This window comes from Arachis ipaensis, chromosome B4, assembly GCF_059453495.1.
Source record: "Arachis ipaensis isolate K30076 ecotype BB chromosome B4, ASM5945349v1, whole genome shotgun sequence".
Classification (NCBI taxonomy): domain Eukaryota; kingdom Viridiplantae; phylum Streptophyta; class Magnoliopsida; order Fabales; family Fabaceae; genus Arachis; species Arachis ipaensis.
This window is the reverse complement of record NC_142439.1, coordinates 87,508,300-87,580,388: the sequence shown is the minus strand read 5'-3', so window position 1 is coordinate 87,580,388 and position 72,089 is coordinate 87,508,300. Positions and strand designations below refer to the sequence as shown.

Below are 72,089 nucleotides of genomic sequence, written 5' to 3'. Positions count from 1 at the left end.
ATATTTATAGAATTCTTCTCCACATAAACCGTGGCTGCCTACAAGGGTTTATGAGTTTAAAAAACCCTTCATAAACCGTGGCTGGCTATAGAATTTTTTGGGTTTATTTCTGCCTTCCTAAACCATGGTGGCCTACCACGTTTTACGTTCAACACTTCTTCTTGCTAAATCGTTGCTGACTGCCATTGTTTACATGTAAACTCTAACCATAGTTAGCTCCCACGGATTACATAATAACAAAAAAAGGACATCCAGATAACGAGGTTCCAATTGTTGCAATCAGGTAAACCTTTCTCTCCATTTATTTATTTACGTACATTGCCCTTTTTTTTATTGGAGAGATAAAGTGTGATATTTTGTTATATATTTTATAGAATAAATGATCAACATCTCTTAAAGATTATTTGTTTTTTAAATTAGTTGTTAAAAGATTTTTTAATTAAATTCGTCTTTTAAAAAATTTAAATTAATCGTATTAATTTTTTTTGTCTTTTTTTGTTGACGGCACTAAAATTTATTTATGTGGCATGTTAAGTGATACTATAACACACATAAAAATTTTAATTGACTATTAGTATGATAAATTTATGAAATTAGATCTAATCAAAACTTAATTGAGAGATTTATGACAACTAAGTGTGTGTTATGGTGTCACTTAACGTTCCCATCAACAAATTTTGATGTCGTTAGCAACAAATTTCGAAAAGATTAAAATGACTCACTTAAAATGTTACGAATTTGATTAAAAAAAACTTTTGGGAACTAATTTAAAAGATAGTGATTTTTTTTTAAACTAATCCAACTAATTACCCATATTTTATAAGTGGGATAAAAAAATTAAAAAATTAAAAATTATTTAATCAGAGCCATTATTCTCATCAAATCTTAGACGTAGATATCTCAATCAGCAGTTAATATCTCATTCAACGGCAAACAGCTCAAAGTCGTAACTTACACTCAAGAACACACCAGAAAACCCCAGACACCGATTCTCGCAAGATAGACGAGTCAATGAGGCAATGAGCCATATGCCCATATCAACGAAGTCGACGTGGAAGTAAGTCCGCAACTGGATTTAGAAGCAGTGATATCGTGACACGTGTACGGTAAATATCTCACACCCTCAAGTCTCGCCCCTCAATCGCTCTATAAATTCCAGTCGAGGCTTCGCCTTCAAACCCATTCTAGTGAGATTTGATCATCGTTCTAGTTACTTGTTTTGTTGCAATTTTCGCTGGTGTTTCCGATTCTTAAACTGAAAATGTCGTCTTGCTGTGGAGGAAACTGTGGGTGCGGAAGCGGCTGCAAGTGCGGCAACGGCTGTGGAGGGTAAGATTTTCGTAGCATTAATTTTTTCTTCTTCTTTTCTTTTCTTTAAAAATGGGAATTCTCGTGGAATTTTGTTCTAGGGTGTTTCGGCTGATATGTTTGGGTACTTTTTCGTTTTTTGGCTGAATTGTTTGTAAAATTGGTTGACACTGGTTTTGGCTCTGAGTTTCTGAACAGGAACACCTGAACGTTTGTTTTGATTTTGACGGAAATGTTATTTCTTGTTTTCTGAAAACACGATGCTTTATTTTATTTATGTGTCTCTTTGTAAAAGCATGATGTATGGTGTGAAGGGTGAATTTTGTTGGCTGCATCAACGTTTGGTTGTCATAGATATTTGTGTTTGTCCCCTTCCTTTCTTAATTTGCGCTCTCGCTCTCTCTTTGGCTGAATGATATGAGAAACCGATGTTTTGTTGTTATTTCGTCAGATCATGATTGCTTTCAGCTCTGTCCTGCTTTAAAATTCCCTGAAGCCCCCAAGAGGGATTTGTGAGCTTCAATTTCATGTTTAGAAATGAAGTAAATTATTTGATGAGTAAATTGGGGTCTATTTCACACACTACAAAGCATCTTCTTCCCTGGCTTTATTTCTAAAATCTCAGCTTACAGGAATTCACCCATTAAGTAGCGTACCGCAAATAATAATTCATCAGCGTAGCGGAAAGTCGTATTTATATTTTCCACTTTTACATATGGTCGTACTGTGTATCGTTCCTGTACCGGAGCGAATTGCATGCCATGTAACTGTGACAAGAACAGCAGAAGTAATTTTATTTTTATTCACATGATGTTTGCATGTGCAGTTGCAAGATGTACCCAGATTTGAGCTACACCGAGAGCAGCAGCACAACAGAGTCATTGGTGATGGGAGTTGCGCCTGCCAAGGCCCAATTCGAGGGTGCTGAAATGGGTGTTCCAGCTGAGAACGATGCCTGTAAGTGTGGACCAAACTGCAGCTGCAACCCATGCACCTGCAAGTGAAGAGCCCACACGCTCACACGCACAGCAGAAGCAGAGATCCTTTTAGTTAAATAATAATAATAATAATCATAATAATGATATCTAGTAGTGTTATTATGTGTATGTGTTACTGGTTTTGTGTACACTCTTCTGGAGGAGTGTTTAAAGAAAAAACACTCCCCGTTTTGGAGTGCTTAGAATAAAGTGGCCTGTGTCTTGCTGCATCCTTGAACTTTGGCTTGGGTGTATCTAGCCATGGGTGCTTTGTTTCTTTGTTGGTTTCTTTGCTTTTTGTATAAACTTCCGCTAATCCTGAATCGTCCATCTCTGCTGGTTAATGAAATGATATTAAAGAATTATCGGAAGAAGCTTGTTTTGGTGTATTTTATTTTTCTTTATTTTATCTTTTTAAATTCGGTTTTCTTATATGGGTTGAACTTGTTCTCTTAGAGCATAAGATTCTAACAATTTCTTATTTTTCTTTATGTTTCGGGTGGTATTGAATTGGTTTAATTTCCAAAAGCAAAAAAGATTTTGTGGGAGAGTATTTACTCTTTTATCTATTTTATTTTAGATATAGTATGCTAATATAGACTTATCTTTTTACTCCTAAGAAAATAAATGGTTCTTATTTGGGCATCGTTCTTGTCAAAAAGCATATTAGGAATTTACAGTTGATCGTCGTTGCCTTCCTTCTTGATTGATGGATGGGTATACAATTCCCAAGTTATGTATACTTTTAAGAAAATTATATGGTATAAATCTGTACAGATTTAAAAATTTGCTTACTTAAACCACACTTTCTAAAGCCACACTTTTCACTTAAAACTGTAACTCTTTACAAAGAAAAGCGTCACCTAATGGAAAAAAGTAAATTAGAAGATTTAAGAGAAGAAATAATTAAGTTATCAAAATTAATAGATCAAAAATTAATGATTTTAACTAATGTTAACTGTAATGACACCGAATTCTTAAAATCAATACAAAACGATTTTTCTCAAAATCTTTATTTTACTATAAGCTTTATTGAAGGACTTCAAAAACCTGAAAAAACTTATTTTTCACACGGAATTTCTAAGAAATGTTATCATGGAAATGATTCCCCACATCTTTATCATACTTTTAACCCACAATTAAATTCTATAGTAGATATGCTTGAAGAAATACTAGTATCCATAAAATTTCAAAGAAATAAGGAAAAAGAAAATCCAAAAGAAGAAAAATTTCAAAATATAATCAACATAACAGATTTAAAAGTAAAATCACCACTAAAATTATGAATATCGAAGAAAAATTAGAAGAAGTTACAATGCTTTTTAAACAATTAAAAATGGCTCAAGAAAATAATATTATGGAACAGGGATTTCAGATAGAAGAAGAAATAGTAAATTCTGAAAATATAGAAAATGAAGAACACATCCTAGATTATTCAAGTGACGAAGAACCAGCAATTCCAATACAAGTAAAAAATGAAGCTGGAACATCTAGGGATAATCAATCTCAATTTAAATGAGAAACAGGTTTTGATAATTATGCTTTTAAAAAAGGGTTTATAAATAAAGATTCAAAACATACAAAAATACCATCAAAATACGTTCCTAAAATCCAGGAAATGGAAGGAGAAAGAATGCTCGATTTAGACTGTAAAACGAATGAAAAAGAAATTTTTGAAAACTGGTTGAATTCCTTCTTATTAGAAGCCTTTACTAATCCAAAACTTAATGAATTATCTGAAAGAGACATTTGGAATTACATAGGGTTTCATACTAAAGGAGCTATAAGAGATTATATGACATCAATAGAAAACCAAATAATAGAAGAATTAGCAACAAAAATAACAGCTTATGATAAGATATTATATATAATGATGATTCTATATAAAGAATTTTTTGGAAAAAATATCATAGATCATAAACAAGAAGTCTATAATAAAGAATATCAAGAAGCAAAAAACCATTTAGCTAACATTCACATATATGATCTATGTAATGTGGAGTCTTATATATGTGAATATAGAATACATTATTACAAATTAAAAGAAGAAGATAAAAATCATTATCTTAGTATGTATATAACAAAACTTCCATATCCTGCTAACGAATTTATTATGGGAAGATTTATAAGAGAAGTAAATAGAGGAACAATTGAAAATAATTTTGGTGGAGCAACCTCTGCAATAAGAGAGGAAATAAAAGAACATTGTATGCAAGAAGCAACTCAAAAAAGATTTGCAAATATAATTAGAATTTGCTGTCAGGATAATGAAGAGATACCTCAAAAATATGGTCTTAATAAAAATTTTCAAAGAAAAAGAAAATATCAATTTAGAAAAAGAAAATACTATCCAAACTGGAGAAAAAAGAGGTATTTTAGAAAAAGAAATAACAATAAAATTAAAGAAACCATTAAGAGTTAGAATAGCTGACAAATCAATACATAAAATTGATCAAAAAGCAGAGATGGTTGAAATTTTTATTCAAAATTATAGGTTCATTGTTCCATCTATATACATGTTAGATTCTGGAATGGATTTTATCATAGGAAATAACTTTTTAAAGCTATATCATCCATTCATTCAAGAACTAACATATATAGTTTTAAAAGCTCCACACGATTCTTCAATAAATCAAAAATCAAAACGTATAAAAATACCGACTACTACTATAGATAAGATCTTAAAATTTAAAATATTTTCTATATTAGAGACATGTTATTTAAATCTATACTTTCAAATAAATATCCCAAAAAATAATCTTGAAATAAAGATAGAAGAACTTTTGGATGAAATTTGTGCTGAAAATCCTTTAGATATTAAAAATACAAATAACGAATTAGTAAGCATTAAATTAAAAGATCCAACAAAAGAGATAAATGTTCCAAATAAAATCCCTTATTCCGCAAGAGATAGAGAAGAGTTTTCATTAGAATGTAGAGATCTTTTGGAAAAAGGAATTATAAGATTAAGTAAAAGTCCTCATGCGGCTCCAGCCTTTTATGTCGAAAACAATAATGAAATTAAAAGGGGAAAACGAAGAATGGTTATTAACTATAAGAAGATGAATGAAGCAACTATTGGTGATGCTCATAAACTTCCAAGAAAAGATTCTATTTTAGAAAAAATCAAAGGAGCAACTTGGTTTTCATCTCTTGATGCAAAATCAGGATATTGGCAACTTCGTTTAGACGAAGAAACAAAGAAACTAACTGCTTTCACTTGTCCAACAAAAGAATCAACAAGTGTGTTGCTCTATGAATGGAATGTATTGCCATTCGGATTAAAACAAGCTCCAGGTATTTATCAAAGATTTATGGAAGAAAATCTAAAAGAGTTAAATGAATTTGTTTTAGTATACATTGATGATATACTAATTTTTACAAAACAGGATAGAGAAGATCATCTTCAAAAATTATTAATAGTTTTAGAAAGATGTAAAGAAAAAGGATTAGTTTTTAGCAAAAAGAAAGCAAGAATAGCAAAACAAGAAATAGAGTTTCTTGGATTAATTCTATCCACTCAAGGAAAGCTAAAACTTCAGCCAAATGTCCTAGAAAAGGTAAATTTATTTCCTAATAAAATAGAATATAGAAAACAATTACAAAGGTTTTTAGGGTGTATAAATTATATTTCTGATCAAGGATTCTTAAAGAATATAACAGAATACACTAAAAGCTTATTTCCAAAAATAAGTACTAAAAAAGAATGGAAATGGGATGAAAAAGATAGTATGCAAATTCAAAAGATTAAAAAATTATGTGAAAAACTTCCAGAACTTTATATTCCAGAAGAAAATGACTACTTAATAGTAGAAACAGATGCTTCAGACATAACCTGGTCAGGATGTCTAAAAGCTAAGAAAGCTATAAAAAGTTTGGAGCAAGGAAAAGAATCACTAGATTCTAAAAATTCCCCAAAGGAACTACTTTGCAGGTATATTTCAGGGACTTTTACTCCAACAGAACAGAGATATACCACTCATGAAAAGGAAACTCTAGCAGCAATTAAATCTCTTAAGAAATGGAAAATTGATTTACTACCCAGAGAATTTACATTAAGGACAGATTCAAGCTACCTAACAGATACATTAACAAGAGAATGGAGTTCGTCTACAACGCATTAGATCAAGAAATTCAGAAATACGAACAAGAACTCGAAAAATGCAAGCATTGTCAGCAAATAAGGACACAGATCCAATCCCTCAAGAAGGCCATCGAAGCAATGAAATCAACGCAACAACCAAAACCATCAGAGCTCAGCCAGCTAAGCGTGGTGGACAAATCAGGTGAAGAAAAAATTCCAGAAAATAAAACAATTGCTGAAATTATCAAAAAATCCACCCAAGATAAAAAATATTATGTAATTTATAATGGCCCCATGAAAGGAGTATATGATGCCTGGGAAAAAGCAGCACCATTTACACATCAATCAAGGATAATTCATAAAGGAGGGTTTTTAACACTGGAAGAAGCAAAGGAATCTTTCAGGGAATATGAAGCTCTTCATCCAGAGCAAACCCTAAAAAGAGCAGATAAAGCTCCAATTCAAACCCAGAGAACAGGGATAATAAGAAACAATCCTACAAGGGCTGAAATCAAAGAAAAGAAAAGGGTCTGTAGATCAAATCTCAGAGAAACCCTTAATATAGTCCTGAACTGGACTGAAGAAAGAAGAGCAATTTTGGGATATTATCCTATTGCCAAAGAACAGCTAACAAAGCTGGTTATATTTCCAGATGCATCCCCATCGGACACCTATCAGTTTTTCCAGTATGGATTAATTGATACAATTTTAATTTTTAATGATCTAAAAATTATTAGTGAGTTTCCTGCAGGATTCGTTGATGCAGTGAAGAGATTTAAAAATATGATTGACAACGTAAATCCAAGGGATATATCCCTAAAATTTACGAACAGTCAACCTATTTTTAATGAAGAAGAAGAATGCTTGGTTCCAGCACACCAAGTAATATTCATGTCCGTCTTCCCAGGAAATTTTCAACCAATTGATCAAGTTCAAGATTTAACAATCTACAGTCATGAAGGAAGGCTAGCCAGCACACTAGCAAGGGTCTTCGAAAGAACTCAAAAGATAACAAGGGAATCTCACACAAGAATTAATTATAAAAGCAGAAATACTTTGCTTGTGTCTAGTAAAAGGAATGAAATTGAAGAAAGAGAGATGAGACTCTTAGTGGAATTTGAATCAGCATTCTACAACTTATCTGGACTCTTAGAAAAGCTCCCTGAAGGGATAAAGAGGAATCTCTGCTATTTGATAAAAGACAGAGAAGACCACAAGTGCCAGCTATGCGTCTCAGAGCTATCTGAAGAAAGCAATAATAAAACGGAATCAACCCACATGATAAAGGAAGAAGGCAACGCATCTGAAGGTCACATAATGAAAGAGGAAGACAGCACATCTGAAGCATCTCTCAACATTATTGCATAGTGACGTAAGCGCTTAGGTCATAGAGCACCAACAATGTAGCTGGTGCAAGATAATAAACAATGACGTAAGCAATGACGTCATAAGAAGGGTAAGGATGGGAATTGTCCATCAGACCCAACCATTATAAATAGGTTGCTTAGGCAATTGTAGAAATCATCAGAAAATAGAAAGCAGGAGGCTAAGAGTACTCATATGCTAGGAGAGCAAGGAGGAAGCAGCCGAGGCGATTCTATAGTCTGAAGAAGAATTCCCTTAAGGGAAAAATAGTTCTAAACTCCCCTCTGGAGTTAGTATTTACAATCTCCCCTCTGGAGATAAAAACATCTTATGTAAAATATACTAAATAAAGGAAGTTTTTCTCCAGAAAGGTACATTTTCATCCTAGTCTTTCATCTATGAATTATTTAGAAAGTTTAGAATTAACAGAAGAATCTGATTATTATAGATTAACTGCTTTATTAGATAATGAAAAACAGGCTGTTCTAAAAACAGAATTAAATCTCAAATCAAATGAAAATTTTAATAAACAGAACCTTTTAAAAGAAGTTTTTAATAGAAAAAATATAATATACTATGGAAAAATTCAACTTGAAGCCCCTATAAAGATAAAATCCGCCAATGGAGAACTTGAAATAGCTTTAATAAATGATGAAGAATTAAGTAAACAGATTGGAAAAATTAAGGATCAACAAAAAAGATCTAAAATTGGATGGATTCATATTAGTACTATACAAGTTTTAATCAAATCTACATATATGAAAGGAATTAATTCACCAATAAGCTTAGCAATCTGTGACAAAAGAATTACTGATGACCCAATAGATCAAATAATTGGAATTGTTCATGGAAACTTGGCAAACGTAAATGTTAAATTCAATGCCCATCTTGGGTATGCTATACCTTTATCAACTGAAAATCTTGGAAGATCTATAAGTTTGGCTTATAAATTTCACAGAAAGAATCTAATGGAACAAGATGATGAACCATTTTCAATTACATATGCAATAAATTATGCTTTAACAAATAGCCATCATAGTATAATATTTAAAAACAGAGAAAGAATTTATGTCGATGAATTATTTCAGAAAATTGTAAAAACAGAAATACCAAAATATAAAGCTATTGAAAACCCAGTTCTATTATTAAAAGAACCATCAGAAGAATTATTTTCATCGAATTTTCAAATAAGAGAATCTAAAATTAATAGCCCTTTAAGTTTATCTAAGTTAAAGATTAAAGAAGAAAATTCTGAAATAAAAGAATTAACAAAAAAGGTCGAAAAATTAAATGAAACCCTAAACACTAAATTATGACAATAAATAAAGAAAAAATATATGTAACTTATCAAGACAAGAAACAAGAGCTCTTTGAAAGAGAAAATCGTTTGAATTATTTACAGTTTTCTGAAATAAATCAAAGAGCATTTGAAGCTCTAAAAATAATCTATGACAAGTTAAGAAAAGAAGTTGAAGAGCTAGAAAAATTAATAGAATCTCTAGAAAATAGTGATGAATCAATGATAGAGTTTGCAGAAATTTTAAAATAAATAATGAAGCATAAAAAGATTGAAAAACCAGAAAATAAAATAAAAAGAAAAAGGGCGAAAAAATTAAAAAGTAAAATAAAAGAGTATAAAAGGGAATTAAATAACCTTCAGATCGAAATTGATGACCTTATAATAAAAAGGATAGAAATAAGAATAAATATAAACAAGTTGGAATTAAATTTAAAAAATTTATAAATGCCTGGAAAACCATATTATGACTTAAAAGAATTAAAACTGTTGAAAGAAAATGAAGTCAAAAAATTAAGAAGGTATTTAGAAACAATAGAAAGTGTAGAAATAAAAGAAGTTTTTGAGGATTTGAAAAATTATATTAAAGAAAAAGACAAACAGATAAAAGATTTTATATACAATAATCCATGCAAAAAAGAATATTATAAACTAAAACAAGATTAAAAACTATAAAAATGAAATCACAATATACATCAAGGACTAGTAAAAAATTGGATAGAAATGGTAAAATTTGGTATCAGAGCCAAGTTAACGATTAAGGGTAACACTTTTTCTTTAAGCAACACTTTTAGTGACACGCTTTTCAGCCACAAAAAGACAAAAATCTGTACACCCATATCTGTACACTATAAGGCCCCATATTTTTATTAACAAAAATGTTATTTGACTATCAAAATAAATTATTAATATAAAATATATATTAAAAATAATATTAAATAACATATATATTTATATAAATATATAGTAATTAATTTTAATATATAAATTATATTATATATATACTAAAAATTAATTATTAAATTAATTAATTATTTATATAAAATATATTTTAAAATATTAAATATATATTATAAATAAATTAAATATTATATATTTATATATACTTATACACAGATTTGATTAATTTTTTATATATTTATATTTTTTTAATCAGCTTTTTCATTTTTTTCACTCGGTGTTCTTGGTTTATTTAGATGTTCTATTACACTTTTTTTTTATGAGATAATCAAGTAGTCATAAGATTTTTATATACTCGAATTTTCTATCATCAATATATCTTTTTTTTTTCTTGCTTTCATTCCTTTATTTTTTACATGTATATTTTTATCGTTTCATAATTTATAATCAAATTTATTTTTATTTATTTCTATGTAATATTTCAGTTGTTACAATTCTACTATCAACATATCATAACTTGATTTTATTTGGAGTTTTAGATTGATTCTTAGAATTCAAAATACTAGAAATTTCTATCTTACCAATAGTAACCTTATAACTTGATTTAGGCTTTGTTTGTGTGAGTTTTTAAGAAAAGATTTTTTTTTCGAGTTATCTTTTTTTAAAAGATTTTATAAAGAAATAAAAGTAATTTTATGTTTGGATATTTCATATAAAAAGGTCTTTTTATCAATCAATTATGTTTGGGTATAACAATATAAAAGTACTTTTTTGTTTATTTATTACATGAAAAACATCTTTTTTTAAGGAAAAAAGATCTTTTAAAAAAAGATGTAAATTACAGCTTCTTAAAAAAGATCTTTTTTTTATTTTACTAGTGTTTTTATTTTTACTACTAAAAATTTGCCAAACACGTTAAAAAATAAAAAAAGATATTTTTTATTGAAAAAAGATCTTTTTTTAACAAAATAATCAAACATGCACTTAATTTAAAAGTTAGGAATTACTTAAATTAGATGGTAACAATATTTTGTCGCATACAAGTCTAAATAATTGATAAGCATTCTTATTTCATAAATTTCAATATATATATATATATATGATTACTCTCTTTTCATACACTCTTCTACGAATTTCAATCAAAAGTATTATCTAATTAAAGTAGTTATCGTTGACATTTATTCTGAAGGATGTTTCGTCGTGGTATTCAAAAGTTATTTTTGAAACTTAAGATGTTTTATAATAGAAAAAAGATTCAAAGCAACGTCTTTGTTCTATAGTCATTTAAAATCAAATGCAGTTAATGTTCAAACTGATGGTCAATCTAGGAGTGACCTTGAATTTGAGACAAAACTGATCAAATAAAGACAATGACAGAGACTTGGTGAACAAATCAGCTACGTGGTTCTAGCCTTCTAGGTTGAAATATGAACTATATGTAGTTTGAGATTAACCCGATCCATTACTAGTTGAAGGTTGAGCTCGAAGTGCTTTGCCTTGCTCTATACGATCGGATTTATGTTATCACAATGTATTGTAGAAGGTTTGGTCGCTGGAACATGCAATTTAGAGAGGAGATTTTCCAACCAAATGAATTTGAAATCTATAGTTGTGGGGCCTTTACATTCGGCTTTAGCATTGCTTCCGCTCACAACTTGCTTTCTACTTGACCACGAGAGTAGGTTGTCACCAAAATAGACACCAAAACCACAAGTGTTGTGTCTATCATCAATGTCCAAACCTCAACCTAAATCAAAGAAAACAGAGTCTCAAATTAGTACTAGGATGAAAGATAAGTCCATAAGTCATAGTTCCAGCTACTTTTTTCATTGAGAAAGCTACATCAGGTTGGGTAAATGTAGCATATTGCTAGGACCCAACTATAAATCTATAAAAGATGGATTTCCGAAAGTCTCACCACCAAAGGCTGTTAGTTTGAGTGTAGTTACCATTTGTGTAGTACTGGTTTACAGCCTTGCATGTTAGCTTTATGTAATAAATTTGAAATGCATTTGCTTTGTGAAAGGTGGTAAGAACCTGAGGGCAATTTCACAGCTTCTATGCCTAGAACCCCAAACGTTTTATAAAAGAATTAGTAGATACTCAGTTGATAAAAAAAGGAGGTTTCTATGGGCCAATGTTATAGTGACTAAAAGGTTAAAATTTGACTGACCTATAAATACATGACATGTGGAGAGTAGCATACAAATTGTTAGTGGGTTTGATCACCTTACATTGTTAGAAATTATTGCAGGATAAAGTAAAAACTGAGCCGAATAAAATGATGTATATATTATGTGGACTTTTTATGTGAAGGAAAAAAAATAGCTCTATTAGTGTTTTTTAAGTGGATAATACTAAAAACTGAAAATCCATTATAATATAAAGCTCTTTAATTATTAATTTATTATCTATTATCTATTATATATTACTATTTTTATAACTAAAATATGTCACATGTTATTTTTTTATTGCAATTAAAATTCAATTTTTTTCTCCAAAATTAGAGGGTTCTCTCCTCTCTAAAAATTTAATTATTTAAAAAATTAATTTTTAAAGGAAGAGATATAAAATTAATTAATAGTTATATTGATAGTTATAAAATTAACTCAAAATTAATTATTTTTTAAATAATTGAATCTTTATTCTAATTAATTAATTATTAATTATAACATTAGTATTTTCTCTAAATTATATATAATAAATATTTAAAAAAATAAAAAATATACATATAATAATAATAACATATTTTTTATGTAAATAATATGACATGATTATTTCAATTATATTTAATTATAAATTTAATATATTTTTTATAATTTTATAAATTTATTTAAATATTATTTTGAATTTTTTGTAGAACACAAATATAAAGAGAAATAGAGAATAAGGTAGAAAAGAGAGAGAAAGATAAAGAAAAAAGAGAGAGAGAGTTTGTTAATTTTTGAAAAAAATATTTTATTTTAATTGTAATAAAAGAATATTTTGTGACATATTTTGGTTTGTCAAATAGTAATATAAAATATAAATTATAAGTTATACATAGAGTGAAAGGATAGAGAGAATTAGAGAAGGGGAGATAGGTAGATAAGAGAATAGAAAAAGGACATTTATTAATTTTTGAAGAAAATAATTTATCTCAATTTTAATGAGAGAATGTCATGTGATTTATTTTGCTTATTAAATTAGTAATATAATTAAAATTAAAATTAGAGAATGTGATATTGTACATTTTGATTATCAAATTTATAATTAGCCATTGATAATGATATATATAAGAGAAATAGAATGGATGAAGAAATGAGAGATAGACAAAGAAAAAGAGAGGAAGAGCTGACACTCTAATTTTGGAGGAAAAGATTGAATTTCAATTACAATGAGAGAGTGACATGTAGCACATTTTAGTTGTAAAATTAGCAATATAAAATAAATAATAGATAATAGATAATAGATCCATAATTAAGAAACTTTTATTGACCCAACATTATAATGAGTTTTTCGTTTTTAGTGTTATCCACTCAAAAAACTAATAGATTTTTTTTCTTCACATAAAAGGTCTATATAATATACACATAATTTTGGTCAATTATTTTCTATTTTATGTAATCTCTAGCATATAATGTGATTAAACCCACTAACAACCTACATGATACTCTCCATATGTCATATGTTTATAGGTTAGTCAAATCTTAGTCATTCTTAGTCACTATAACTTTGGCTACCAAAAACTTCTCCTTGATAAAATCCTACACTAATAATTCAATAGCTTGTGTTCAACACCCACTTTTTTCAAATTTATTCTAAAACTTTTTTTTTTCTGGTAGTAATCTCACCAAACATAGAAGAATATGAAAACTTATTCTCATCAAAGAAAACATGTCTAGTAATAAAGATTTTTTCAATATCTTATGATTGGGGAATAGCCTAAAAAGACAGAAGGTTGAGACTTATATTCTAATTTGTTATGTAAGGCTTCAAATAAGGATAGCAAGTTCATCCAAAAATTCTAAAAAATAAATAATCAGGAACACAATGATGAAAGAGCTCAAAGGAAGATTTATCGAATGTATTAGGGGATGGCAGCTGATTAATAATATATGAGTCTGACAAGAAGGCAACACCCCAATGTTTAAAGGGATAAAGAGGTTGAAACAGGCATTGCCAAGACAGTATCTATGATGTGGTGATGTTTGCATTTGGCTCTATTATTTTGTTAGTGAGTATAAGGATAGGAATAACGATGATGAGTAATTCCATGGTTAGCTAAGAAAGAGGTGAAGGCAGATAAGAGATATTCTCTTCCATGATTAGTTTGTAGAGCATTAATACAAAGACCAGTGAATGTGACTTAGTATGAAGTAGAAAAGTTCAAGTATAACAAGTGTAAGCATCGATGAAAGAAACATGATAATGAAATCCATGAAAAGATAATTTGGAGGCAGGTCCCAAATATGATTGTAAATCATACCATTGGAGCAGTAAATTGTTGGGTTTTTGGGCTCCCTTCCTATATGAAGAAAAAGTCTAAATGTTAGTATCCAAACTCATGAATAGTTGAAGTGACTGAGGTGAGTTAGGGTTGAGTAAGAGAGGTCTCATTTGTAAGAAGAACACCAAACACTAGAGAGAAAAGAAGAGAGAAAGTCATTTTCACACATATACAAAGCTATCTCTGTAAATTGGTCGCTGCAGATTTGTTAACCGTTAGATCGAGCTCAAATTTGGACAGTGTGTTCCATACGTTTGGTTCTTTGTTTTCACCATTCGGATCTTTGATTTGATGTCTGTAGCTAGAGATATTGGCCACACATAGCAGCTCTATTTTTGTGGTATTTTCATCTTCTTGTTCTTGTTTTGTAAGCTTTGAAGCATGGGTTGTTTGGCTTGTTGTATGCACATTTTGTGCAGTAATTTGTGACTCTCTTATACCCTATTTTTCATCATAGTGAAGCTATTTCCTAGTCTTGGTGACTCGTGATTTTTACTTCTCACATTGAGGAGGTTTTTCACGTTAAAAATCTTTATGTGTTAGCTTGTCTCTAATTTTTGGTTTATGTGATTTTTTCAATGCTATTGGGTATTATTGTGCAGGTGTTAATACTTGTTGTGAGTGGATATTGTTGCTCCTCTAATTCTTGCAAGTAGGAAATTGTGTGTTTTATTCCTATCAATTGGCATCAGAGCTCAGTTTTGGGTATTTGGTTATAACTTGCTTGTAAGATGGAGGCAAATAACTCTACTAGGATGATAAGTTTGAATGGCACTAATTACCATCTATGGAAGAGAAAAATGAAGGATTTGTTGTTTGTCAAAAATCTACATTTACCCGTATTTTCTACACAAAAACCAGAATCTAAAACAAATGAAGAATGGGAGTTTGAACACCAACAAGTTTATGATTTTATTAGGCAATGGATGGATGATAATGTTTACAATCATATTGCTAATGAGACTCATGCTAGGGCTTTGTGGAATCAAATTATATCCTTGTATGCTTCCAAGTCTGGCAATAATAAATTGTACTTGTTGAATATATTGATGAATTTGAGATACAAGGAGGGGTCACAAGTATTAGATCACTTGAATGAATTTCAAGGGATTCTGGATCAGTTGTCAAGCATGGAAATCAAGTTTGAAGATGAGGTTCAAGGATTGTGGTTGCTAAATATTCTATCAAATTTTTGGGAGATATTTCGTATCTCTCTTACTAATTCTGCTCCGAATGGTAAAGTGAGCATGAAACTTGTTAAAGGTGGCATTTTAAATGAAGAGATGAGAAGAAAGACACAAAATTTTTCGTCACACTCTGAAATATTAGTCACTGAAACCAGGGAAAAACATCAGAATAGAGGTCAAAAGGATAGAGGTAAAAGCAGGAGTAAATCCAGGTCAAGATACAAGAATGTTGAGTGTCATTACTGTCATAAAATGGGTCATGTTAAAAAATATTACTTTCTTTGGAAAAAGGAGAACAAAGGTAAGCAAGAAAAGAAGGATGATTGTGGTAATGATCGTGTATCTTCTATTTTAGATGATCTTTTTACTGTTGATATTGTTGATTATGAGTACAAGGTCAATCTTGTTCTGATGATGAGTTCAGCTGGGTAATTGATAGTGGCGCCTCAATACATGTTACACCAAAGAAGGAGTTCTTCACTTCTTATACTCCAGGTAATTTTGGAGTGCTTAAAATGGGTAATGATGGCTTGACCAAGGTTATTGATGTAGGAGATGTTTGTCTTAAGACTAATACGAGAATGAAGATGCTACTCAAAGATGTTAGACATGCTCCAGATGTTCACTTGAATTTGGTTTCAGTTAAAAGACTTGATAATGAAGACTTTGTAAACACTTTCGGCTTTGGACAATGGAAGCTTACTAAAGACAACTTAGTGGTGGCTCGAGAAAAAGGTACTTCAAATTTGTATGTGATGCATGCCATGATTGCAAGAGGTAGTGTGAATGCGATTGAAAGTAAAGAAGTTTGTAGCTTGTGGCACAGACGACTTGGTCATATTAATGAAAAAGGACTTAATTGTTTGGCTCGAAAGGATGCTCTTTCTGGTTTGAAGAATGCAGAGTTGGAGAAATGTTCTCATTGCATGGCTGGCAAACAAAGAAGATTATCCTTCAAGAAGCATTAACCTTCAAAAAAATCAGACTTCTTGGAATTGGTGCACTTTGATATTTGTGGTCCTTTGAAGGTACGGTCTTTTAGTGGAGCTATTTACTTTATTACTTTTATTGATGATTATTCAAGAAACTTTGGAATTATGCTTTGAGAACAAAGAACCAAGCTTTGGAAAAGTTCAAACAATTCCAAGCTTTGGTTGAAAGGCAAACAGGTAAAAAGCTTAAATGTATTTGCACTGATAATGGTGGTGAGTATTGTGGACCATTTGATGAGTATTACAAGCAGCAAGGCATTAGGTATGAAAAGATACCTCCTAAAATACCTCAGTTGAATGGTTTGGCAGAAAGGATGAATAAAACGTTGATTGAAAGAGTTAGGTATATGCTTACTGAAGTTAAGCTACCTAAAGTCTTTTGGGGTGAAGCGATACTTACAGCGGCTCATGTGATTAATCTGAGTCCTACAATTACTTTGGACAATGATATTCTAGATCATGTTTGGTCGGACAAAGATGTCTCGTATGCTCACTTGAGAGTCTTTGGATGCAAAGCATTTGTTCATGTTCCAAAGGATGAGAGGTCCAAGCTGGATGTGAAGACAAGGCAGTGCATTTTTATTGGGTTTGGTCAAGATGAGTTTAGTTACAGGCTTTATGATCCAGTTGAAAAGAAGCTTGTAAGAAGCCATGATGTAGAGAGTATTGAAGACCAGACCATTGAAAATATTGATAAGGTAGAGAAGAGTCAATCACAAGAAAGCAGTGACTTGACTGATGTAGATCCAGTTCAGCCGCCTCCTTTGTCAGAACTAGCAGAGAATCAACATCAGGAGCATATGCAGCAAAATGAGCCTTTGGTTCCTAATGACCAGGAGATGGGAGATCCGATTGATGCTCCAGTTGATGATGATGCTGATAATCAACCTGAGCTACCTGAAGATCCACCAGGTTTCCATGCTAGGAGGTCTACTAGAGAGTGACGACCTTCAACGAGGTATCCTTCTAATGAGTATGTGACATTTACTGATGGATATGTGACCTTGACTGATAGGGGAGAACCAGAATGCTATGCGGAAGCTATGGAAGGCGACGACAATAAGAAATGGTTTGATGCAATGCAAGATGAAATGAAATCCTTGCATGATAATCAAACATTTGAGCTTGTGAAGTTGCCAAAAGGGAAGAAATCTTTACAGAACAGGTGGGTTTATAGGTTGAAGCATGAAGAAAATTCTCAGTGTCCAAAGTACAAGGTTAGATTGGTGGTCAAGGAATACAGGCAGAAAAAGGGAGTTGACTATAATGAAATCTTTTCACCGGTTGTGAGAAGATCTTCTATTAGGATTGTTTTGAGTTTGGCTGCAAGTCTTGATTTAGAGATAGAGCAGATGGATGTGAAAACTGCTTTCCTTCATGGTGATCTTAAGGATGAAATTTACATAGAACAACCTGAAGGTTTCATGATAAAAGGCAAAGAGGATCATGTTTGCAAACTAAAGAAGAGCTTGTATGGCTTTAAGCAAGCTCCAAGACAATGGTACAAGAAGTTCAAGTCTGTTATGGCAGAACAAGGCTACAAGAAGACTACTTCTGATCATTGTGTATTTGTTAAACAGTTTGCTAGTAATGATTTTATTATTCTTTTGATATATGTTGATGACATGCTTATTGTTGGTCAGAATGCTTCTAGGATTGATATGTTGAAGAAGCAACTTGCAATGTCATTTGCAATGAAGGACCTTGGGCCGGCAAAGGAGATTCTTGGTATAAGAATCGAGCGTGATAGAAAGGAGAAGAAACTTTGGTTGTCACAGGAGAAATACATAAAGACAATGTTGCATAGGTTTCAAATGGAGAAAGCAAAGGCCGTTAGTACTTCTATTGCTACACACTTCAAATTGAGTTGCAAGCAAAGTCCATCAAGTGATGAAGAGAAGAAAGACATGGAAAAAGTTTCATATGCATCAGCCGTGGGTAGTTTAATGTATGCTATGGTGTGCACAAGACCAGATATAGCTCATGCTGTTGGTTGTGTTAGCCGTTTTGTTTCAAACCCAGGAAGAGAGCATTGGAAAGTTGGAATGCTGTAAAATGGATAATGAGATATCTTCGTGGTACTTCTAACATGAAGTTGTGTTATGGAAGTGATAAGTATATTCTAGTTGGTTACACTGACTCAGACATGGTAGGAGATATTGACTCTAGAAGGTCCATTTCAGACTTCTTAATCAACTTTGCGGGTGGAATTGTATCTTGGCAATCTAGATTGCAAAAATGTGTTGCTTTGTCTACTACCGAGGTCAAGTTTATTGCCATCACCGAAGCGTGCAAGGAGATGCTTTGGATGAAGAAATTCTTGAAGGAACTCGGGTTTACTCAAGAGAGGCATGTGTTGTTTTGTGATAGTCAAAGTGCTATACATCTTGGTAAAAACTCTACTTTTCATTCTCGATCTAAACATATTGATGTGAGGTATCATTGGATACGTGATGTTTTGGATGCTGAGTTATTAGAACTTGAAAATGTTCATACTGATGAGAATGGTTCTGATATGATGACCACAAGGTATTACCAAGATGGAAGTTTGAAGTTTGTTGCTTAATCGCGGGATTGGTGGTTACCTCCACATAGTCGTGAGGGGGGAGATTTGTTAGGTTTTTGGGCTCCCTTCCTATGTGGAGAAAAAGCCCAAATGTTAGTATCCAAGCCCATGAATAGTTCAAGTGGCTGAGGTGGGTTAGGGTTGAGTAAGAGAGGTCTCATTTGAAAGAAGAATACCAAACACTAGAGAGAAAAGGAGAGAAAGTCATTTTTGCACATATACAAAGCTGTCTCTGTAAATTGGTCGCTGCAGATTCGTCAACCGTTGGATCGAGCAAAAATTTGGACAGTGTGTTCCACACATCTTTTCTTTGTTTTCACCATTCGGATCTTCGATTTGATGTCTGTAGCTGGAGATATTGGCCACACAGAGCAGCTCTATTTTTGTGGTATTTTCATCTTCTTGTTCTTGTTTTGTAAGTGATGAGCGGATATTTTATACGCCTTTTGGCATTATTTTCATATAGGTTTTATTATGTTTTGTTTAAGTTTTATTAAGTTTTTATAGTTTTTAGTGCAAAATTCACATTTTTGGATTCTACTTTGAGTTTGTGTGTTTTATGGTGATTTCAGGTATTTTCTGGCTGAAATTGAGGAGATTGAGCAGAAGTCTGACTTAGAAGCAGAGAAAGGACTGCAGATGCTATCAGGATCTGACCTCCGTGCACTCAAATGAGCTTTTCCGGTGCTACAGTGGTCCAAATGGCATGTTCTCAACAGCTATGGAAAGCTAACATCTAGGACTTTCCAGAAATATATAATAGCTCATGCATTGTTTCGGAAATAAAGGCTCAAAAGTGGCGTTCAACGCCAGCCACCAGCCCCATTTCTGGTGTCCAGCGCCCACAAGGGAGCAACTGGAGTTCAACGCCCAAAAGGGGGTCCCTAGCCAGCGTTCAATGCCCCTAAGGGACACTAGCACGTGGGAGACACTCAAGCTCAGCCCAAACACTCACCAAGTGGGCCCCGAAAGTAGATTTTTGCACTACAAGCCTAAGCCTATCATATTTCTATAATCCTTAGTTGTTAGGTTAGTATATATAGGGGAATATCACCCTTGTTTAGAATTTTCTTCCACCACATTACACGTTTTACATTGTTGTATGTATAGTATGAGTCTCTAAACCACCTAGGTTGAGGGGAAGAGCTCTGCTGAGTTTTATGGATTAATAAAAGTATTACTGTTCTATCTTCAATCCGTGTTTGATTCTCTATTCTAAGATGTATCTTCATTCTTCATCCTTATGAATGCGTTGAACTGGCACAAGGTTATCTCATTCTACATGGGTTCAGAGTGAGTCTTTCATCGGACAATGATGAACCACTAGCTTGATTATACATCTCTTAGACGGCTAATCCACGACTTCATTGGGGACTTCTCGAGACACCAGTTCTGCCGAGGTATGGAGAGATTAGAGTCTTTGTGGTAGAGGCTAGAATCAAAGGCGCAGCATTCTCTGATCCAGAAGATTCGACCTTGTCTGTGGCGTTTTGAGTAGGATCACTAAGGGGAATGGACTGCAGGAGCTTCACCCTCAATCAGACTGGATGCGTACTAATCCTGGTGTTCAGCTCTGGTGGAGAATTGGCGACCTCTCAAGAAAGGCATTGATCACATACAGCCTGCCATAGAAGAAATCATTCACAGTTGAAGGAAAGAGTAAAACTGAATTGATCCAGAAGAATAAAGCATCTCCCAAGCCTTAACCATCTTCTTATCATTGCATTCCCCATCAACTGAGTAACGTTATCTTTATTTTACTTTTATGCGCTTTAAACAAACAAACAACTTTTCTATCCGCCTGACTAAGATCTACAAAATAACCACAGCTTGATTCAAGCCAACAATTCTCGTGGGATCGACCCTGACTCACTCAGGTATTACTTGGATGACCCAGTGCACTTGCTGGTTCAATTATGCGAAGTGTAATTCCGCGCACCAAGTTTTTGGCACCATTGTCAGGGATTGTTCGAGTTTGGACAAAATAACGGATTATTTTATTACTTAGATTACGTATTGTCTTTAATTTTGTTTGAGTCTTTTATTTTATTTTTCGAAAAAAAAATCAATAAAAAATTTTTCAAAAATCTTTTCTTTTCTTTATTAATCTTTATCTTTTGTTTGAGTCTTTTGTTCTGTTCTTGTTAGAGTTCGAATCCCTTGAGTCTTTTTTCCGAAAATTTTTCAAAAATAGTGTCTTTTGTTTGAGTCTTGTGTCAATTCTTAAGTTTGGTGTTTTTGAGTCTTTTTCTTTAAAATTTTCGAAATTGGTGTCTTTGGTTTTCTAAATTTTTAAGTTTGGTGTCCTTTTTGCATGTTCTTTGTTTTCTTGGAATTCTTTGAGTTTTGTTCTTGGTGTTCTTCTTGATCTTCAAATTGTTCTTGTTATTTGATTTCAATTTCTTTAAATTTGACGTCTTTTGGTGTTTTTCATGCAAATGTCAAAAAATTAGTGTCTTGGCTTTTAAAATTTTAAGTTTGGTGCCCTTTAGTTGTTCTTTATTTGCTTTGAATTTTTGAATTTATTCTTTGTGTTCTTTCTTGGTATTCAAGTTGTTATTATTTCTTTTTCTTGTTTTGATCTTTAAATATTTAAGTTTGGTGTCTTTTGGTATTTTTCTTTTTAATTTTTCAAAAATTTAGAGTTTTAGATCTAAAAATTTTAAGTTTGGTGTCTTTTGGTTGCTTTTCTCTTTCTTCATTAATTCAAAAAAATAAAAAAAATATCTTTTCTATCTTTAATCAAGAATATTTTCAAAAATTTCAAACAAAATTTCAAATTTTAATTTCAAAATCATTATCTTATCTTATCTTAATTTCAAAAATCAAATTTCAAATCTAATCTTTTTATATCTTATCATATCTTTCTTTTAATTTGATTCTTTCTTATCTTATCTTTCTTTTAAATTTTAAAATTCAAAACTTTTTCAAATCTTTATCTTATCTTTTGTTATCTTTCATTAAATTTCAAATCATTATCTTATCTTATCTTAAATTTGAATTTCAAAATAAAATCTTTTCAAAAAATTAAATCTCTTTCAAATCTTTATCTTGTCTAAAAATTCAAAATTCAAAATTCAAAATTCAAAATTTAAAAATTTAATTTTCAAAATCTTATCTTATCCTAATTCAAATTCAATTTTCAAAATTCAAATTTCAAAATTAAATCTTTTTTAAATCATCTATTTTATCTTGTTTCTATTTCAAAATTCAAAATCAAATCTTTTCAATTTCTATCTTATCTTTTCTAATTTTAAATTTCAAAATTAAATATTTTTCAAATCATCTATTTTATCTTAATTTCAAATCTTTCTTAATCAGTTACTTGGTTTCTCTTTCTTCTTTTCTTCCTAACTAATTTTTCTCTCTCCTATTTTTGAAAACTTCCCTTCTATTTCTCTCTCTTCTTTTTCGAAATTCATCATTCAATTTTCAAATCCTTTTAGTTAATTATTTTTTATTTTCGAATTCAATTAATAAATAAAATAAAAACAAAAATATTTTAATTCTAGTTTCTCTTTTCACTTCTGAATTTTCGAATTCTTTACCCCATTTCATTCGAATTCTTCTTCTCTTCTCTCCATCTTCATTCTTCTTTCTTCTTCACATCTCACAGGGAGTCCTCTATTCTTTGACATAGAGACTCCTATTTTTCTTTGTCTCTTATTTATGTATGCAAGAATACCAAAGTCACTATGGATCAAAAGGGGAATATACAAATTGAGAGACCTCTGGGTTCCTATACATTTGACACTCCTATTGACTCATATGATTTTAAGGTCAACCTAGACCAGATCCTGCTATTACGGCAAAAGTGCCAGTTTCATGGACACCCACAGGAAAGCCCCAGTAATTTCATCTCTAACTCCTGCAGTTCTGTGACGCTGTAGAGGCCAATGGAGTAGACCCTGAAGTCTCCAGACTAAAACTCTTTCCATTTTCTCTGAGTGCTCAAGCAAATGAATGGTGGCATATGGAACTCAGAGAAAGTGTGAATACCTGAGATAAGGTTGTTAACAAATTCCTAAACAAGTTCTCTTCCTCACAAAGATTAACTAAGCTGGTGACAGATGTTCAGACCTTCAGGCAGAAGGAGAGCGAGTCTCTCCATGATGCTTGGGAGAGGTACAAGCTGATGTTCAGGAATTCCCCTCCCCATATGTTCTCAGAATGGAGCAAGACTATCATCTTCTATGAAGCCATCTCTGAGATAGTCAGGAAGACAGTAGATCACTGTGCAGGTGGTTCTTTGTACTTTATAGAGACACATAAAGAGGCAAATGAGCTCATTGAGATAGCTGCCAATAACCAGCATTTATACTCCTGTGAGGAGACCTCATTTAGGACAGAAGTTTTAGACATGGAGACTGTAGCCGCACCCCCTGCTGAGATTTATAATGCTCCTAGTGATATGAGTGGTAACTACCCTCAAGGAGACATTCACACCCACGACCAGTGGACACCTGAGCAGGGTAATATTCCTCTTACTGAGTTGTTTGAGGAGGTGCATCCCTATAGGGCCTTCACAAAAAGCTTTATGCTCTCTCGGAAGGAAACCTTAAAAGAAGGTGAAACAGTAGTCTTCACCAAAGAGGCCGAATCTCAGGAGCTTGTTACTGAGGGACGTAAGGCAATCAAGGACCAGGAGGATCCTGAGAATGCCATTGAGCACGCCCCTATAAAAGAAAAAGAACCTCAAGTTGATTCTTCTCTGGGCGTGCAAAAGGAGCCTGTGATTACCACAGAGCTCGCCCTTACAGAGGTGAAAGAGCCTCAAGAGCTACCTTTCCTAGGCATGCAAACAGAACCAGAAGATGAGACTGCCGTACTGACCAAAGAGTGCAGTGCTTTAGTCCAGAATGAACTACCAAGGAAGATGCCAAACATAGGGAGCTTTTAGCTCCTATGTCCTATTGGAAAGATCACTTTTGACAAGGCCCTGTATGATCTTGACTTGAGTTTAAATCTGATACCTTCATCTGTGATGAAGAAGCTGAGAATCCAAGAAGCACAAGAAATACGAATTACCTTGCATGAGGACTAGATGGTTTTCGAGGTTGTTCACCCTCCATTACCCCTGGACAAGGGAGGCACTTGCATAAAGGATTCAGCATTTAAGCCTTCCCCCTTAATTGAAACCAATTCAATCCCTCCTAAGACCAAACGTAAGTTTGGTGTTAGATGTACACTATCCACCAAAGAGGAAGGCCCCAAAAGAAAGATATCTAGGGGTTGGAAAAACAAAAATATCCCTACTGAAGGCTTTTACCATGGAAGAAGGTAGTATTCACTTATCTCATCATGGTATTCACCATGGAAGAGGAAGTGGCAAAAAGGGACACCAGCATATAGCTGCAAGCCCAACCTTGCCTCATGCAGTGAATAAGATCCTGTCTCTTGAGCGTATTACGCTAATCCATGAGAGCACAGGAATGACGCTCCCAGTAAGAAGTAAGAATTTATTCCTCTATGACTTCTTCTTCCTTGAAAGGAGCTGTCCGTCAAGCTAATGACATTAAAGAAGCGCTTGTTGGGAGGCAACCCAACCATGAGTAGAGTATTCATGTTCTTATTTCTTTTGTTTATTTTCATTTGAGTTTATTTTAGTTTATTTTTAGAGTTTTCCCTTGCTTTTTAATGTTTGTGATCATGTGCAGTAGTTAGAATAGAAACAAAAACCGTCAGAGCTGGAAACAGAACACCCTAGAGAAGAGACCTTACTGGTGTTGAACGCCAGCCAGGGAGGCCAAAGTGGGCGTTCAACACCCATGAAGAGCACATTGCTGGCGTTGAATGCCAGTGATAAGGCAGAGACCTAGCGTTGAACGCCAGGCAGGAACACCCCAATGGGCGTTCAACGCCCACTTAAGGGCACATAGCTGGTGTTGAATGCCAGCCAGGAGCAAGAGCTAGGCATTCAACGCCCACAAGGGGGCAGAAAATTCGAATTTCCTAGCCTCCCAGGACCAGTGGGTCCCACAAAAATCCACCTACCCCACCTAACTCTCTCATTCCCAATTTTTCATATTTGCTCGAGGACGAGCAAAACTCTTAAGTTTGGTATTGCAAAAGCTTTGCTTTTTTACTTCTACCACTTCTAAGTATGGCACCAAATACTGGTGAAACCTTAGGACAAGCCCATCACTAAAAAAAGGATGGAGCATGTTAGAGAACCGGCACATGGACCACAGCAAGAGCATGTGGAGCCGCCTTAACAAGAAATCCCTGAGATGCCTCCAAGATGTATTTTCCTCCCCAAAAAATTTTTTGGGACCGATGGCATACCTCTCTAGGAGAGTTAAGCTCCAACATGGATCAGCTAAGGATGGGACATCAATAGCACTCCACCATCCTCCATGAAATAAGAAAAGATCAAAGAGCCATGAGGGAAGAACAACAGAGACAGGGGCGTGACATAGAAGAGATCAAGCGGTCCATTGGCTTCTCTAGAGGGAGCAGTAGTCGCCGTCACTAAGGTGGATCCGTTCCTTTTATCTCCTATTTGCTTATATTATTTTTTCTGTTTTCTATGTATTTTATCTTATTGCTTGTTTCTGGTGCATGATCATCTTTATTTTATGTCTTAAAGTTATGAAATATTCCATGCATCTCTCACCTTACTTAAAAGAAAAATTTTAATTGAAAAAGAAAAGTAAGATGCATGAATTTCGAGTCATATATTAAGAATAGTTCAATTATTTGATGTGGTGGCATTGCTTTTGTTTTCTGAATATATGAATAAACAGTGCATATTTAATGTTGGAGTTAAGAATGTTGGCTCTTGAAAGAATGAGGATAAAAGTGAAGTATTATTGGTGATCTAAAAAATCCAAAAATTGATTCTTGAAGCAAGAAAAAGAAGCAAAAAGCAATAAAAGAAAAACATATGCGAAAAAATTATATATATATATATATATATATATATATATATATATATATATATATATATATATATAGCAAGCAGAAAAAGAAATACAAAGTAGAAAAAGCCAATAGCTCTTTAAACCAAAAGGCAAGAGTAAGGATCCAAGGCTTTAAGAATCAATGGCTAGGAGGACCTAAAAGAGAAATCTTAGCCTTGGCATTTCAAATGAGCTGCTTCCCTAACTATAAAGTCGTGGTCCAAAGCAAAGATTTTGCTTAAGAACTCTGGACACCCTTGACTGGGGACTCTAGCAAAGCTGAGTCACAATCCTAAGGAGTTCACCCAGTTAAAGTGTTTGTGGCATTTATGTATCCAGTGGTAATACTGGAAAATAAAGTGCTTAGGGTCACGGCCAAGACTCTAAAGAAGCTGTATTCAAGAATCAAAAAGAAATTAACTAAGAGAATCAATAGTATCATCTGGATTCTAAGTTCCAAAAGATGCCAACTATTATAAGCTTCAATGAAAAGTGAGATGCCAAATCTATTTAGAAGCAAAAAGCTACTAGTCCCGCTCATCTAATTGAAACTGAGCTTCATTGAAAACTCTGAGATTTATTGTATCTTACTCTTCTTTTTATCCTACTTTGTTTTTAGTTTCTTGGGGACAAACAACAGTTTATGTTTGGTGTTGTGATGAGTGGATATTTTATACGCTTTTTGGCATTGTTTTCATATAGTTTTTATTATATTTTGTTTAAGTTTTATTAAGTTTTCATAGGTTTTAGTGCAAAATTCACATTTTTGGATTCTACTTTGAGTTTATGTGTTTTATGGTGATTTTAGGTATTTTCTGGTTGAAATTGAGGAGATTGAGCAGAAGTCTGATTCAGAAGCAGAGAAAAGACTGTAGATGCTGTCAGGATCTGACCTCCATGCACTCGAAGGAGCTTCTCTGGAGCTACAGATGTCCAAATGGCGTGCTCTCAATAGCTATGAAAAGCTAACATTCAAGGATTTTCAGAAATATATAATATTTTATGCTTTGTTTTGGAAATAAAGGCCCAAAACTGGCGTTCAACGCCAGCCACCAGCCCCATTCCTGGCGTCCAGCGCCCACAAGGGAGCAACTGGAGTTCAACGCCCAAAAGGGGGTCCCTAGCCAGCGTTCAATGCCCCTAAGGGACACTAGCACGTGGGAGACACTCAAGCTCATCCCAAACACTCGCCAAGTGGGCCCCGGAAGAAGATTTTTGCACTACAAGCCTAAGCTTATCATATTTCTGTAATCCTTTGTCGTTAGGTTAGCATATATAGGAGAAGATCACCCTTGTTTAGAATTTTCTTCCACCCCTTTACATGTTTTATATTGCTCTATGTACAGTATGAGTCTCTAAACCTCTTAGGTTGAGGGGAGGAGCTCTGCTGAGTTTTATGGATTATTAAAAGTATTAATGTTTTATCTTCAATCCGTGTTTGATTCTCTATTCTAAGATGTGTCTTTGTTCTTCATCCTTATGAATGCGTTGAACCGGCACAAGGTTATCTCATTCTACATGGGTTCAGAGTGAGTCTTTCATCAGACAATGATGAACCACTAGCTTGATTATACATCTCTTAGACGGCTAATCCACGACTTTGTTGGGGACTTCTTGAGACACCAGTTCAGCCGAGGTATGGGGAGATTAGAGTCTTTGTGGTAGAGGCTAGAACCAAAGGCGCAGCATTCTCTGATCCAGAAGATTCGACATTGTCTGTGGCATTTTGAGTAGGATCACTAAGGGGAATGGACTGCAGGAGCTTCACCCTCAATCAGACTGGATGCGCACTAACCCTGGTGTTCAGCTCTGGAGGAGAATTGGCGACCTCTCAAGAAAGGCGTTGATCACATACAGCCTGCCATAGAAGAAATCATTCACAGTTGGAGCAGAGAGTAAAACCAAATTGATCCAGAAGAATAAAGCATCTCCCAAGCCTTAACCATCTTCTTATCATTGCATTCACCATCAACTGAGTAATGTTATCTTTATTTTACTTTTATGCGCTTTAAACAAACAAACAACTTTTCTATCTGTCTGACTAAGATTTACAAAATAACCACAGCTTTATTCAAACCAACAATCCTCGTGGGATCGACTCTGATTCACTCAGGTATTACTTGGACGACTCAGTGCACTTGCTGGTTCAGTTGTGTGAAGTGTAATTCCGCGCACCAGTAGGCTTTGAAGCTTGGGTTGTTTGGCTTGTTGTATACACATTTTGTGTAATAATTTGTGACTCTCTTGTACCCTATTTTTCATCATAGTGAAGCTATTTTCTGGTCTTCATGACTCATGATTTTTACTTCTCACATTGAGCAGGTTTTCCACGTTAAAAATCTTGGTGTGTTAGCTTGTCTCTAATTTCTGGTTTATGTGATTTTTTCGCTGCTATTGGGTATTATTGTGCTGGTGTTAATACTTGTTGTGAGTGGATATTGTTACTCCTCTAATTCTTGCAAGTAAGGAATTGTGTGTTCTATTCCTATCATAAATTAATAAGAGTCATGTGAAAAAGGAAAATAGTGCATTTTAGCTAAACAACAACTTTTACACATGATGAGCGGATATTTTATACGCTTTTTGGCATCATTTTCATATATTTTTAGTATGTTTGTTTAGTTTTTAGTAAGTTTTTAGTGTTAAATTCACATTTTTGTATTCTAATTTGAATTTGGGTGTTTTATGCAATTTCAGGTAATTTCTAGCTAAAATTGAGGAGTTGGAGCAAAAGTCTTATTCAGAGACCGAGAAAGCACTGCAGATGCTGTCCGAATCTGACCTCCTTGCATTCGAAAGAGCTTTTCTGGAGCTAAAAAAGTTCAAATGGAGCGTTCTCAACGGCTATGGAAAGCTAACTTTCAGAGCTTTCTAGAAATGTATAATAGTCCATACTTTGCTTCATATTAGAAGGCCCAAAACTGGCGTGCAATGCCAACTTCCTGCCCCCTTCCAGGCGTCCAGCGCCCAAGGAGCAGAGACCAGCGTCCAAACGCCCAGAGAGGATCCCCTAGCCAGTGTTCAACTCCCTAGAGACCTCATAGCACATGAATTTCATCAAAACTCAGCCCAAACACTCACCAAGTGGGCCCTAGAAGTGGATTTTAGCACTAAAAAGACTGTTTTACCCTTACTAGTCATTTGTTTAGTATTTAAGGGATTATATTCATGTTATTCGTACACTTTTTACCATCATTCACAATATTTTCCTTTACCTCATTGTATTTTCTATCAGTATGAGTTTCTAAACCTCCTAGGTTGAGGGGAGCCCTGCTGAGTCCTATGAATTAATAAAAGTATTACTGTTTCTTCTTCGATCCGTGTTTGATTTATTTCTAAGATGTATATTCGTTATTCAACATGGTGAATAGGATGATTAGTGACAATCAGCTCTGTTCATCATACTAAGACGAACGTGCCTGAAAAACTCTCGCGTCTACTTGGGTTTGTGTGAATACGTGACTGGAAAGCGCGAACCAACAGCTATGTTTATACATCTCTCAGACGACTAATTCATGACTTCGTTGGAGACTTCTCGAGACATCAGTTCAGCTGATTTTTGGGGAGATTAGGGTCTCCGTGGTATAGGCTAGAATCCAAAGAAGTGGCATTCTCTGATCTGGAAGATTCGACCTTGTCTGTGGCGTTTTGAGTAGGATCGCCAAGAGAATGAACTGCTAGAGCTTCACCCTTCGTCAGATTGGATGACCACGACCAATGGCATTCAATCTGTAGCAGAGGAGATCAATGACCACAACCCATGGCGTTGATCACTTACAGCCTGCCGTAGAAGAGAACACTCATAAGCAAAGAAGACAGTAATACCAGAGTTAATTCAGAAAGACAAAGCAACTCCAATCCTTAACCATATTCCTATTACTGATTCCATTCAATTTTATGAAGTATTTTCTACCCCTTTTGATTTATTCCTTTTACTCTATCAAATAGTCAAACCAATAACCTCTTGATTTTGCCTGACTAAGACCTACAAGATAACCATATCTTGCTTCAAACCACAATCCTCGTGGGATCGACCCTGACTCACTTAGGTATTACTTGGACGACCCAGTGTATTTGCTGGTGCAGCTGTATGAAAGTGTGGGGATTTGTGCACCAACACAATAACCAGAACTAGAGCTTATAGGGATAGAAATAATGCAAGTTTTACGCACAATAGCAACCGTTTTAGGTGTTTGTGTCCAAGTCTATGATGCCTTAGATAATATGTATCTATTCTAGCACAAAAAACTTGAGGGATAGGGAAAGATTCGATTCTTTCAACAGCTACATTATGAAACCTATAGATTCCAACTTGAGGAGCGCCTCGAAACAGGACCTATTTGGTTACCTGTGATTTCACATAGCAAGCATCAGCGTGGAATTCAAAGAAACACGAGTTATCAACTACAAATTTTTGAACGCTAACAAGATTTTGAGTTATATTTGGGACAAGAAGCAATTTCTTAAAATAAAACATTTATGATTATCAAGAGAAACTAAGTTTGCATGCCCAACATCAGAAATACGTGTACCTAACCCATTACCTAAAAAGATTTGTTCTTGACCATTATAGGGTTCAGCATCCATGAAACTTGATTGATCAAAGGTGATGTAATACGAGTCACCCATGTCAGGGAACCAAGACACTTTAGAGAGGTGGCATGGAAGAAGACATGCTTGATGAGGCACCAGAATTTGCTTGGGATGTAGTGAAGTTTTGATCAAATTGATGAAAACAGGTTGCCCTTAAACTTGCCACATACTTGACATTGAGGACATTGTTGTTTCAAAGAGGCACTGACACCACGAAAGAATCTGCTATGGGTGTATGCGGATCGCATCGAATCGGATATAATCGAAAATTTGATTCGATCCGCACAATCTCCATCGGATCATATCGGATATGATATTAAGGTTTTTTAGTGTCGGATCCAATCCGATCCAAACATTTACGGATCGAATATCGGGTATATCCGCATAATTAAACCTTCTCTTTTTAATCATATTTCTATGTAAACAATTCAATAAAAATATTTCTTTCACACTTTTAAACCTATTTATTCCTAAAATAATTTTAATCAAACTTTTTTAAATAAAAAAATAAAATAATATACTATATGAATAATAACTACTAACTAAAATATACAAACAAATAAATATAATACCAAACATTCTAACAAACACTTCTAATAATAACTAATAAGTAAAGATAACAAGTACTAAAATACTAAATGTCTCATTTAAAATAAAACAGAAACATTATAACACATTAAAAGTCTAAAGAATTTGTAAATACTTAAAATAAAACAATAGTAAAACAAGTTGATCCCTTCTTAAATCAGTAGCCATCAGGTAATTTCAGCGGCTATGTATTCCTATTAAGAAAATACCAATTAAAAAATTAGTAAAATATGTTAGAATAAATTAAAAAATAATCTAAGTAATTATACACTAATACAAGTACTTAGTTTTAATACCTAAGATGGTTCAGGAGGATGCAATTGACTTTGAACTTCAGGATCTCCAACACTAGTAATTTCAGAAAATTCTATTCAATTCAACAATAAAATATGTCAAAACCAATGATATAAAATAAAGAATAAAGAATGATGAAAAATAAATTAACCAATTTATTATATACCTGAATCAATAGCATCTCCTTCATCAAGTTCAACCAAAATCTTAATAGGCTTTAACCAATTCTGAGTACAAATTAAAGCCTTTACAGTGGTAGGATTCAAAGCACTAAGATAAGGGTCAAGGACATGACCTCTGAGCTAAAAACTAACTCAGATGCCACAGTAAAAACAAGAATGGCTAATATATCTCTAGTCATGCAAGAGAAAAATTGATATCTCAAAGTCTTTCCTCTCCACCACCTCAATATACCAAATCTACTAAAATTTTTTGCCACTTCATCTTCTAAATACCTATCTATCTCATTCTTCTTTATTCTTTTTGTTTGTTTTCACTTGCTAATAGGGTCTTCAATCATAATGTTATCATATGTCAGCATACTATTAATGAAAAATGAGTTAGAAATTAATGGAATGTATACTTTTATCAATTTTAGAGATGTAATTAGTGCAATTAGAATCTCAGATAATTTTAATGCATAACGCCTATCTCAAAAATCACTTTGAAAATTTAGTTGGCTTCGATAATATTACTTTGTATCATACATGTTATCTTGCTTTAGTCCATTGTTGCAGATGTGCTGGGTTTCTTTGCTTTTGTTAAAAGTTAGTTTGTATGCTTTGATAGTTATTATCATGATAGGTGGTATTTATATTTAAAATTAAAGTAAATTTTAATATTTGAAAACACTTTTTAATTTATAGACTAATATTGTCAAAATATAAAAAAATATGATCTTAATTTTAACCAATTTTTTTTATTCATTGTGGTGTGACTACACCTTATTAAAAAAACATATATTATGAATGATGTATGTATAAACAAAAAGTAAATACTCAAATTAGTTTTAAAAAATTTAAAATAATATTTTAGCCTTTAATAAATTTTTATTTTCTAAAAGAATTAATCTCATTAAATAAATTAGTCTATTCATCGTTTTCAATCAAATTTTTAATATATACATCAGACAAATTAATCCCTAAAAGTTCTAAGATAACTAAGCTTCAAAAAATAAGTTACGCTATTGTGATGATGTGTATTTTTTTTCTCACTTGCTGAAATGTGGTGGATGTAGAAAAAAGAAACACGTGGAGTGCTTGTTTCCGCTTGGCCCAGCAAGTGTTGTGCCAGTTGCAGAGTTAATATAAAAAGTGGGCTAGGTTGTGGTTAATTGATTGGAGTTAGCTTCGTAGATAATCTGATGATTAGTTATTCAGGTTTTTTGGGGTCTGTAACAGGTCATTTTTTGGAAAGCATAGTAAGGTGGACTGGGGTTTAAGTTATTATAAAAAAAAATTTCTCCATTTCTAAAATTGTGGGCTAATCAGGTCGAGTTTAGTTTCTTGACAAAAAGAAAAAGCATAAGAATTCTGACAAAAAAATGTGAACAATAATAATAATATTGATATAAGTAATAACGGTAATATAGAAATTCACTCTGTACAGACCGTCCTATAACGATTATCTTGTGTTTTTCACCTCTGTTCCACCACTGCCCCTGATGGCCGACAGCGGATGGCCTTAAGGAGACCCAAACGAGAGTGACTATGCGAAAATGGAAAACGAACTACTTGAGACAAGTTCAAAGAAAGTCAAAAAAGGAGAAGAAGATTACGCGGGTACTTCAAATCCAGCTCTGACTCCTAGAGGCGAAGGATGGATGCAGAGGAAAGAAGTTGGCCACAAAGGATGTTCATGTGACGTGCACTAGATACCCATTTAGAAGTTTACAAGTTATAAATCTCAAGTGCATCATAGATATAATCCTGAACCAGCAACCAAATGCTATCAAAATTTAGTAAAAGATGTCACAATTCAAAATAAATATTGAGAGTTTTAATGTCGGGTCATTTTTTCTTGGACTTATAATTCAATAGTTATTTATTAGTAAACTTAACCTTGTGTCTTTTGCTTTTTTAAATTTTTCCAGAGCAATACATTAGAATTAGGAAACTATTTTCACTATTCGTTGTGAAAATGATACTCTACTCTTTATAATTGCCTTCCACTACTATATATAGAGAATCTATATATACATAATTGGGTAGTTCTACGGTGAGGAAGTGAATTTTTTTCCTCATGTGAGGAAATGTCGTGGACACAGGAGAAACAAACGCGTGTAGTATTTGTTCCTGCGGTCTCAGCAGGTATTGTTGTAGTTTCAGTGTGAACAGAAATTGTGGGCCAGGATATCTTTAATTAAATGAAGTTAGTTTTGTAGATAATCTGATTATTAATTATTTAAATTTTTTGTCTGGAACATGTATTTTTTGGAGAAACATGGTTGGGGTGGATTGGATTGCTCATTTGGTTGAGTGTTTTTTTCTCCATTTATGGAGTTGTGACGTTAACCGGGTCAGATAAGATATTTTTGGTCTAGGACATCTTATATTGTTAGGCCTGACGAAAAAAACAGAATAAAAAATTCTGACCAGAAAAACATGAACAATAATAATATTGATATGAGTGATTACAATAAGAACAATAAATTAGTAGAGTATTAGATGCTATGCTACTTCAGCCAGCAGTCAACTTTAAAAATAAAAAAATGTCTGCATACGTTAATTTTCAATTCAAAATTAAATATCGTTACATTATTTTAAATTAAATAAATTATTCTAAAATAGATTAATTTGAATCAAATAGAATTAACCATTTATTAGTTTATCATTATACAATACTTAAAAATTAACTAAACACAATAATATATGCATATGTTTTAATTAACTAAACACAATCTAATTTATTGTATATTTAAATTACAATATCAATTTTTTTTAGAGTATTTATTTTCAAATCATTTAATTTATACTAAATATTTGTCAATTTTAAATTAATATTCACTAATTTAACCTTTATAGTAGTACATTTGTTTAACTTATTTAATTTACTTATTTTAAAATTTATTCTACAACGTTAACTATCAATAGTTTCAAATTTTAATTTTTTTTCAAATTTTTAATAATTTTAAATTCTAAAATTTCTATTACCTTTGTTTATTTCAAATTTTATAATTTCACACTAATAATACTGTTAGGCTTATCTTTTAGTTTTTTTTTTTGGTATTAAACTTTTAGTTTATAATAATATTTAAATTACCTCCAAATTTTAAAATATTATTAGTGTAAATATAAACAATTTATTGTAATTTAAATGAGCAATTCTTTTTAAATTAGTGAATGGTTATTGTAATTTGATATTAATCTAATATAATACAATTCGTATTATAAACTAAATACAAATTTAAAAAACTCCACACTAAGAATAAATTTCAAATTTAAATAGTAATTTTAATTATATCCTTGCTCATTCTGGTTAAAAAAATATTCTAAAAGATTAATACCATAAAAAAAACTAAAAGATAAGCCTAATAATATTATTAGTGTGGAATTATAAAATTTGAAATAAACAAAGATAGTAGAATAAATTTTAGAAATTGAAATTATTAAAAATTTGAAAAAAAATTAAAATTTGAAAATTCTTAAATTTAAAACTATTGATAATTAATGTTATAGAATAAATTTTAAAATAAGTAATTTTAATTAAACAAGTTAAACAAATGTACTACTATAAAGGTTAAATTAGTGAATATTGATTTAAAATTGACAAATATTTAGTATAAATTAAATGATTTGAAAATAAATACTCTAAAAAAATTGATATTGTAATTTAAATATATGATAAATTAGATTGTGTTTAGTTGATTAAAACATATGCAGATATTATTGTGTTTAGTTAATTTTTAACTATTTTATAATGATAAACTAATAAATGGTTAATTCTATTTGATTTAAATTAATATATTTTAGAATAATTTATTTAGTTTAAAATAATGCAAGAATATTTAATTTTGAATTAAAAATTAACATATGCAGACATTTTTTTATTTTTAAAGTTGACTGTTGGTTGAAGTAGCATAGCATTTAATACCCTACTAATTTATTGTTCTTATTATAATCACTCATATCAATATTATTATTGTTCATGTTTTTCTGGTCAGAATTTTTTTTTTTTCGTCAGGCTTAACAATATAAGATGTCATAGACCAAAAATATAATACCCGACCCAGTTAGCATCACAACTCCATAAATGAAGAAAAAAAAATACTCAACCAAATGAGCAATCCAGCCCACCCCAACCATGCTTCTCCAAAAAGTACGGTTACAAACAAAACCATTTAAATAACTAATCATCAGATTATCTACAAAATTAACTCCTATTAATTAAACACAACCTAGCTCACAATTTCTGTACATAATAAAACTACAACAGTATCTGCTGAGACCAGCAGGAACAAACACTACACGCGTTTGTTTCTCTCGTGTTCACGACATTTCCTCACATGAGAAAAAAAATTCACTTCCTCACCGTAGAACTATCCTACATAATTTGCTATAGGGTACAGCGAATTACGCTACCCACTAATTTTTCATAAACTGCTACATGGTCCAGATTTTTTAGAAACTGCACCTTTGTAGCAATTTACATAGAATTAAAATAGAATAAAAATATAATATTTCAAAAAATTACCATTACAAAAATTTAAAGTCTAATTAATTTATTTATGTAAATTGTCTTATATAAATCATATGTCAATTATCATTATGACATAAATAGTGGGAAATGAAATAGTTTTATATTTCTTTACTAAAAGGTAGGACTATTAAAATGGGCTAAATTCATCGAACCAGCCCGTTTACCCATTTAAATTGGTGGATTTTGCCTTTAAAATTAAGTTTGTTTAAATTTCGGGCTAAACGAGCTGAGTCCGATTAACCCGGAAAAAAATGACGGGTTAAACGAGCTAGTCCGTGGGCTAAACAGGTGGCCTGTTTAATTTTTTTTACATTTTTTTCAGAAAAAGTAGTACTTTTAGTCGATATTTCTCCCAATTCTACTCGAAAAGCCGACCCATCAACTAAAAAATATTTTAGGTTTTTTACTAAAAAGTGATTTTTTTTTCAAAATATTTTTTAAAAAATAAAATAAAAAGATAAACGGACTGGCCTGTTTAACGTATCGGGCTAACCATAAACAGTCTAGACTAAAAAATTATTGCCCATGAATAAAACAGGTTTACAGTCTAGCCTATTTAATCCACGAATTTAATGGGCTAGACCTAAATAGGTTGGATTAACCCGTTTGACAGCCCTGCTAAAAAGCAGGAAACAAAAAGGTTTCCAACGATTTATTTTTGTTGCTTTCTCGTAAATCGTAGTACTAGCATAGGTTTTATTATTTTTTCTAAAACTTATGTATAGGCCACGATTTATATTTAAATATAGAGAGGACAAAAATGTAGCCGTTACAGATTTAGGACAATCTAGTAGTATAATAGTTCAACTGGTTTAAATAGATAAATTATTCTCATTTTTATGTAACTATAATTCTATAAACACTTAATGCTTCTTTCTTATTCTGGAACCCTAAATATATTTTTTTTTTCGGCCATGATTTGCCCTCTAATAAAAGGTTGGCACCCAAACATAGCCTACAAACACAAAAAAAAAAAAAAAACCAAAATTCCTTCCGTAGTCAATAATACCGAAAGAAAAAATCAGCCTAACCAAAAACTACATCCTGAATATGCCAAAAAATCCTAAAACTTACTCACCTTCATTGAAACATACTTCGTTAAAACATATTCAAACTCCCCTAATTAACCCACCACTAACAAGCTCACTGCATTCTCAGTCAGGGGTCGTAGTCTCGTAGACAATATCTGCGCGTGAAGCTACGCCATACCACGCATTGCGCAATGCGATACTCCCCAACATTGGTACTATGCTAACTGATATAGCAACACACAAATCTGAAAACAAACAACAAATATTACAACAGATCTTAGCCGAAAGGCCAAGATACCCTTAAACTATTTAAGAATGGCTTCAACCGAGTATTGAATCTGTCGCTTTCTCTTCAAATAGTTTCTTTGCAGCTCTAGTGAACAAGTTATGGGCCTGCAAAAAGTTGGTAAAAGTTCAAATTTTGTTCAAATTATGAGACGAAATCTTTCAGCTAATACAGCACATGCTCATGGTTTATATGATATACCTGCTTCGAAGAGAGGCCAATCTTCTCTAAGTCACTTAGCTGCAAAATGTCAAAACCAAACAGGATCACTAACAGTATCAGATAATTCAATTTCTGCTATATATATATATATATATATGATATTTTCGTATATAAAATAAAAAAAACGAAATTACAGAGATTCCCTAAATGAAATTTAGTTACATGGCCTTTTTTACTCTATGTTCATCGTGGATACCACGATTTAAGCAAAAATGAGTAAATCGTAAACTAACCCACGATTTCTAGACTAACCTAGGCATCATAATCGTAAACCATGATTTTCCCTCGGAAAAACCCACGTAAATCGTGGATGTAAAGGCAACAACCTTGAATGCAATTTGTATTGTTTGAATGATATTGCTCCCGTGATCGAATAATAATAATAATAATAATAATAATAATAATAATAATAATAATAATATCTTACGTGTCTTGGGAGAAACATAATAGAAGAAAATCATATATATAAGCACACTAACCGATTTAAGCGGACTTTCTTCCCTAAGGTCTATTATATATTCTGCCATCTTCTCTCCTATGCCCTGAATGAATTGAAAAATAAAGAACAATCATGAATACAAATGAAAAAGGGAAAATTTTCAAATTTGGAAACAGCTATTCATGTTTTGCATCGCAGTGACATCCTGCATGTACCTTTAACTTTAGTAGTTCCTCTCTGCATTTAAGAATTAAACACAATGTTTACATTCAAAGAAGGATGACTAAGTATGCTTCAAAGGGTCAGAAAATTACAAAGGAGAAGCATTTGCCTTACCTGCTTGCATTGTTTAAGAAATCAATGTATTCTTGAACTAGAGTATTCTGTGTTGAAAATTGGTGATGTGAGGATGGCAGTTCATGAAATCCTTTGTTACTAGAGTGAAAGAATAGTTTGTACCTTCAACGCAGAACTTCGTGTACTGAATTTGTCAAGCGGAGTGTCATTCTTTTGTATTTTCCCTTTGTTAGTGGAGCAGGTTTCTGTAAAAGGTGTTTGCGAGAAAGGGAATGCTTCAAGGGGCTTTTGATTAACACTGATGTTGGGAGGGGAGAGGGGTTTTCTTAAAGGACTTTGGGCTGCATTTTTGCTCTCATTTGTAATTGGCGAGTTCATCACCTTGGCCAATGGCTCAGCTGAATATAAGAACAAATTCAAAGCCTTGGTAAGCACATTTACACAAGATTAAACCAAGCATCCAATAACTATTCACTGTTATGTCGGCAAATAATAAGATCAAGTGAAGGAATCTCAGAGCAATGACATACCAGGGAGATTTTTACATGGCTCCCATGAAGACTTATTGGTATAATGCTCAGATTCTTGCTTATCGTTGCTTTTAACACCACAATTTTCATTCTGTAGAACATTAAGTAAATAGTATATTCGAGAAAAATGAAGATATTTCTCCAGTATGCATGAAAATATATGTTTTACCTCCTCCAAGCAAGTATTGAACGGATCTGGACTATCCAGTAGATTTCCAAACGACACAGCAAAGGCACTGCTTACAAAATATGAAAATTCTCAATAGGTAAAGAAAAAATCAGTTTCCATGATTATATCAGCAAAAGAACCAATGGTCACCTTTCTTTTGTATGTTGTGCGGATTCATTAATTCCAGTTCTTCCTCCCTTCACTGAACTATCGAAAGTAACACATCTCTTTGCAGAGATTTTGACCGAACTTGGAGTTTTTCTTGGAAACAGAGAGATAGATGCAGCAAATCTTTGTGAACTCTTCGTTTTGCCTTTTGATTCTAGCCAAGCTTTCAGTTTGGCTTCCATGTCCACTTTAACTTTTGGAGTCTCTTGTTTTTGAGCTGAAGGCACAAAATTAGACACATGCCTTGATCTAGCAGCCAAACTAACAGTATGAACAGATTCCTGGTATTCTCCTGGATTCTGGAATCAAAACAAAAGAGAGATGCAATAATCTTTTGAAACAATTCTGTGGATCATAGTCTTGGTCACTGATATAGTTGAACAAGGAGCTAGAAAATATCTGGCCTTACCAGGCAAGCGACCATCAATGCACGACTAGTTCCCCCTAAAGAGTCTTGCAATATGCGGGTCAATTTGCTTTCGCGGTAGGGAACTCGTGGTTTGTTGTTGTTTAATGCATAGATCACATTTGACAGTGCAAACAAGGATTGGTTTATCTTACCACTCTCTTGGAGACGAATCCCTTCATTGCAGGTCCTTCTGTTGTCTTCGTTACCTGGTTCAGTCTTACACACATAAGCATAATCAGAACCTTTTGAATACAACATAATATCCTATTTACACTAATCAAGATACCAACATTGAATACGATATGTAAATATGGTAATTCTTTAAAAATATAAAACATGAATACATAACCTTAATCAAATATTCAGAATAATTCGCCATTTCGCCTAATAATGATCTTATATATGACAAATCATCTACATGATAATAATATAGAGAATGAACAATACCTTCCTTCAGTTCAAAAAATTGGTCATATCCATATGAAGTCAAAGCTAACAGTAAGGTATACACACATAATATATATAATATGCAAGAAAAATTAAATTATTTGTGCAACATAGATCATATCATTGAGACGAGAAAACTTGAAAATTTAAATAACCTGCCAAGTCAATGAGATTCAACTTTCCGAATACAGCTGCTTCAGTGCCATCAGCAGAAGGAGTGGAGACAGAGATCATAAGGACTGCATGGCTCCTACTAGAGACATCATTGAGGCCAGTGTGAGCAACTTTACGCCGCTGAACTCCGCTCGAGAAAACATCATGAAACTCAGACATTGTGTTTATGGGAATCTGAGAGAGTCCACGGAGGTGGATTTCGCCATCTTTGTCATCCCAAACTGAAATCTCTTTTGCTTTGACCTCCAAGAGGTCATAGCATCTGTCCATGTAGACCTCATAGTATGAAATATTTGCAGTCCTGCCACTGTTTCGGCAAATGGACAGTATCATAGACATAGCCAGTGTCATCAAGCCAGGTTGGTCCTTAGTCCCCTGCAACACCAAAGATGGGATAACTTCAGAAACATAACAAAGGATTCTGCTACAGCTAGTTGGTTATCCAAGGCAATGTGTAGCTTATAACTTTTCTAAGTTTGTACTTGTGCTATGCCTGTATAGAACCAACCACAAAGCATGGCATGTTCGCTGAAACATTTTTTTGTTTTTCATAATGCTATCCAAAATCCAATATTTCCCAGTAATTTATACATTCAAAAACCCATATTGGAAAAAAAAAAGAAAAATAAATTGAGTTCCCGAGCCTAGAGAGTGGATCACACTTCACCAAACAATTGAGGGAAAAAATTGAGAGGATTCACTCCCTTAATTGCCATCCTCTTAACTCAAAATTCACATTTTGCTTAAAATTCGAACTAAAAAATCAACAGAAAATGGCAATAACAAATCTAATTAAAAGAAAAAAAAAAAAAAAACACGCTTGGTTAAGGTCATACCTGCATGGTGTATGTCTTGCCACTGCCAGTGGCTCCATAAGCGAAAACCGTGGCGTTGCAGCCACTGAAGATTCCAGGTATCATAGGGCTCACTTCTTTGCTGAATATCTGACCCACATTATTATCTTCTACCCCAAAGAATGAGTCCAATTGGTAGCACTCCTTTCGGCTAACATCAACACAAAACACAAAAATCACCACCGAACCTAAAAATTCCACAAACCTCTTTCACCCAAAACAAGAAAGAAGAGTTTAATTTCCATGCACGGACACACATTTTCAAAAAATTGTTTCACACAAAAGTGGTTGACTCTCACGGCTTCTATTGTAAGAAAAAACCAACATAATTGGATATGTAAAATTTCTTTTACACTAACGGCATAGTAAAATTAAGCTCAAACACAACAAGAAAGCATAATTGGGGGGAAAAGGTAAAGGCTAGAAATAATTTCTGAAACCTGGTTTGTGGATCTTTGAGATAAACGGCAACTTCATCTTCTGCAGACTCGAAATGTTGGTCCAGGACGGAGACACACGGAACTGGGTCGCCATTTCTTGAAGAGATCTCTTGAGGAAGAAAGGGTCTAACCCTAACTATCACTCTGACCTTGGAGCCAAGAGTAGCCATTGAAGAAGTTAGGAAAGGAATTTTCAGAGAAATTTTGGGAAATGTTCAGAGAGAGAGGGGAGGGAAGGGGGGGGGGGGGGGGTAGGAGAGGTTTTTCAAAAAACAGAGCACCTGATAATTTGGGAGGTTTATTTAGTTTGAACTTTGAATTGAACGTTTAATGAGCCCCACATGTTTTCCGTTTTGAGGTAAAGGAGCTAAGGTAGTTGACCGTGACAGGAATTCGAAGACCGGACCTAATTGAAAATAAAATTTTAATTTTAGGACAGAAAATTTTAATCACTTTTATTATTTTATAAAAATATGAAAGGTTGAAATTTTGGAAATAAAAAGTAAAATTTTAATAATATTTTTTTAAATATTTTTATTTAATTTTTAAATTTTAAATTTATTTTTTAATTTTTATATTTATTTTAAACTAAATATAATATTAAAATATAACTTAGTCTAATGTATTTTTATTTTATATCAAATACAACACAAAATTTAATTTAGTCGTTGTCTTTCAATTTTAGAATCCGTTTAAAAAGTAACAAAAGTTATTTTTTTTTTTTACTTTTTTTTATTATGAAAAGTTATGTTATGCGTGTTTAGTACTATTTTTAATAAATGTTTTTAATTTTTCGAAAAATTAATTGAGAGTTTTTGAAGAAGTAAAAAAAATGACTTCTTTTTTTTTCAGGAGTTATTTTATCATTCTCATTAAAAAAAATTTAGGAATATGTTCTTTTCACGAATTTTTTTTTATCATTCTAGCAGTCTATTTTTATTATTAAATTTGTATTTAACATTGTTTATAGTATAAAATCTCAATAATTAAGTTATGTAAAATTAACATTCAATATTAAAAGATATTTATTATCATTGTTATTTAATATCCATTATCTTTGTGTAAAAAATTGTATTTTTTGAATCATTTATCTAAATCCTACAACTTTAAAATAAGTACTTTTATAACTAAAAATCCAAATACAAAATAACTTATTTATAAGCTGCTATAAATAAAAAATTTTATATTTTAAGCTCTTTTGAACTTATTTAAGAAATTTATCTAAAGTGGGTCTTAATCTCTCAATCTTATTCTCCTTTTAAATTCAGTCTAAAAATTCATAAATACACAAGTATAATGTCTTTAAGGAATTTTCATAAGAATAAATGATCTAGAATCTAGACTAATTTCTCTTTCTTAATTGTACATCTATTTAACAAGGCAGTACTGTGTTCATATCTATGTACATAAGAGACATAGATCCAGTGATACATATATATTATTTATTTGTTGAGTTATAAAATTTTAAATAGATACAGTTATACTAAAAGATATGTCTTCAATGTATCTCTTTTAAGTTATGATACTAAACATAATTCATGAGTTATCAAATTTTTTATTTTTGTCCTTTATTATTTTTTAAAAATTCAATTTTGTCCTTTATCTTTATCCTATTTTTCTTAATTCCATTTCATTTTCCTTTTGTCTGATCCATTTATACTACTTTTTCCTTCTGTTATTGTCGTTGCTGCCACTATCACTTCCTTTTGTCCAACACCTCTCTCTTTCTTTCTCTCTCTTTGTAATGACTCGCATTTTTAAAAATTTAAATAAAAAAGGTTCTAATTTATTTTATTAATTTAGACTCCTTATTTTTAAAAAACAACTTATTAAGAATAATTAAATTGATTTTTTTATGAATATTTTGAATTCAATTTTTTTAAAAAAAAAAAGAGAAAAAATAATTAATTTGATTATTGTAGTTTTTGATAGATATATTTTTATACGTTCCTAAAATAATATTTAGTATCATAATTATATTTTAAATTATTTTAATCTTAAGATTTTATAAAACTCTTATACTACTAATGTGTATTTTTATTACTAAATTTCTTATTTTTATACACATTCCTATTGTTTAACATGTATAATTTCTCATCCCTCACCTTCACAGACGTACATAGACACTAATCTCACTCTCAACCTTACCTTAACCCTAACCTACCCCCTTTCTTTACCCACACCCACACCTCAACAAAGAAAGAAAGTAGAGGAAAAGAAACAAGAGATGGAATTTGAGAGAGTTGAGAGGGAAAATCAGATCGTGAGGGAGAAGAAGAAGAGAGGGGGAGGGATGGCGGCGCGGGGTTTGCTGCCGCGCCGCCGCATCCAGCTTGCCATCACGCCTCACTGCCATCGACAGGAGCGTTAGGAGAGAGAGAGAGAGGGACAAACTCGCACGGGAGAGAGAGGAGGTTGCGCCGCACAGCCGTCGGAGCCATCATCCTGCCAGTCATCGCTGCTGCCAATGATGGAGCCGTCGCTGAATCCTGTGTCACCATCGTTCTTGCCAGCTTGCGAGAGAGAAGCACGATAAATCTCTTCCATTTCTGCTGTCCTGATTTTTTGAGAGAGAAGCTCATGGATGGAGGAAGGTGGAAAGAGATAAGAACTCCATTGAGAGAGGGAAGACGCCACTGTCATGCTTCATGGTCGCGGTGATAGATCTCGCGTCACCGTCACCCATGGCCGCTACTCTTACCGCCGCTCTATTTGGTTCTGTTTTGAGCTGTCTTGCCGTCTGGGTGGTCATTAACAACAACTGCCAGAGCCACCAGCGCCACTGTTACTCCTCAAATTTCGTCTCTCTTTCATTAGGGTTTGCTATCTCAACCACTTGAAGCTACCACCGGTTCTGTTGAGGGTTTCAGCTGTGAATGCCACCAGCACCAGCACCATCCTTCTTGTCTTGGTCTCAATTCTGGAAATCTTGAACCTACCATGATTTTACCTTTGTTCTGATCCAATGTTGTTTCTTGGTCAAATTCTTGTTTTAATTTCAATAGCTTGTCTTTGTTTTAGCACGGCCATTTTGCTCCTCTTATTTTTCTGCTGGGGCTGTCTTGAGTGTTGATGATTATGCCACTATGGAATTGCTAAAGTTGTTGCTGCCATGGATTTAAAAAGAAAGGGGATTATCGCGTTTAAATTATGCGGTTTTGACTAAGAGTTTTTAATTTAAGAAAGTCAAAAAGCTTATTGAATAATTACAAATAATTTATAAATGCTTTGTATGATCAATTAATGAGAATTGATGAAGTTGGAAATTGTTAGTTGGTGCGCAGAAATTGTAATTACACTTTGATTGTGTAAAATTCATTGCTCTTTCTTTCCCTGGTAATGGCGCCAAAAACATGATGCCAATACCATGGTTCACAACTTCGCACAACTGACCAGCAAGTGCACTGGGTCGTCCAAGTAATACCTTACGTAAGTAAGGGTCGAATCCCACGGAGATAGTTGGTATGAAGCAAGCTATGGTCACCTTGTAAATCTCAGTCAGGCTGATATAAAGTGATAATGGTGTTTTCGAATAATAATTAATAAAACAGGGATAGAAATACTTATGTAAATCATTGGTGAGAATTTCAGATAAGCGAATAGAGATGCTTTCGTTCCTCTGAACCTCTGCTTTCCTGCTATCTTCATCCAATCAGTCTTACTCCTTTCCATGGCTGGCTTTATGTGATACATCACCATTGTCAATGGCTACTTTCGGTCTTCTCTCGGGAAAATGATCCAAATGCCCTGTCACGGCACGGCTAATCGTCTGGAGGCATCACCCTTGTCAATGGTTTCATCTTATCCTCTCAGTGAAAATGATCAACGCACCCTGTCACGGCACGGCTATTCATCTGTCGGTTCTCGATCATGCTGGAATAGGATTTACTATCCTTTTGCGTCTGTCACTACGCCCGGCAATCGCGAGTTTGAAGCTCGTCACAGTCATTCAATCATTGAATCCTACTCGGAATACCATAGACAAGGTTTAGACCTTCCGGATTCTCTTGAATGCCGCCATCATTCTAGCTTACACCACGAAGATTCTGATTAAGAGATCTAAGAGATACTCATTCAATTCGAATGTAGAACGGAAGTGGTTGTCAGGCACGCGTTCATAGGGAATGATGATGATTGTCACGTTCATCACATTCAGGTTGAAGTGCGAATGAATATCTTGGAAGCGAAATAAGATGAATTGAATAGAAAACAATAGTACTTGCATTAATCTTTGAGGAACAGCAGAGCTCTACACCTTAATCTATAGAGTGTAGAAACTCTACCGTTAAAATTACATAAGTGAAAGGTCCAGGCATGGCCGAATGGCCAGCCCCTCTGATCTAAGAACCAGGCGTCCAAAGATGATCAAAGGATCAAAAAAATAATCCAAAGATGGTTCAAAAGATATCTAATACAATAGTGAAATGTCCTATTTATAATAAACTAGCTACTAGGGTTTACAGATGTAAGTAATTGATGCATAAATCCACTTCCGGGGCCCACTTGGTGTGTGCTTGGGCTGAGCTTTGAGTGTTGCACGTGTAGAGGTCCTCCTTGGAGTTGAACGCCAGCTTTTGTGCCAGTTTGGGCAGAAAGCTGGCGTTGAATGCCAGTTTGCGTCATCTATTCTTGGCCAAAGTATGGACTATTATACATTGCTGGAAAGCCCTGGATGTCTACTTTCCAACGCAATTGGAAGTGCGCCGTTTCGAGTTCTATAGCTCCAGAAAATCCACTTTGAGTGCAGGAAGGTCAGAATCCAACAGCATCAGCAGTCCTTCTTCAACCTCTGAATCTGATTTTTGCTCAAGTCCCTCAATTTCAGCTAGAAAATACCTGAAATCACAGAAAAACACACAAACTCATAGTAAAGTCCAGAAATGTGAATTTAACATAAAAACTAATGAAAACATCCCTAAAAGTAACTAGATACTGCTAAAAACATACTAAAAACAATGTCAAAAAGCGTATAAATTATCCGCTCATCACAACACCAAACTTAAATTATTGCTTGTCCCCAAGCAACTGAAAATCAAATAGGATAAAAAGAAGAGAATATACTATAAATTCCAAACTATCAATGAAACATAGCTTCAATCATATGAGCGGGACTTATAGCTTTTTGCCTCTTGAATAGTTTTGGCATCTCACTTTATCCATTGAGGTCCAGAATGATTGGCATCTATAGGAACTCAGAGTTCAAATAGTGTTATTGATTCTCCTAGTTCAGTATGATGATTCTTGAACACAGCTATTTTATGAGTCTTGGCCGTGGCCCTAAGCACTTTGTTTTCCAGTATTACCACCGGATACATAAATGCCACAGACACATAATTGGGTGAACCTTTTCAGATTGTGACTCAGCTTTGCTAAAGTCCCCAATTAGAGGTGTCCAGGGTTCTTAAGCACACTCTTCTTTTGCTTTGGACCTTGACTTTAACCGCTCAGTCTCAAGTTTTCACTTGACACCTACACGCCACAAGCACATGGTTAGGGACAGCTTGGTTTAGCCGCTTAGACCAGGATTTTATTCCTTTAGGCCCTCCTATCCAGTGATGCTCAAAGCCTTGGGATCCTTTTTATTTACCCTTGCCTTTTGGTTTTAAGGGTTATTGGCTTTTTCTGCTTGCTTTTTCTCTCTCTTTTTTTTTCTATATTTTTTTTCGCCTATTATTTTTTTTTCTTTTTTTTTTTGTAAGCTTTGTTCTTTGCTGCTTTTTCTTGCTTCAAGAATCATTTTTATGATTTTTCAGATTATCAAATAACATGTCTCCTAGTCATCATTCTTTCAAGAGCCAACATATTTAACATTCTTAAACAACAACTTCAAAAGATATATGCACTGTTCAAGCATTCATTCAGAAAACAAGAAGCATTGTCACCACATCAATATAATTAAACTAAGTTCAAGGATAAATTCGAAACTCATGTACTTCTTGTTCTTTTGAATTAAAACATTTTTCATTTAAGAGAGGTGATGGATTCATAGGACATTTATAACTTTAAGACAAAGTTACTAACTACTAATGATCATGTAATGAAGACACAAACATATATAATCACACAACATAGAAAACGAAAAACAGAAGAAATAAGAACAAGGAATGAATCCACCTTAGTGATGGTGGCGTTTCCTTCTTGAGGAACCAATGATGTCCTTGAGCTCTTCTATGTCTCTTCCTTGTCTTTGTTGCTCCTCCCTCATTACTTTTTGATCTTCTCTTATTTCATGGAGCATGATGGAGTGCTCTTGATGTTCCACCCTTAATTGTCCCATATTGGAACTCAATTCTCCTAGGGAGGTGTTGATTTGCTCCCAATAGTTTTGTGGAGGAAATTGCATTTGAGGCATCTCTGGGATCTCATGGTGATGAGCTTCTTGCGCCTCTTGAGCTCCATGAATGGGCTCTCTTGCTTGCTCCATCTTTTTCTTAGTGATGGGTGATGAGCGGATATTTTATACGCTTTTTGGGGTTAATTTCATATAGTTTTTAGTATGTTTTAGTTAGTTTTTAGTTCATTTCCATTAGTTTTTAGGAAAAATTCATATTTCTGGACTTTACTATGAGTTGTGTGTTTTTCTGTAATTTCAGGTATTTTTCTGACTGAAATTGAGGGAGCTGAGCAAAAATCTGATTCAGGCTGAAAAAAGGACTGCTGATGCTGTTGGATTCTGACCTCCCTGCACTCAAAGTGGATTTTCTGGAGCTACAGAACTCGAAATGGCGTGCTTCTAATTGCGTTGGAAAGTAGACATCCAGGGCTTTCCAGCAATATATAATAGTCTATACTTTGCTCAAGGATAGATGACGTAAACTGGCATTCAACGCCAGTTCTCTGCCCAATTCTGGCGTCCATCGCCAGAAAAGGATTAAAAGTTGGAGTTCAACGCCAGAAATGGATCCAAACCTGGCGTTGAACGCCCAAAATGGCCTTATGCACGTGAATTGCTTAAGTCTCAACCCCAGCACACACCAAGTGGGCCCCAGAAGTGGATCTCTATACCATCTGTTATAGTTTACTCAATTGCTGTAAACCTAGGCTACTAGTTTAGTATTTAAACAACTTTTAGAGACTTATCTTGTATCTCATAACATTTTAGATCTAAACTTTGTACTCTTTGACGGCATGAGTCTCTAAATTCCATTGTTGGGGGTGAGGAGCTCTGCTGTGTCTCGATGAATTAATGCAAGTATTTCTGTTTTCCATTCAAACATGCGTGTTCCTATCTAAGATATCCATTCGCGCCTAACTATGGAGAGGGTGATGATCAGTGACACTCATCACCTTCCACAATCCATGAACGTGTGTCTGACAATCACCTCCGTTCTACATCAGATTGAATGAATATCTCTTAGATTCCTTAATCAGAATCTCCGTGGTATAAGCTAGATTGATGGCGGCATTCATGAGAATCCGGAAAGTCTAAACCTTGTTTGTGGTATTCCGAGTAGGATTCAGGGATTGAATGACTGTGACGAACTTCAAACTCGCGAGTGCTGGGCGTAGTGACAGACGCAAAAGGAGGGTGAATCCTATTCCAGCACGATCGGGAACCTCAGATGATTAGTCGTGCTATGACAGAGCATTTGGATCATTTTCACAAAAGGAGGGGATGTAACCATTGACAACGGTGATGCCCCAACACACAGCTTGCCATAGAAGGACGTGCGTGCGTGAACCAGAGGACAGAGGAAAGCAGAGGTTCAGAAGACAAAGCATCTCCAAAACTCCAACATATTCTCCATTACTGCATAACAAGTAACCTTTAACCCATGCTCTCTTGTTTATTCGCAATTCAACTGATAAATACAATTGACTTTCTGACTAAGAATTGTAAGATAACCATAGATTGCTTCAAACCAACAATCTCCGTGGAATTCGACCCTTACTCACGTAAGGTATTACTTGGACGACCCAGTGCACTTGCTGGTTAGTGGTACGAGTTGTGAAAAGTGTGATTCACAATTCGTGCACCAAGTTTTTGGCGCCGTTGCCGGGGATTGTTCGTGTTTGGACAACTGACGGTTTATTTTGTTGCTTAGATTAGGAAAAATTTTTCTTGGTTTAGAGTCTCTTATTATTGTTTTTGGTTAAAATTTTAGAATCCTTATTTTCTCTTTCAAAAAAAAAAATTTTTTTTCTAAAAGTAATTTTTATTGAATTTTTCTTGTTTGATCTTTAGTTTTTCTTGTTTTGTGATTTTTCTTGTTTTTCTTGTGTCTTTTCAAAACATTAGTTTTCAAAAAATACTTCTTCAAAACAAGTGTTACATTCATAACTCATTTGGCTAGAGCGTTAGCCTGTGTTCTTGGTAATTGGGTTAGAATCTTTTATATTCTTTTCAAAATCTTCTTTTTCATAAATAATAATTTCTCTATTAAATTTTGTGCCAAACTTTAAGTTTGGTGTTTTCTTGTTGATTTCCCTTTGGTTTTCGAAAATTTTGGTTTGGTTTTCTAAAAATTTTAAGTTTGGTGTTCTTTCTTCATGTTCTTGTGTTCTTGTGAGTCTTCAAAGTGTTCTTGAGTTTTCCTTGTGACTTGATCTTAAAAATTTTAAGTTTGGTGTTCCTTGGTATTTTCTCTCCAAAATTTTCAAAAACAAGGAGCACTAGATCTAAAAATTTTGAATCCTGTGCTATCTTATTGTTTCTCTCTGTTTTAAAGCTAATTTTCGAAAATTACCTTTAAAATTCAGATTTTTACTTCAAAATTTAAAACCTTTTTCAAAAATCATCATATCCTTTTCAAAACTTCCTAACCACCTTCTCTCTCTCCTCATTTTTTCGAAAATTTTTAACCATTTTTATTTATTTTATTTTAATTTATTTCATTTTCGAAATAAATAAATAAAAATAAATTTTTTTATTTTACATCATCTCCCTTTCTCCATCATGGATCTAAGTGGAAATGAACAGTCCAGGAGGACTCTGGGGTCATATTCTAACCTCTCTACTGCTTCATATGGGAGTAGCATCTGCATACCCTCCATTGGAGTCAGTAGCTTTGAGTTGAATCCTCAGCTCATTATCATGGTGCAGCAAAGTTGCCAGTATTCCGGTCTTCCACAGGAAGAACCTACAGAGTTTCTGGCACAGTTTCTACAGATTGCTGACACAGTACATGATAAAGAAATAGATCAGGATGTCTACAGACTGTTACTATTTCCATTTGCTGTAAAAGATCAAGCTAAGAGGTGGTTGAATAACCAACCTAAGGCCAGCATAAGGACATGGAAACAGCTAACAGAAAAATTCCTGAATCAATACTTTCCCCCAAAACGGATGACACAGTTAAGGCTGGACATCCAAGGCTTCAAACAAGGAGATAATGAATCTCTTTATGATGCCTGGGAGAGATACAGAGAGATGCTACGAAAATGCCCCTCTGAAATATTTTCAGAGTGGGTTCAGTTAGACATCTTCTATTATGGGCTTGCAGAAGGAGCTCAGATGTCTCTTGATTACTCAGCTGGTGGATCTATCCACATGAGAAAGACAATTGAAGAGGCTCAAGAGCTCATTGATACAGTTGCCAAGAATCAGCATCTGTACCTAAGCAGTGACCCTTCCATGAAAGAAGAGGTTAAGACAGCAACTGCTGAACTCAGTCCTGTAAAACAAGCTGCTGAATTCAATCAGCAGTTGGACTTTCTAACAAGGCAACTAGCCAAATTTAAAGATAGGCTACAAGAGACAAGAATGGCAAATATACATATGGAAGAACAGTTTAGGCAAACAAAACAACAGCTATCAAGACAAATAACAGAAGAATGCCAAGCAGTTCAATTAAGAAGTGGAAAAACATTAAATAACCCACCTCAAGGCAGCAAAAAGCCAAGAAATGAGCAAACCACCCAAGATTCACCTGAGGACAGTAAGAGCCCAGGGAAAATTAATTCTGGCGCTAAAACGCCAGAAAATTGGTAGAAGGCTGGCGCTGAACGCCCAGACCATGGCCAAAACTGGCGTTCAACGCCAGAAACGAAGCAGGAGTGGCGTTCAATGCCAGAAATGGGCAAGGATCTGGCGTTGAACGCCCAAAATGGGCAGGATCTGGCGCTGAACGCCCAAAATGGGCACAATTCTGGCGTTCAGACGCCAGGAACAGACAAGGAGTTGGCATCTAACGTCACTCCAGTTTCTAACTCTGGCACTCAATTGCCAGTGAGGGATCAGGCTCACACAAATGCTGATAACAACCCCTCTAAAAAGGCTTCTTCAACCACTTCTGTAGGCAGTAAATCTACAGCAACTAAGGTTGAAGAATATAAAGCCAAGATACCTTATCCTCAAAAACTCCGGAAAGAGGAGCAGGATAAGCAATTTGCTCGCTTTGCAGATTACCTCAGGACTCTTGAAATAAAGATTCCATTTGCAGAAGCACTTGAGCAAATACCTTCTTATGCCAAGTTCATGAAAGAGATCTTGAGTCATAAAAAGGATTGGAGAGAAACAGAAAGAGTTCTCCTCACTGAAGAATGCAGTGCAGTCATTCTGAAAAGCTTTCCTGAGAAGCTCAAAGACCCTGGGAGTTTTCTGATACCATGCATATTAGAAGGTCAATGCACCAAGACAGCTTTATGTGATCTTGGGGCAAGCATCAACCTAATACCTGCATCCACTATCAGAAAGCTTGGCTTAACTGAAGAAGTTAAACCAACCAGGACATGTCTCCAACTTGCTAATGGCTCCACTAAATACCCATCAGGCATGATTGAAGACATGATTGTCAGAGTTGGGCCATTCGCCTTTCCCACTGACTTTGTTGTGTTGGAAATGGAGGAGCACAAGAGTGCTACTCTCATTCTAGGAAGACCCTTCCTAGCAACTGGACGATCTCTCATTGACGTCCAACAGGGGAAAATAACCCTGAGAGTCAATGATGATGAGTTTAAGTTGAACGCTGTCAAAGCCATGCAGCATCCTGACACATCAAAAGACTGCATGAAAGTTGATCTTATTGACTCTTTGGTAGAAGAGATCAACATGGCTGAGAGTCTCGAATCAGAGTTGGAAAACATCTTCAAAGATGTTCAGCCTGATTTAGAGGATTCAGAGGACATGAAAGAGCCTCTGAAAATTTTTCTGGAAGAAGAAAAACCTCCTAAACCCGAGCTCAAGCCATTACCACCATCCTTGAAATATGCATTTCTGGGAGAAGGTGACACTTTTCCAGTGATCATAAGCTCTGCCTTAAATTCACAGGAAGAGGAAGCACTTATTCAAGTGCTAAGGACACACAAGACAGCTCTTGGGTGGTCCATAGGTGACCTTAAGGGCATAAGCCCAGCTAGATGCATGCACAAAATCTTATTGGAGGATAATGCCAAACCAGTGGTTCAACCACAGAGGCGGCTAAATCCAGCCATGAAGGAAGTGGTGCAGAAAGAGGTCACCAAATTACTAGAGGCTGGGATTATTTATCCTATTTCTGATAGCCCCTGGGTGAGCCCTGTCCAAGTCGTCCCAAAAAAGGGAGGCATGACAGTGATTCATAATGAAAAAAATGAACTGGTTCCTACAAGAACAATTACAGGGTGGCGCATGTGTATTGACTACAGAAGGCTCAATACAGCCACCAGAAAGGATCATTTTCCTTTACCATTCATAGACCAGATGCTAGAAAGACTAGCAGGTCATGATTATTACTGCTTTTTGGACGGCTACTCAGGCTATAACCAGATTGCAGTAGATCCTCAGGATCAAGAGAAAACGGCATTCACATGTCCATCTGGAGTGTTTGCTTATAGAAGGATGCCATTTGGGCTGTGTAATGCGCCTGCAACCTTCCAGAGATGCATGCTCTCTATTTTCTCTGATATGGTGGAAAAATTTCTGGAAGTCTTCATGGATGACTTCTCAGTATATGGAGACTCATTCAGCTCCTGTCTTGATCACCTGAAACTTGTTCTGAAAAGATGCCAAGAGACCAACCTAGTTTTAAACTGGGAAAAATGTCACTTCATGGTGACTGAAGGGATTGTTCTTGGGCATAAAATCTCAAACAAGGGAATAGAGGTGGATCAAGCAAAAATAGAGGTAATTGAAAAGTTACCACCACCTGCCAATGTTAAGGCAATCAGAAGCTTTCTGGGGCACGCAGGATTCTATAGGAGGTTTATAAAGGATTTTTCAAAAATCGCAAAACCTCTAAGCAATCTGCTAGCTGCCGACACGCCATTTGTGTTTGACACAGAGTGCCTGCAGGCGTTTGAAACGCTGAAAGCTAAGCTGGTCACAACACCAGTTATTTCTGCACCAGACTGGACATTACCATTTGAGCTAATGTGTGATGCCAGTGATCACGCCATTGGTGCAGTGTTGGGACAGAGGCATGACAAGCTTCTGCACGTCATTTATTACGCTAGTCGCGTTCTAAATGATGCCCAGAAAAATTACACTACCACAGAAAAAGAATTACTTGCAGTGGTTTACGCCATTGACAAGTTCAGATCATACTTAGTAGGATCAAAAGTGATTGTGTATACTGATCATGCTGCTCTTAAATATCTACTCACAAAGCAGGATTCAAAACCCAGGCTCATTAGATGGGTGTTGCTTCTGCAAGAGTTTGATATAGAAATAAGAGACAGAAAAGGGACAGAGAACCAAGTGGCTGATCATCTGTCCCAGATAGAGCTAGTAGAAGGGACGCCCCTCCCCTCTCTTGAGATCTCTGAGACTTTTCTGGATGAGCATTTATTTGCCATTCAGGAAACACCATGATTTGCCGATATTGCAAACTATAAAGCTGCAAGGTTCATACCCAAGGAGTACAAAAGGATACAAAAGAAGAAATTAATTACTGATGCAAAGTACTACTTGTGGGATGAACCCTATCTCTTTAAGAGATGTGCAGACGGAATAATCCGTAGGTGTGTGCCTAGAGAAGAAGCACAGAGGATCCTGTGGCATTGCCATGGATCTCAATATGGAGGCCATTTCGGAGGTGAGTGAACAGCCACCAAGGTCCTCCAATGTGGCTTCTATTGGCCCACACTCTATAAAGATTCCCGAGAGTTTGTACGTAACTGTGACAGTTGCCAAAGAGCTGGTAATCTGCCTCATGGTTACGCCATGCCTCAACAAGGAATCTTGGAAATTGAGTTGTTTGATGTATGGGGAATTGACTTCATGGGACCTTTCCCACCATCATTCTCAAACACTTATATTCTGGTGGCAGTTGACTTCTGCAACAAACAGCTTTACTCTGCCATGGTCCGGTATGGGATTCGCCACAAGGTGGCGACTCCATATCATCCACAGACTAATGGACAAGCTGAAGTCTCTAACAGAGAGCTAAAAAGAATTCTAGAGCGGACTGTAAATACCCGTAGAAAGGATTGGGCAAGGAGCTTGGATGATGCTCTGTGGGCTTACAGAACAGCATTCAAGACCCCTATAGGGACCTCTCCATACCAACTGGTGTATGGTAAGGCATGTCACCTGCCCGTAGAACTGGAACATAAGGCCTACTGGGCAACCAGATTCCTAAAATGCCAAGCTTTATAAAGAGAAATAAAAAAAGTGGCATGACAGAAAGCTGTCATCTAGAATCTTTGAACCAGGACAGAAGGTTCTGCTGTTCAACTCTAGACTCAGGCTATTCCCCGGGAAATTGAAATCCCGGTGGAGGGGACCATACGTGATTACAAGCGTATCACCATATGGTTATGTAGAGCTTCAAGATATTGACTCTGACAAGAAGTTCATTGTTAATGGACAGAGAATCAAGCACTATCTTGAAGGCAATGTTGAGCAAGAGTGCTCAAGGTTGAAGCTAGATTAAAAGCTCAGCAAGGTCTAGCTAAGGACATTAAAGAAGCGCTTGTTGGGAGGCAACCCAATTTTTATTTATTTTCATGGTTTTTCATGTTTTATTAGGTTCATGATCATGTGGAGTCACAAAATAAATATTAAAAATTGAAAACGGAATCAAAAACAGCAGAAGAAAAATCACACCCTGGAGGAAGCACCTGTCTGGCGTTCAACGCCAGAACAGAGCATGGTTCTGGCACTGAACGCCCAGAACAAGCATGGTTTTGGCGTTCAACGCCAGAAATGGCTAGTAAATGGGCATTGAACGCCCAAAATGGGCACCAACCTGGCGCTGAACGCCCAGAGTTGTGTGCAAGGGCATTTTGCATGCCTAAATTGGTGCAGGGATGTAAATGCCTTGACACCTCAAGATCTGTGGACCTCACATGATCATTTCAAGATCTGTGGACCCCACAGGATCCCCACCTTCCCTCCTCATAATCCTAGTTTTTTTTCCACATCTTCTTCTTCATCTATTTCTTCTTCTTTTGCTCGAGGGCGAGCAACATTCTAAGTTTGGTGTGGTAAAACAATTATGTGAAGGATCTATAGCTCAGTGGTAGAACATGTGGCTGCAAATCAAGAGATCCCTGAGATACCTCAGGGGATGCACTTCCCTCCACATAATTATTGGAAGCAACTGAGGATAGAAATACCAAAAATCACTAGGAATCAAGCCACAAAGGCAAGGAAGAGACATAAAAGAGCTCAAGAACATCATTGGTTCCTCAAGAAGGAAATGCCATCATCACTAAGGTGGACTCGTTCCTTGTTCTTACTTTCTCTGTTTTTCGTTTTCTCTATGTTAAGTGCTTATCTATGTTTGTGTCTTCATTACATGATCATTAGTAGTAATTAGTGTCTATTTTGATTTTATCCCCAATTAAGTTATAGTCTATTTTTCTCATCATCAGCAAACATGAATAAAATAGTAGATCTTTTGAATAAGAGGCAATAAAATTTCGAGTTTTTAATAAGAAAAATTCTAATTAGTAACATGTGGTGGCAATGCTTTCTGTCTTCTGAATGAATGCTTGAACAGTGCATATGTCTTTTGAATTTGTTGTTTAAGACTGTTAAATATGTTGGCTCTTGAAAGAATGATGAACATGAGACATGTTATTGATAATCTAAAAAATCATAAAAACGATTCTTGAAGCAAGAAAAAGCAGCAAAGAACAAAGCTTGCAGAAAAAATATATATATAATAAAATAGGCGAAAAAAAAATATAGAAAGAAAAAGAAAAAGTAAGCAGAAAAAGCCAAAAGCTCTTAAAACCAAGAGGCAAGAGCAAAAAGCCAATAACCCTTAAAACCAAAAGGCAAGGGCAAATAAAAAGGATCCCAAAGCTTTGAGCATCAGTGGATAGGAGGGCCTAAAGGAATAAAATCCTGGTCTAAGCGGCTAAACCAAGCTGTCCCTAACCATGTGCTTGTGGCGTGTAGGTGTCAAGTGAGAACTTGAGACTGAGAGGTTAAAGTCAAGGTCCAAAGTAAAAAGAAGAGTGTGCTTAAGAACCCTGGACACCTCTAATTGGGGGCTTTAGCAAAGCTGAGCCACAATCTGAAAAGGTTCACCCAATTATGTGTCTGTGGCATTTATGTATCCGGTGGTAATACTGGAAAACAAAGTGCTTAGGGCCACGGCCAAGACTCATAAAATAGCTGTGTTCAAGAATCATCATACTGAAATAGGAGAATCAATAACACTATCTGAATTCTAAGTTCCTATAGATGCCAATCACTCTGAGCTTCAATGGATAAAGTGAGATGCCAAAACTGTTCGGAAGCAAAAAGCTACTAGTCCCGCTCATCTAATTAGAATCTGAGCTTCACTCAAAAACTCTGAGATATTATTGCTTCTCAACCTATTAGTCTCCTATTTTATTTGTCTAGTTGCTTGAGGACAAGCAACAGTTTAAGTTTGGTGTTGTGATGAGCAGATATTTTATACGCTTTTTGGGGTTAATTTCATATAGTTTTTAGTATGTTTTAGTTAGTTTTTAGTTCATTTCCATTAGTTTTTAGGAAAAATTTATATTTCTGGACTTTACTATGAGTTGTGTGTTTTTCTGTAATTTCAGGTATTTTTCTGGCTGAAATTGAGGGAGCTGAGCAAAAATCTGATTCAGGCTGAAAAAAGGACTGCTAATGCTGTTGGATTCTGACCTCCCTGCACTCAAAGTGGATTTTCTGGAGCTACAAAACTCAAAATGGCGTGCTTCTAATTGCGTTGGAAAGTAGACATCCAGGGATTTCCAGCAATATATAATAGTCTATACTTTGCTCAAGGATAGATGACGTAAACTGGCGTTCAACGCCAGTTCTCTGCCCAATTCTGGCGTCCAGCGCCAGAAAAGGATTAAAAGTTGGAGTTCAACGCCAGAAATGGATCCAAACCTGGCGTTGAACGCCCAAAATGGCCTTATGCACGTGAATTGCTTAAGTCTCAGCCCCAGCACACACCAAGTGGGCCCCAGAAGTGGATCTCTATACCATCTGTTATAGTTTACTCAATTGCTGTAAACCTAGGCTACTAGTTTAGTATTTAAACAACTTTTAGAGACTTATCTTGTATCTCATGACATTTTAGATCTAAACTTTGTACTCTTTGACTGCATGAGTCTCTAAATTCCATTGTTGGGGGGTGAGGAGCTCTGCTGTGTCTCGATGAATTAATGCAAGTATTTCTGTTTTCCATTCAAACATGCGTGTTCCTATCTAAGATATCCATTCGCGCCTAACTATGGAGAGGGTGATGATCAGTGACACTCATCACCTTCCTCAATCCATGAACGTGTGTCTGACAATCACCTCCGTTCTACATCAGATTGAATGAATATCTCTTAGATTCCTTAATCAGAATCTCCGTGGTATAAGCTAGATTGATGGCGGCATTCATGAGAATCCAGAAAGTCTAAACCTTGTCTGTGGTATTCCGAGTAGGATTCAGGGATTGAATGACTGTGACGAACTTCAAACTCGCGAGTGCTGGGCGTAGTGACAGACGCAAAAGGAGGGTGAATCCTATTCCAGCACGATCGGGAACCTCAGATGATTAGCCGTGCTGTGACAGAGCATTTGGATCATTTTTACAAGAGGAGGGGATGTAACCATTGACAACGGTGATGCCCCAACACACAGCTTGCCATAGAAGGACGTGCGTGCGTGAACCAGAGGACAGAGGAAAGCAGAGGTTCAGAAGACAAAGCATCTCCAAAACTTCAACATATTCTCCATTACTGCATAACAAGTAACCTTTAACCCATGCTCTCTTGTTTATTCGCAATTCAACTGATAAATACAATTGACTTCCTGACTAAGAATTTCAAGATAACTATAGATTGCTTCAAACCAACAATCTCCGTGGGATTCGACCCTTACTCACGTAAGGTATTACTTGGACGACCCAGTGCACTTGCTGGTTAGTGGTACGAGTTGTGAAAAGTGTGATTCACAATTCGTGCACCAATGGGCTTCTCTTCCTTAATAGGAGTGTTCCCTTCTATGAAAGCTCCAGCTGAGTAACATAGATGGCAGATAAGATGAGGAAAACCTAGCCTTGCCATGGGGGATGACTTTTCGGCTATTTTGTAGAGTTCATTAGAGATGACTTCATGAACTTCTATTTCCTCTCCAATCATGATGCTGTGAATCATGATGGCCCGATCCACAGTGACTTCAGATCGGTTGCTAGTGGGAATGATTGAGCATTGAATGAACTCCAACCATCCTCTAGCCACAGGCTTGAGGTCCAATCTTCTTAGTTGAACCGGCTTGCCCTTGGAGTCAATCTTTCATTGAGCTCCTTCCACACATATGTCCATAAGGACTTGGTCCAACCTTTGATTAAAGTTGACCCTTCTAGTGTAGGGGCGTGCATCTCCTTGCATCATAGGCAAGTTAAACGCCAACCTCACATTTTCCGGACTAAAATCTAAGTATTTCCCCCGAACCATTGTAACATAGTTCTTTGGATCCGGGTTCTTACTTTGATCATGGTTCTTGGTGATCCATGCATTGGCATAGAACTCTTGAACCATTAGGATGCCGACTTGTTGGATGGGGTTTGTTAGAACTTACCAACCTCTTCTTTGAATTTCATGTCAGATCTCCGGATACTCATTTCTTTTGAGTTTGAAAGGGACCTTAGGGATCACCTTCTTCTTGGCCACAACATCATAGAAGTGGTCTTGATGGGCTTTGGAGATGAACCTTTCCATCTCCCATGACTCGGAGGTGGAAGTTTTTGTCTTCCCTTTTCCCTTTCTAGAGGATTCTCCGGTCTTAGGTGCCATCAATGGTAATGGAAAAACAAAAAGCTTATGCTTTTACCACACCAAACTTAGAATATTGCTCGCCCTCGAGCAATAAAAGAAAGAATAGATGAAGAAGAAGAAGAAAATATGGAGAAGAGGGGTGAAGTGTGTTTCGGCCAAGTAGAGAGGAGAGGGTTGTGTTGTGTGAAAATGAGGAAGAATGGAGGGCTATATATAGGGGAGGGAGGTGGGTTAAGGTTCGGCCATTTAGGGTGGGTTTGGGTGGGAAATTGGTTTTGAATTTTGAAGGTAGGTGGAGTTTATGAGGTAGGTTTATGGGGAAGAGTGGATGGATGTGAGTGGTGAAGAGGTGATGGGGAAGAGAGATTGAGGTGATTGGTGAAGGGTTTTTGGGGAAGAGTGTTTATGGGGTTGTGTGAAAGAGAGTGGTGAGGGATGAGAGGAAGTGAGTGGAGGTAGGTGGGGATCCTGTGGGGTCTACAGATCCTGAGATGATCCTGTGGGGTCCACAGATCCTGAGATGATCCTGTGGGGTCCACAGATCCTGAGATGATCCTATGGGGGCCACAGATCTTGAGGTGTCAAGGCATTTACATCCCTGCACCAATTTAGGCATGCAAAATGCCCTTGCACACAACTCTGGGCGTTCAACGCCAGGTTGGTGCCCATTTTGGGCGTTCAACGCCCATTTACTAGCCATTTCTGGTGTTGAACACCAGAACCATGCTTGTTCTGGGCGTTCAGCGCCAGGATGCTGCCCATTTTGGGCGTTCAGCGCCAGAACCATGCTTTGTTCTGGCGTTGAACGCCAGGCAGATGCTCCTCCAGGGTGTGATTTTTCTTCTGCTGTTTTTGATTCCGTTTTCAATTTTTATATTCATTTTGTGACTCCACATGATCATGAACCTATAAAGACATATAACTAAGAAAAATATTGTTAGATAAATAAAAATTGGGTTGCCTCCCAACAAGCGCTTCTTTAATGTCAATAGCTTGACAGTGGGCTCTCATGGAACCTCATAAATGTTCAGAGCATTGTTGAGACTCTCCAACACCAAACTTAGAGTTTGGATATGGGAGTTCAACACCAAACTTAGAGTTTGGTTGTGGCCTCCCAACACCAAACTTAGAGTTTGACTGTGGGGGCTTTGTTTGACTCTGCTTTGAGAGAAGCTTTTTCTGCTTCCTCTCCATGGATGCAGAGAGAGATCCTTGAGTTGTAAATACAAGGTTGTCCTTATTCATTTGAAGGATCAATTCTCCTCTGTCCACATCAATCACAGCTCTTGCTGTGGCTAGGAAAGGTCTTCCTAGGATGATGGATTCATCCTCTTCCTTTACAGTATCCAGGACTATGAAATCAGCAGGGATGTAAAGGCCTTCAACCTTTACTAACACGTCCTCTACTTGTCCATAAGCCTGTTTTCTTGAATTATCTGCCATCTCTAATGAGATTCTAGCAGCTTGCACCCCATAGATTCCCAGTTTCTCTATTATAGAGAAGGGCATGAGGTTTATCCCTGAACCAAGGTCACACAGAGCCTTAAAGATCATGGTGCCTATAGTACAAGGTATTATGAACTTTCCAGGATCCTGTCTCTTCTGAGGCAATGTCAGTTGATCCAGATCACTTAGTTCATTGATGAACAAGGGAGGTTCAGCTTCCCAAGTATCAATGCCAAATAATTTGGCATTCAGCTTCATGATTGCACCAAGAAACTTGGCTGTTTGCTCTTCAGTAACATCCTCATTCTCTTCAGAAGAGGAATACTCATCAGAGCTCATGAATGGCATCAGGAGGTTTAATGGGATCTCTATGGTCTCTAGATGAGCCTCAGAGTCCTTTGGTTCCTCAGAGGGAAGCTCCTTATTGATCACTGGACGTCCCAGGAGGTCTTCCTCCTTGGGATTCACGTCCTCCTCTCCCTCATTGGGTTCGGCCATTTTAGTTATGTCAATGGCCTTGCACTCTCCTTTTAGATTTTCTTCTGTATTGCTTGGGAGAGTGCTAGGAGGGATTTCAGTGATCCTTTTACTCAGCTGGCCCACTTGTGCTTCCAAATTTCTAATGGAAGACCTTGTTTCATTCATGAAACTTACAGTGGCCTTGGATAGATCAGAGACTAAGTTTGCTAAGCTAGATGGATTCTGCTCAGAATTCTCTGTCTGTTGCTGAGTGGATGATGGAAGGGGTTTATTATTGTTAAACCTGTTTCTTCCACCATTATTAAAGCCTTGTTGAGGCTTTTGATCCTTCCATGAGAAATTTGGATGATTTCTCCATGATGAGTTATAGGTGTTTCCATAAGGTTCACCTAAGTAATTCACCTCTGCTATTGCAGGGTTCTCAGGATCATAAGCTTCTTCTTCAGAAGATGCCTCTTGAGTACTGTTGGATGCAGCTTGCATTCCATTCAGACTCTGAGAAATCATATTGACTTGCTGAGTCAATATTTTGTTCTGAGCCAATATGGCATTCAGAGTATCAACCTTAAGAACTCCCTTCTTCATAGGCGTCCCATTATTCACAGGATTCCTTTCAGAAGTGTACATGAACTGGTTATTTGCAACCATGTCAATGAGTTCTTGAGCTTCTGCAGGCGTTTTCTTTAGGTGAATGGATCCACCTGCAGAAGTATCTAATGACATCTTTGATAGCTCAGATAAACCATCATAGAATATATCCAGGATGGTCCATTCTGAAAGCATGTCAGAAGGACACTTTTTGGTCAACTGTTTGTATCTTTCCCAAGCTTCATAGAGGAATTCACCTTCTTTCTGTCTGAAGGTTTGAACATCCACTCTAAGCTTGCTCAGCTTTTGAGGAGGAAAGAACTTGGCTAAGAAAGCCGTGACCAGCTTATCCCAAAAGTTCAGGCTGTCTCTGGGTTGAGAGTCCAACCAGATTCTAGCTCTGTCTCTTACAGCAAAAGGGAAAAGCATGAGCCTGTAGACTTCAGGATCTACTCCATTAGTCTTAACAGTATCACATATCTGCAAGAATTCAGTTAAGAACTGAAAAGGATCTTCAGATGGAAGTCCATGAAACTTGCAGTTCTGCTGCATCAGAGAAACTAATTGAGGTTTCAGCTCAAAGTTGTTTGCTCCAATGGCAAGAATGGAGATGCTTCTTCCATGTAAATTGGAATTAGGTGCAGTAAAGTCACCAAGCATTCTCCTTGCATTATTATTATTTTCGGCTGCCATCTCTTCTTCCTGTTCGAAAATTTCTGAAAGGTTATCTCTGGATTGTTGTATTTTAGCTTCTCTTAGTTTTCTCTTCAGAGTCCTTTCAGGTTCTGGATCTGCTTCAACAAGAATATTCTTGTCCTTGCTCCTGCTCGTATGACAAAGAAGAGGGCACAGAAATAATAATAATAATAATATGGATCCTTTATACCACAGTATAGTGGTCCTTGTGTTAGTAGAAGAAAAAAAGAAAAAAATTTGAACTCAGAGAAAGAGAGGGTTCGGATTTTTGGTGGTGTGAGGAAGAGATGTTAGTAGATGAATAAATAAATAGAAGGGGATGAGAGAGAAGGAATTTTCGAAAATAATTTTTGAAAAAGAGTTAGTGATTTTTGAAAATAGTTTTTGAAAAATGTTAGTAATTTTCGAAAATTAAGATTTAAAAATTAAAATAATTAGTTAATTAAAAAGAGATTTTTGAAAAAGAGGGAAGATATTTTCGAAAATTAGAGAGAGAGAGTTAGTTAGGTGGTTTTGAAAAAGATAAGAAACAAACAAAAAGTTAGTTAGTTAGTTGAAACAAATTTTGAAAAGATAAGAAGTTAGGAAGTTAGAAAAGATATTTTGAAATCAAATTTTTGAAAAAGATAAGATGAAAAGAAATTTTTGAAAAGATATGATAGAAATTAGTTTTGAAAAAGATTTGATTTTTAAAATCACAATTAATGACTTGGTTCACAAGAAATCACAAGATATGATTCTAGAACTTAAAGTTTGAATCTTTCTTATCAAGCAAGTAACAAACTTGAAATTTTTGAATCAAAACATTAATTGTTGATGTTATTTTCGAAAATATGATGTAAAATTAAGAAAACGATAAGATTTTCAAATTGAAAATTTGATTTGACTCATAAGAAACAATTTGATTTTAAAAATTTTTGAAAAAATCAACTCAAATTTTCGAATTTGATGAGAGAAAAAGGGGAAGATAATTTTTTTGATTTTTGAATTTTTATGATGAGGGAGAAAAATATGAAAATTATGCAATGCATGAGAATTTTAGATCAAAACATGTGATGCATGCAAGAATGCTATGAATGTCAAGATGAACACCAAGAACACTATGAAGATCATGATGAACATCAAGAACATATTTTTGAAAAATTTTTAATGCAAAGAAAACATGCAAGACACCAAACTTAGAATTCTTTAATGCTTAGACACTAAAAATTCAAGAATGCATATGAAAAACAAGAAAAGACACAAAACATGAAATCATCAAGATCAAACAAGAAGACTTACCAAGAACAACTTGAAGATCATGATGAACACTATGAATGCATGAATTTTCTAAAAATGCAAGATGCATATGCAAGTGACACCAAACTTATGATATGACTCAAGACTCAAACAAGAAACACAACAAATATTTTTTATTTTTATGATTTTCTAATTTTTTTGGATTTTTTCGAAAATTATTTGAAAAACAAAAATAAGGATTTCAAAATCTTTAATATGAATTCCAGGAATCTTGTGCTCTTAGTCTAAAGCTTCAGTCCAGGAATTAGACATGGCTCACTAGCCAGCCAAGCTTTCAATGAAAACTCCAGTCCAAAATACTAGACATGGCCAATGGCCAGCCAAGATTCAGCAAACATAGATACCTCTCATGTATACAACAGCTGATATTTCATCCAACTTCATATACTTATGAGTGGAAGCCTCAGTCCAAAAGAATTTAGACATGGCTTTACAGCCAGCCAGGCTTCACATGCTTCATGAAACACTAGAATTTATTCTTAAAAATTCTGAAGGAAAATAGATTTTTGAAAACATTTTTTTTTCGAAAACAAAGGAGAAATTTTTGAAAGATTTTTGAAAAATTCTTGAAAATAAAAATAAAAATAAAATTACCTAATCTGAGCAACAAGATGAACCGTCAGTTGTCCAAACTCAAACAATCCCCGGCAACGGCGCCAAAAACTTGGTGTTGTTGCCGGATCCAAACTTGGCACTGATGTTACCGGACCAAAAGCTTGCCGAAAACTCAAACAATCCCCGGCAATGGCGCCAAAAAATTGGTGCGCAGAAATTGTGATTACACTTTGATTGTGTAAAATTCATTGCTCTTTCTTTCCCTGGTAATGGCGCCAAAAACATGATGTCAATACCATGGTTCACAACTTCGCACAACTGACCAGCAAGTGCACTGGGTCGTCCAAGTAATACCTTACGTGAGTAAGGGTCGAAGCCCACGGAGATTGTTGGTATGAAGCAAGCTATGGTCACCTTGTAAATCTCAGTCAGGCAGATATAAAGTGATAATGGTGTTTTCGAATAATAATTAATAAAACAGGGATAGAAATACTTATGTAAATCATTGGTGAGAATTTCAGATAAGCGAATAGAGATGCTTTTGTTCCTCTGAACCTCTGCTTTCCTGCTATCTTCATCCAATCAGTCTTACTCCTTTCCATGGCTGGCTTTATGTGATACATCACCATTGTCAATGGCTACTTTCGGTCTTCTCTCGGGAAAATGATCCAAATGCCCTGTCACGGCACGACTAATCGTCTGGAGGCATCACCCTTGTCAATGGTTTCATCTTATCCTCTCAGTGAAAATGATCAACGCACCCTGTCACGGCACGGCTATTCATCTGTCGGTTCTCGATCATGCTGGAATAGGATTTACTATCCTTTTGCGTCTGTCACTACGCCCGGCAATCGCGAGTTTGAAGCTCGTCACAGTCATTCAATCATTAAATCCTACTCGGAATACCACAGACAAGGTTTAGACCTTCCGGATTCTCTTGAATGCCGCCATCATTCTAGCTTACACCACGAAGATTCCGATTAAGAGATCTAAGAGATACTCATTCAATTCGAATGTAGAACGGAAGTGGTTGTCAAGCACGCGTTCATAGGGAATGATGATGATTGTCACGTTCATCACATTCAGGTTGAAGTGTGAATGAATATCTTGGAAGCGAAATAAGATGAATTGAATAGAAAACAGTAGTACTTGCATTAATCTTTGAGGAACAGCAGAGCTCTACACCTTAATCTATAGAGTGTAGAAACTCTACCGTTAAAATTACATAAGTGAAAGGTCCAGGCATGGTCGAATGGCCAACCCCTCTGATCTAAGAACCAGGCATCCAAAGATGATCAAAGGATCAAAAAAATAATCCAAAGATGGTTCAAAAGATATCTAATACAATAGTGAAATGTCCTATTTATAATAAACTAGCTACTAGGGTTTACAGATGTAAGTAATTGATGCATAAATCCACTTCCAGGGCCCACTTGGTGTGTGCTTGGGCTGAGCTTTGAGTGTTGCACGTGTAAAGGTCCTCCTTGGAGTTGAATGCCAGCTTTTGTGCCAGTTTGGGCGTTCAACTCTGGTTTTGGCTCCTTTTCTGGCGCTGGACGCCAGATTTGGGCAGAAAGCTGGCGTTGAACGCCAGTTTGCGTCATCTATTCTTGGCCAAAGTATGGACTATTTTACATTTCTGGAAAGACCTGGATGTCTACTTTCCAATGAAATTGGAAGCACACCGTTTTGAGTTCTGTAGCTCCAGAAAATCCACTTTGAGTGCAGGGAGGTTAGAATCCAACAGCATCAGCAGTCCTTCTTCAACCTCTGAATCTGATTTTTGCTCAAGTCCCTCAATTTCAGCCAGAAAATACCTGAAATCACAGAAAAACACACAAACTCATATTAAAGTCCAGAAATGTGAATTTAACATAAAAACTAATGAAAACATCCCTAAAAGTAACTAGATATTGCTAAAAACATACTAAAAACAATGTCAAAAAGCGTATAAATTATCCGATCAACATTAGTGAATGTGAGTAAGTTTGAATATGCTGAAATTGATTTTTGGTATGTTTGATGGTGTTGTAAAGAATTGGGTGATTAGATGAGCTATATGTGTATTTGTTAATTGTGATCCTGTTAGTGATGATGATATTGTTGTAGTTGCTATTGGTTGTATTGTGATTGTGAATAAAGATAAATTTAGTGTTGCTTGTTGAATTGGAATATGAATTGAGTTTTATAAATTGAGTTTGAATTGAGGCTGTGATTGATGCTAGGATCTCTGGTTATGTTGATATCTTGGTTTGGTTGTTGACTTGAGAAATTATGAAAGTGAGGGAGCCTGTAAGGGTGGCAAAGTCAAATTGTAAAGAGAGGTTCTGTCTGAGTTCTTGTAAAAATATACGAAAAAGTAATTTTGATTTAAAAATCTGACTTATAAGCTTATTTAAGAAATGATTCTATAGTTGGAAAAGAATTTGGTTTGCATGTTTACACATATCGAGAAAAGGGTGTTGTATTGAAAAGTTTGATTTATACATCTAAAGTAAGGAATGACTTGGGTTTGAAACCATTGGAAAAAGTTTGAGAAAATGTTGGTTTGATTTATTGGTAATGAATTGAGAGTTGGAAATGATTTTGATATTGAACCTGGTTAGCTTTAAAATTTATAAATGTTTTCACAATATTAATATATATACAATAACGAATAACATGGCACACATTGCAATTCTCCGGCAACAGCACCAAAAACTTTATGAGAGGGATTTTTGTTGATCTAGAATTTCTCAATAGAATAGAATCTCTTCGTTGTAAGCATAGTTCCAAACCAACAATGGATTCTCCATCAAAGTTTTGTTTTGGTTGTCACAAGTTCAACCCAATAAAAATAACCGAGAGTATTACTCCCGGGTCGTTCTCCCTAGGAATTACAATCGAGTGCTCAATTATTGGTTATAAGATTCACAGAGGTGGGTTGATAAAAAGGCAAGAAATTAAATGGTAATAAAATAAAGCAAACAATTAAATATAACAATTACTAAAGAGGCATTCATGGCAATGATTGAGAATCAAAGTTTTCTATCCTAGTCATTAATCATAACACAATAATTACCAAGAGTTAAGCCTATTACGTTATCTTCGCATCGGAAGAAAGTCAAATATGCCTAGTTAATCCCAATCCATAAGTAATGTCAATGGAAACAAGATTAACTAACAACTCTAGATCACCAATCCAAGTTGGGTATTAATAACTCAAGATCACCTAATTTCTCTTTCCAAACCAAGAATGCTAAAAAATCTACCCTAAAACTAAGCCAAGCATTTTATCAAATACTTCGTGTGCATAAAAAGAAAAGCATATTAAATGGCAAAAATAATAAAATCTACTACTACCAAATGCAAGAAAATACCAACAATAACTCAAACAAGCATCAATAAACATGAAACATCAAATTGTATCAAAAGAAATTGAATTTAACAAGAGGGTTCATAAACTAAAAAGTGGCTCAAATGAGAAAATAACAAGATAACTAAGAAAATTAAGGCAATAAAACAAGGAAAGGTGAAAGAAACTAGATGAAAATAAGAATTAAAACCTAAATCTAAGAGGCAATTAAACTAAAAATCCTAATTTCTAGAGAGAAGATGGAGCTTCTCTCTCTAGAACTAACCTAAAGCATGATTCCTAAGCTACACTAATTGTTCCCCCTTGTTCCTTCTTGAATTTGGCCTCAAATACTTCAGAAATGAGTTAGATTTAGACTTGGATGAGCTCAGAAATTGCCCCCAGTGCGTTCCTTTAAGTTGGTCATGTGACCAGTGTCACGCGTACGCGTCGCTTGACGATACTCCCACTCAAGCGTACACGTGAGTCATGTGTACGCGTGGACATGAATTCTACCAAATCCTCATTTCTTCATGAATTCTCCATTTTGTATGCTTTTTTTCACTCCTTCAATCCAATATTTGCCTCCTAAGGCTGAAATCACTAAACAAACACATCAAGGTATCGAATAGAATTAAAGAGAATTAAATTTAGCCTATTAAGGGCCTAAAAAGCATGTTTTCACTCTTAAGCACAATTTAGGAGAAATTCACTAAATTCAACACAAGATAAATCCTAAAATTGGGGTTTATCAAGGACGCTCGTGTATATGGAATGGCTTCCAAGAGAAGGGGTCATGTAACACCCTAACTACCAAAGCTCACGCTTCCGGCTGCGCGACTCTGATAGCTCGGACATTACGACGACTTTTATACTATTTAATACTAAAATATGAGCCTGTTTGAAACTTTAAACCGCAATACCGCTCCCAAAAATACTTTTGCTATACAACGTACATCCATGCATACCATACAACGTACAGAAACTCATAAAGAGTACATACATATTTATATACATACATATATATAAATATTATTACAAGCATTAACCAATACAATTCCTATCCCTCTTACAGAATATATATCAAGATAAAGGCGAGGGTACAATAAACCATAACTAAAACAATACAGAGCATCACAACAACAATTAAATAAGCTCTTCGTAACTTCTGCGCCCATATCCTGAAAGGGGAAAAATGTAGGGGGGTGAGAACATCATCCTCGAAAGGGTTCTCAGTAGAGGGTTTTTGGGAATTACTGTAATAGGATACATGAAGATAACCACACCAGTGATTAATAACTGTCTTATGCCTCTTTTCAAAAACAACAGTTTTCAATAAGGTAAAGTCGGAAATCTTTTCTGAAAGAGGAACCGTTCAATTCTCAAAAACACCAAAAGCCTTTCAAAAAGGTTTATCTATGCTAAACCAAAATAGCCTTTCATATTTTTCCAAATCAGAAACACAAAACCGAAATCAACCATCGGTCCATCTCAATCCAACCACGGCCCTAGGCCCAAACAATTCAACCACAGCCCTAGGCCCAAATAATCCAACCATCAACCAAATCACCACAATCCAACAGAGTCCCAATTGCAAACACAGATAGGAAGTTCAAGCACAAACAAACAGTTACAGCAAGTAGAACAATTAGCAGTTAATCACAAAGGCAAACCAAGTACAATATGCACACCCAAACAATGTCACATAGATGCATATGATGCATGCCTGTCCCTAGTGGCTGATGATATCATCTGTCGGTTATTAGCCAACCCGACACGTCCTGGTAGCTAACCATGGACAGAAACACCCATCGCGGAGCAAGTAGGTTTGAGCTACAACCCCATTGCTACTACCCACTCAACCCAGAGCCAGTGGAATAACCACTACTGTGGCTACTACCCAGGCGGGTGTTTAAAAGCTCAACCTGGAGCGAGTGGAATCACCACTACTACCGCTACTACCCAGGCGTCACAGTCTCTGACCTGGAGCAAGTGGGACGAGCCACAACCCTTGCTACTACCCAGGTATCTCAAACATATGTTCATTCAGTTCCAGCCATGGATCAACATCCATCTCAGCCATCCGGCTTAAATTCAAAATTCATAGTTAGCCATACAGCCCATAACTCATTCGGCATTCAGCCATAAATCAGTATCATACACAGCCATTCCGGCTCACGGTTCAATCCAAAACCAGCCAATATTCATAATCATACACAGTCATTCCGGCCCATAACAAAACAGCACTTCCACCGTTCAACATCATTAAATTCATAAAACCAGAATTTAAGCCATAAATTACTTTTCTCAAGCCGTTTCACTCTGAAATCAAATTTCAACTCTTTTCAGCCTTGGCTTTAAAGATCTCATTTTCTCAAATCATCTCAGGCTCATAAGCCTAATTTACTCAAAGTGAGTCTCCTTTTGAAAACAAAGCCACTCTCGGCATTCTCTTTTCAAAACTTCCAAAACCATGGCAAGTTAAGGATTTATTTCAAAGTATTCAAAATCACTCATCCAACAATGGGATTTTATAACAAAAGCTTCTCGACAGAGTCCCAAGTCTTTAGGGAAGGTCATCTTACATCAATTCTTTAAAATTCATTGAAACTCTTAAAATCATAGATTCTCGGTTCAAGTAAATAAAACTGAATTTATTATGAAACTGAACCATACAAAATCACAAGTTCCAACCCGGTCCAAAATCAACTCATTTGAAATGGAACCAGTTCATTTGAATCAAACCGCTTTCAGATTTCTTTTTGGAACCCATTTTTCCAACTCTTCTAAAATGCCTCAAACTTGATTACTCAATCAAAAATCTAGGTTCCTTTAAAAATCACTAAAAACTCCTTTTTATATTGAAATCAATATTATAGCATCATTCTTTCCTTCAGTGATTCAAACAGTAAAAATAGTTCAGTTCTAAATAAGCCGAACTCAACGTATAAGGTTCATCAAATAAATTAAGCTTGAAAACATAAATATCCTTTTAATAAATCAAATAATACAATCTCTCAAATCCAACCTTTTTTTTTAAATAACCTTTCAAACAAGACTAAGAGTTTATAGAAATTTCGGCAGCACCTCCCCTAAAACTTGGACTTTTGCCACCCGGTTCGGGTCCCAACTAAACCGTTCCTCATTCCTTTTCAACAACACAAAACCAGAAATCAATTCAAAGCAGGCTAAATCCAACAATCGCCTCAGTGGCGTATCTCAAGGATACCATTTCAAAATCAACTCGATATCAATCGATTTAACTCATTTCCAAAGCTTAAAGAATCAGTTCGGCAATAAATCATTTGTCCATAACCAAGTCAATTAAAGTAAACCAGGCTGAATTCAAAAGTGCATTCGACTTTTCACATCATTGAAATAATTGACTCAATTCAAACCAATCCTCAACGGTTTAAACTCAGATTGCAAATCTTTAAAGAATGAACTTTAAAACATTACATTTCATAAAGCCGCACAACAATTCAGCCAAACCAACATCCATAATCATTCGAGTCAATCAAATAATACATAAGGCAATTACAATCACCAAATACACAATATCTCACATCAGTATCCATATGTAATAATTCCAATACATAAAACATAGTTTTTGGAAAGCGCCCCTACCTCAAAACGCAAATCCCATAACCCAAACGTGTCACCGGACTCTCAATCAACCCGAATTTACCGGCAGCTTACATCACAGCTTTGTTCACTTTCGCAACAGCAAGGACAACCCTTACGCGCAACATGTGGCTCCAATAACTTAATCCTAGAAAACATTATTATTGCGAAAGCCTTAAAACACATAACCGGATATGAACGGGGGAAGTTTCAATACAAAGATACTTACTGTAACTAAAGAATACCGTCTGAACTAAAG

General features: G+C 35.2%; 3 protein-coding genes and 1 non-coding gene across 4 annotated transcripts in view; 2 read left to right on the top strand and 2 right to left on the bottom strand.

The window, feature by feature from the left end:
• The window catches only part of LOC107636663 (uncharacterized), a 2,365-nt gene extending 1,329 nt beyond the window's left edge, over positions 1 to 1,036 (bottom strand). The window contains exon 1 of the mRNA XM_016340158.1: positions 956 to 1,036. Coding sequence (XP_016195644.1) covers positions 956 to 1,036 — 81 coding nt within the window. The remainder of the gene's footprint in view (positions 1 to 955) is intronic.
• A 145-nt stretch (positions 1,037 to 1,181) lies between these two features.
• On the top strand, positions 1,182 to 2,656 carry LOC107639467 (metallothionein-like protein 2). Its single transcript, XM_016342974.3, has 2 exons — positions 1,182 to 1,329; positions 2,135 to 2,656. The coding sequence occupies exons 1-2, from the start codon at positions 1,262 to 1,264 to the stop codon at positions 2,310 to 2,312; spliced, it is 246 nt and encodes an 81-aa protein (XP_016198460.1). The 5' UTR covers positions 1,182 to 1,261; the 3' UTR covers positions 2,313 to 2,656.
• Positions 2,657 to 37,093: 34,437 nt separating this feature from the next.
• On the bottom strand, positions 37,094 to 42,093 carry LOC107639468 (ATP binding microtubule motor family protein). Its single transcript, XM_088485651.1, has 13 exons — positions 41,707 to 42,093; positions 41,249 to 41,417; positions 40,394 to 40,787; positions 39,792 to 39,997; positions 39,365 to 39,681; positions 39,215 to 39,281; positions 39,046 to 39,136; positions 38,678 to 38,913; positions 38,555 to 38,601; positions 38,434 to 38,455; positions 38,259 to 38,321; positions 37,759 to 37,797; positions 37,094 to 37,664 (listed from the first exon to the last, which is right to left on the bottom strand). Exons 1-13 carry the CDS (start codon positions 41,874 to 41,876, stop codon positions 37,593 to 37,595), a joined length of 1,893 nt encoding a protein of 630 aa, XP_088341777.1. The 5' UTR covers positions 41,877 to 42,093; the 3' UTR covers positions 37,094 to 37,592.
• A 20,418-nt stretch (positions 42,094 to 62,511) lies between these two features.
• On the top strand, positions 62,512 to 62,619 carry LOC148568262 (small nucleolar RNA R71). The gene has a single exon (XR_015882224.1). It is a non-coding gene; the product is annotated as a small nucleolar RNA R71 (small nucleolar RNA).
• The last annotated feature ends 9,470 nt before the right edge of the window (positions 62,620 to 72,089 follow it).

Excerpts from the sequence above, each read along its gene's own strand:
- LOC107639467 (XM_016342974.3), top strand. The coding sequence starts at position 1,262 with ATGTCGTCTTGCTGTGGAGGAAACTGTGGGTGCGGAAGCGGCTGCAAG. Across the intron at positions 1,330-2,134 it reads TGCGGCAACGGCTGTGGAGG|TTGCAAGATGTACCCAGATT; the intron begins GTAAGATTTTCG and ends TTGCATGTGCAG.
- LOC107639468 (XM_088485651.1), bottom strand. The coding sequence starts at position 41,876 with ATGGCTACTCTTGGCTCCAAGGTCAGAGTGATAGTTAGGGTTAGACCC. Across the intron at positions 38,322-38,433 it reads AGGAACTACTAAAGTTAAAG|GGCATAGGAGAGAAGATGGC; the intron begins GTACATGCAGGA and ends CAATTCATTCAG. Across the intron at positions 37,798-38,258 it reads AAGAAAGTCCGCTTAAATCG|CTAAGTGACTTAGAGAAGAT; the intron begins GTTAGTGTGCTT and ends GACATTTTGCAG.